The sequence below is a fragment of the Lonchura striata genome, chromosome 39 (genome assembly GCF_046129695.1).
Source record: "Lonchura striata isolate bLonStr1 chromosome 39, bLonStr1.mat, whole genome shotgun sequence".
Taxonomy (NCBI): domain Eukaryota; kingdom Metazoa; phylum Chordata; class Aves; order Passeriformes; family Estrildidae; genus Lonchura; species Lonchura striata.
The window spans coordinates 71,296-132,243 of NC_134641.1; the positions used below are offsets into that span (position 1 = coordinate 71,296).

Below are 60,948 nucleotides of genomic sequence, written 5' to 3' on the forward strand. Positions count from 1 at the left end.
AGAAAACTTCCCCTCTCCATAAAACCTGGCAATGTAGAGGCAAAACCTGAAATTTTCAGTCAGTTTACCACCTCTACAATATTCTAATCTTTCTTCAGTTCACATCAGGAGAGAAGTACCTCTTGTTAATGTTATGGAGACTTCTCCACAGGAAAATAGTTATCTCATGGCTTTTCATTTCCACAAATAGCAGCTGCCTGGAGAAATATGCAATTGTGAACTCCCTCGCATATTTTCCCACCTTTTCCCACAGCTGTGCTTATGGGCCATGCCAAGTTACGGGGTATTAGTTTTGAGATGAGCTGTTTAAGAGCAAAGGTTCCCTTCATCTCTTTCTGAAATCATCTTCATCTCTGGGAACAGAGGTCTTCTTCTCTCCCTGAAGGCACAGGGTCTCATCACTTTTCTCCCTTTCTCTGTTCAAACCTCTCATTGGGGATCACAGCTACTGCAAGATTTACTTACTTTAGCACAGAGGCCTTTGCTGAAACAAGTCATCTCCCCATACTTTTCAATGCCTTATAGAGAAAAAGAGTCTGATGTATCAATGACATCCTTCTCCATAGCTTCAGCAGAGGATTCCAGCCCCAAGATCAAGGCATCTCCTCATCCCTCCCATCTGGGACTCAACTTCCTCTTCCCTGCCCTCGGTGTGTCCATGTTGCTCCTCTGTGTGCCTGCCCTGTGTCCTTTTCTCTCACTGGAGGGAGGATGGCAGCACTGGCAGAGTCAATATCTCCCGGGGCTGCAGATGGTTCCGTGAGCCCGGCCGGGCTCGGTGCTTGCGGCCGGAGCTGTTTTGCCATGGAGGTTTCTGCAGCGGCTGCGCTGGGGCTGTGTCAGGCTGGGCCGCGCTGGGGCAGGGCCAGGATCTCAGCAGCCGGGCCAGAGCCCAGCAGCAGCACGGCCGGGGCCGATGGCTTCTCCTGCCCTGCCCGCCGGCTGCGGGCGAAGCCCAAGGGCGGCAGAGCCTTGGCCGAGCCGGCCCGGCCCGGGGCTGCTCCTGGGGCCCGGCGGATCCTGGCCGGGCCCGGGCTGGCGGCGGGGCAGGGCTCGGCAGGGCCAGATGTCAGCACCCGCAGCCACGGCCCGGCCTCGGCCCCGCGGCCTCCCCTGCCCTGCCCGGCAGCCGATGGCGCCTGGCGGCTCCCTGGGAAGGGGCCCGGCCCCACGGCAGGAGCCGCCCGGCCCCACGGCCGAGACGGGGCTGGGCCGGCCTCGGCACCTCTGTGGGGCCAGAAGGGAGAGAGACCCAGCCAGGCTTTCTCGTCTGTAACTTGTGTCTGCACAGAGGCGTCTGCAGCTTCCTTAGTGCTTTAACAGACTGTCAGCTCTCAAAGCTAATTACTGATTGGTTTTTGTCAGACACAGAGGAAACTGCTAGCAGCTTCTCTCAGGACATCACTTCTGTGATGCAAAACCACCATGGCAGCACAGAGCACAGAGCTCCTTTGTCCATATGTAGTGGTCCTGTGCCTGAGACCTCAGAACCCATCCTTGGGAGATCTCTGGGTCCTCTCCAAGGTGTTTTCTAATGAAAACATTCAGCTCATAATCTAAGAAAATCACCAGAAGACAGGGCCAGCCTGACCTGTCTGTCCTGGCTACTTTTGTCTGGGAGAAATCCTTGGATATATGGAAATTGGGAAGCCAGATTCTAATTTTGGCCATGGTCCCTGGACATGAATGCTGGTTCTTTTCCACAGGAATGAAGGAACAGTGTGGCAATGTTTCCTGGGGGGATTAGAGGTGACCACCAGAGGCCAACCAGAGCTGCCAGATTTTCTTCTGAGTGATACCCTTGCATATAGGAAATGTTTTAGGGAGGATACCAATTTTGGCAATTGGCATCTGAAAAGACAGACGGTTCTTTTCCACAGCAAGGAAAGCATGGAGCCCCAGTGCTCCGGAAGTTGATGAGAGACAGCCCTTGGAATTCCAACATCAGCCAGACCTGTCAGGTGGCACCTGGGAAGCCAAGCCAGCCAGACCTGGTCCATGTTTCCCTCGCTTCCATGGGGCCCCACAGTGTCCCAATGGTCCCTTGCTTCCAGGAGACCCTGAGGTGTCACAATGCCCCCTTGGTGACACAAGGCCCTGAAGGGTTGGAATGGTCTCCATGGTTCCATCAGGCCCCACAGAGTCATAATGGTCTCTGGGCCCATGAAGCCCCACGGTGTCACCATGGCCCCTTGGTTCCATGGGCTCCAGTGGTGCCACAAGGATCCCCTTGGTTCCATGAGATGCCCACAGTGTCACAGGGATCTCTATGGGAAGGGAAGAACCGAGCCCCAGTGTGGCAGGGCAGCCATCAGAAGCCAAGGCCAGACAGACTTGATGGTACTGGCAGATTTTGGCTGGGAGCAACCCTTGGATATAGGGAAATTGGGAGTGGGATCCCAGTGTCAGACATGGACCCAGAGGAGAAAAACAATTCTTTTCCATATGAAGAAAAGCACAGAACTGTTTTGTGAGGGGCAGATGAAAGGCAGCCACCAGAAGCCAAGGCCAGCCAGGCCTCTCTGTCCTGATAGCTTTTGTCTGAAAGCAACCCTTGGACATAGGGAATGTGGGAGGTGGAACCGTGATTTCTACCATTTCTGTGTACATAAGAAGGGTGGTTCATTTCCATAGGAAGGAAAGCACAGAACCCCAGTGTTTCAAAGGCAGAAGAAGAAAGAGGTGGCTCCTGGGAGGCTGAGACAGCCAGACCTGTTCTTCCTGGAACCTTTTGTCATGGAGGAATCCTTGGATATATGGAATGTGGGAGGTTGAATCTCAATTTAGACCACAGACACCTTGAGAAGAAGGACAATTCTTTTCACTGGAAGGAAAGCACCAAGCCCCAGTGTTTCAAAAGCAGATGAGAGGCAGCTCTCAAGAGGTCAAGGGCAGCCAGACCTGTCTGTCCTGGCAGCTTTCACTTGGGAGCAATCCTTGGATGTACAGAGTTTTGGAGGAGGAATCCCAGTTTTGGCCATGGCACATGGAGGAGAAGGAGAGTTCTCTCCCATAGGAAGGAAAGCCCAGAGCCCCAGGGCTTCAGGGCAGGTGAGAAGCAGCCCTCGACATGCCAAGGTGGTCAGGTGGTCCCCAGGAGGCCCAGCCAGCCAGACCTGGTCCGTGTTCCCTTAGTTTGGTGGTGATGCCTTGAGAGGCTGCCTAGAACAGAGCTAGGCACTGTTAAAGGAATAAAGCAGGTATTTATTAAAAGGCCTTCAAGGGATACACCTTGGGCAGTACAAGAGCCTGGCCCTGGCTCCATCCTAGATGGAGCCCAGGTCATGAGTTTTCACTGGGGCAAACAGGGGGATTTGGTCTGGCAGGATGTGTAAAACAATCTCCTGTAATATCTACTTGTTCTCACACAGAGCACTTGGCTACAGGGACACATTCCCATCGTTCCTGCCCAGGTTTCAGGATTCAAACACTGCTGTCCTTCCCAGGAGCTGTTCTTCAGCTGCCTCGGGAGGCCTTTTGGCCTCTGGACCCACACTCTGGCTCCATTATTAGCACTGCTGGATCCAAACCCTTTTTCTCCACCAACAGCAGTGTTTTGAAGTGGATCTCCTTTTTTCCCAATTGTTTTAAACACTGACAATGTCAATAATTGTGCTACCCTGTCATGGGTTTGAATAATCCAATCTTGTTTACTATCCTTTAACCAAATTACTTCATATCCCCTTGATAATCTGCATCAGTTCCTCCTCCCATGGCATGAGCACTTTGCAAGGCCAAGCTCCAGTGAGCAGTTACCAAACCAAAGTGTCCTGGAGGAATCTGGATTCCTGTTCCTGCATTGTTAACTCTCATTTGCTTCTGATTTATCCTGACTAATTCCAGTGGATGAAGGTCCAGCCCTGCAGCCTCTGGGCTGGCCCTGCCAGGGCCATCACACCCAGAACAATTTCCCAGGCAGTCCCAGTCTCACTGCCCAGGGCTGTATTTGCACACTGGGAGCAGCCATGCACAGCCAGGGGGTTTCCATTTCCCCAGGAGCCATTGTTAAGGGCATGGAGCACATCAGGGAGATGGGTTCTCCATGGGGACAGGTTCCCAGCACTCATTCTTTAAATGCTCTTTTAACAACACCTTCACCCATTCAACCAATCCTGCAGCTTGTGGATTGTCTGGTACATGAAAACCCCAGCACTCCTAATCACTGTATTTCTCATGTAACCCACAAAGCATTCCACACCACAGTATCAGCAAGCCCTATAAAAATAGCCAATTTCATCCCTTCCTCCTTTATTCATTGTATACAGTCTTGCAGAATTTACCACTGACATTTGCGTCTTGTCCAGTCCTTTTCTGTAGGGGATTCAGTGTCACAGCGGGGAGCCAAAGCTGACAAATTAGTATTGTCAGCATTATTTCACATTATCAATTTTTTATTATGTCAAAAAATATATATGATCACATTATATTTTTATATAACTGCTATTAATAATAATAATTATATTTCCCTTGCACAAATGAACCTGATTCATTATTTAAACCTTTCTCTGTCCCTCCATGTGGGAGCATTCCAAAAACAATTCTTCCTTCTGCTGGTGCTGTTTCAAATTTGCTGTTAACAAAATTCACCCTCATCTTCCCAAACCCACAAGTTTTTTTCTTTCTTCCATATGCAATTTTTGGATGCATTTTAAGGCATCCAGGGGTTCAGCCTCTTTTAACCGACTGTCCCACTGCTCACATGGTGCTCCCACCTCAGCCCACTCCAGAGTTAGGGAACTCCAGGGAAGGGCTTCCCATCTGGGAATTTCTGATGGGACTGATTCCTCACATTTACATATAAAAAGTGACATTTTGTTGTGATCTGGCCAGACTGTGCCAGTTTTGTTTTACCCCTGGGCAGGGTCAGCACCAAAGGCACAGACACCAGCTGAAGGAATCAGTGCCATTGAGTGTAGCTCAAAGCACAAAGGATCACAGCAGGAGCAGCTCAGCAATGCACCCAACCATCACCACCAAAGGTTGCAGCAGTGGCTAAGAAAGATCCAGCACCAGTTACCCTCAGGCTTTGCCATCCCCCAGATCCACACAGCAGCTGGGGAAGCTGTCACAGCCAAGGGCTGCAGAGCCACTCCTGGAAACTGGGAATTCCTGCAGGTGCCTCCAGCCACAGGTGAGGCTCCAGCCTCGCTGGGAGAGGGCCCAGCTCTGACAGTGCTGAATGAACAGACTGACAGCACTTCTGCTGCGAGAGCATCTGGAGCCCCAGAAACCCCAAAACCGCTCCAGGACCCCCAGACCCCTCCCGAAACTCCCCCCGGATCCCTCCCCAAAGGCCCCGATCCCCCCAGCCCCTCCCCAGCCCCCAGCCCCAGCCTCTGTGCGGACCCCCCTCCCCAGCGGCGCCGCCCCAGCCGCTCCCGCAGCTCCGGCCTCTCCCAGCGCCTCCCCCGCTCTGGCAGCGCCGCCCGCAGGGCCCGCCCGAGCCCGCTCCCGGCTCCCTCTGATTGGCTGCCGCGGCGCGGGGAGGCGGGCGCTGCTGAGGGGAGCCGCACGCTGATTGGTCGGTTCGGCACGGGGCGCGCCTCTATTGGCTGGGGAGCCCGCGCGCGTGGAGGAGGCGGGAAACTGTGAGGGGAGCGCGGCTGAGGAGGAGCTGAGGGGGGGCCGGGGGGAGCTGGGGGGGTTTGGGGCGGGTCTGGGGAGAAATTGGGGATTTTGGGGGGATTGACGGGAAATAGGGGGTGTGCGGTGGGTTTGGGGGGAATGAGGGGGTCTGAGGGGGCTTTGGTGGGTCTGAGGGGGTTTAGGGAGCTTAGGGGGGAGCTTGAGAGCGTCTGGAGCGTTCTCAGGTGGGTTTAGGAAGATCTGAGGGGCATTGGAGGATCTGAGGGGATTTTTGGGGGGTTGTAAGAGGAATTGGGGGGATCTGAGGGAATTTGGGGGGGTCTGAGGGGATTTCATAGGGTTTAGGTAGGATTCAGGGGTGTAAGGGGGATTTGGGGGGGTCCAATAGGATTTGGGCGGTCTCAGGTGGGTCTGGGGTCAATTTTGGGGTAAAGTGGGGGGATCTGAGGGTACCTGGGGGGTTTAGGTGGGTCTGGGTGGATTTGGGGCTCTGGGGGCACCTAAAGGGGTGCCAGGGGGTGAAGGGGTCGCAGCCCCCAGACGCCCCTGAAGCCCCCCTGTCCCCACAGAGGGGTCCCGGCCCTGGCGGTGCAGGACCCCCGGCCCCAGCCCAGCATCTCCATCAACCACCTGAACCGGGACACCAAGGAGGACGGGGATGGCTGGGGGGTCCTGGGGGCTCTGAGAGTGTCCGTGCCTGTCCCCAGGGGCTCAGGCTGTCCCCTGGGTGTCCCCGAGCTGGAGAAGTCCCTCTGCGCCGTTTCCTCGCCGTTTGGGCAGATTTTGGACATTTTGGTGCGGCGCAGTCTCGGCCTGCGGGGCCAGGCCTTCCTCACCTTCAGGGAGATGAGCAGCGCCACCAACGCCCTGCGCTCCCTGCAGGGCTTCCCCTCCTGCGGCCAACCCGTGGGGAGACAGCGACTGGGGGAGTTCTGGCACTGGGGAAAGAACTGCAATGCTGGGGAAAAACCGCCAAACTCTGGCCTCAGCTATCCCCAAAATCCAACTTGGAATCCCTCCAAATGCACCCTGGGCATCCCGGAGCTTCCCCTTCTATGACAAGCCCGTGGTGAGACAGAAATGCTGGGGGAAAATCCTGGAATTCTCAGGGAAAAAACCCAAAATCCTGAGGGAAAAAAACCAAACCCAACCAGGATTCCCCCCAAAATCCCATCAAGAATCCCTGAAGTCAAATTGGAAACACCACCTAAATCCAACCAGGAACCTCCTAAAGTTTCCCCTTCTATGACAAGTCCATGGTGAGATCCAAATCCTTGGGAAAATCCTGACATTTTGGGAAAAAATCCTGAAATTCTGGGAGAAATCCTGAATTCCTGGAGGAAAAACTCAAAATGCAGCCTCAAATATCCCCATAGTCCAACCAGGAGCCCCCCAAAGCTTCCCCTTCTACCACAAGCCCATGGTGAGAGAGAAATCAGAGTAGAAGTCCTGTGATTTTGGGAACAATTCTGAAATCCTTGGGAAAACTCCAAAATCCTTGGAAAAAACCCAAATCCAGCCTCTATTATCCCTAAAATCCACCCTAAAGCTCCCCAAAGCTTCCCCTTCTGGGACAAACCCGTGGTAACATCAGAATCTTCAGAAAAATACACCAATTTTGGGAACAATCCTGAAATTCTGGGAAAAAAATTCAATTGGGAACCCACCCAAAATCCCATGGGAAACACCCAAATCCAGCCAGGAACCCCCCCAGAATTCACCCTGAATCTCCCAAGCCTTCCCCTTCTACCCCACAGTGAGATCCAAATCCAAGGGAAAATTCACAGATCCTTGGGAAAACAGGAAATTTTGGGAAAAAGCCTGAAATCCGAGGAAGAAACAGAAATCCAGCCAGAAATCCACCCCCAATCCCCTGGGAAGGACCCCAGACCCCTGTTGGAACCTCCTCAATTCCTCTAAATTCCCCAAAAAACCTGCTGAAATTCCCCAAATTCCTTCTAGGACTTGCCAAAATCCCTCAAAAACCTCCCTGATTGCTCTTGGAACTGCCCCAGATCCCTTCTGGAGCCTCCCCAAATCCCTCAGAACTCTTGAAAATCCCTTGGAAAACCCCAAAATCCCTCTTGGAACTGCCCCAAATCCCTGGGAATTCCCCCAGATCCCTCACAAAGCCCCAAATCCTCCCCAGATCCCCTCTGAATTCCCTCAGACCCCTCAGAAAACCCCAGATCCCCTCTGGAACCTCTCTCAGATCCCCCCAAAATCCTCGGGAACAACCCCAAACCCCCCGAGCCGTCCCCAGCTCCCCCCGGAGTGATCCCAAATCCCCCCGGAGCCAGCCCAGGTCCCCTCTGGAGCCTCCCCGAGTCCCTCGGGAAGCCGCAGATCCCCGGGAGCCGCCGGGCAGCGCCGGGAAAGCCCAAAGCCCCGCGGCAGTGCCGCATCCCGGCCGGAGCTGCCCCGGGAGCCCCGCGGGGCCGGGGCCGGGGCCGGGATGCGCCGTCCCAGCGGATCCAGCGCGCCCGGCCGGGCTCGGCCAGCGCGGCCCAGGGCAGGGAGCGCTGGTGGGGCGGGAGCGGGAGCGGAGCGCGAACGGGACCAGCGCAGAGCCAAGGGGGGAGAGGCCCCGGCCCCACAGAGAGCGGGGCCGGAGCGCGGGGCCGGGCGGGGATGGCTCGGCGATTGTCCCGGGCGATTCGGGCACTCGCAGCGATCTCTGCGGGATTCTTGGGCTGCTTCTGGGAGGTTTGGCTGGGATTTTGAGGGAAGTTTCTGTGGGGATTTTTTGGGTGGATTTCCTCGCACTTCGGGTGGGATGTGATAGGACTTGGGGGCATTTTTTGTGGGATTTGAGAGTGGTTTGGTGGGATTTTGGTACGAATTTTTTGAGTGGATTTGGTGTGGATTTTGGGGTTTTTTGGAGAAATTTTGGTGGGATATTTTGGGTGATTTGGTGGGATTTTTTTGTGTGGATTTTGTGTGATTGGGGAAATTTTGGGGGCATTTTTGTACAGTTTTTTTCTGTGTGGATTCTGTGGGATTTTCATGGGAATTTAGTGGGACTTTTTGAGGGATTTTTCTGTGGGATTTCTGGGGATTTTGAGGGCAATTTTTTATGGGGATTTTGAGGGATTTCTATGAGCCTTGGGGTGATTTTTGTGAGGAGTTTTGGGGTGAGTTTTGTGGGCTTTTGGGTGGAATTTTTGTGGAGATTTTCCTGGGATTTTGTGTGGATTTTCTGGCATTTTCAAGGATTCTATGGTGGAATTTTTATGTGATTTTAATGGTATTTTTGGTGGGATTTTTTGTGAGGATTTTGAGTGATTTTTATTGGATTTTGGTGGGGTTTTGGGGTATTTTTTGGGAGATTTTTGCTGGATTTTGGGTAGTTTTTTGGGGGATTTTATGGGATTTTGGTGATATTTTTGTGGGGGATTTTGGGGAGATTTTTGTGAGGTTTTTTTAATTATTAATATTTCGGTGGGGTATTTTTTTGTGGGTTTTTTTTTTCAGGATTTTGTTGGGATTTTGGTGTTTTCTCTTGGGATTTTGGGCAGATTTTGTGTTGCGTATCCAGAGTGACTTTGGGCAGCTCTGGGGCAGCTTTTGGGGTTTGTCTCCCGGTTCCCCCAGCTGTGGCAAAGCCCCGAAGCACATCCTGCTCCTGCCCCAGCTCCCTGAGCAGCCCCAGGAGCTGATGCTCCCCCTGCTCCTCAGCCAGGGAGATCTGGGCCAATCCCGGCATTCCGGCATTCCGGCCGGGCTTTGGGGCACTGCGGGATTTTGGGGCTTGGGGGATGAGAGGCTAAGGGGGGCTTGGGGCTGGATTTTTTTAAAAAATATCGGGATTTTGGGGGTAAATGTCTGGGATTTTAGGGGGAATTTCTGGATCTTTGGAGAAAAATACCAGGATTGGGGGGGAGGAAATTCTGGATTGTTAGGGAGGAAATTTCTGGATTTTTGGTAGTGAATGTCTGGATTTTTAGGGGGAAATTTATGTTTTTTTGGGTGAGTATTTATGGATTTTTTGGGGAGGGATTTCTGGATATTTTTGAGGGGGAATGTTTCTGGATTTTTGAAGGAATGTTTCTGTATTTTGTGGGGGGGGGAATTCCTGGATTTTTGGGAATGCTTCTGTAGTTTTGGAGAATGTTTCTGGATGAGGAATCGTGTTGGTTTTGGATTTTTTTGGGGAGGAATATTTCTGGATTTTCTGGGGAACAGAAATTCCTATTTTTGGGAATGTTCCAGGATTTTTTTTGGGGGGGGAACATTTCTGGATTTCTTTGGAGAACATTTCTGAAATTCTGGGGGAATGTTTCAGGACTTTTTTTTTGCAGAGCATTTCTGAATTTGGGGAGAACATTCCCAGGTTTTTTGGGAAGCATTCAGAGGTTTTTTGGGGAACATTCCTGGGTTTCTTGGTTAAGATTCCCAGGTTTCTGGGGGAATATTCCCGGGTGTCTGGGGGAGGTTCCCGGGTGTCTGGGGAAGGTTCCCGGGTGTCTGGGGAAGGTTCCCGGGTGTCTGGGGAACATTCCCGGGTGTCTGGGGAAGGTTCCGGGTGTATGGGGAAGGTTCCCGGGTGTCTGGGGAAGGTTCCCGGGTGTCTGGGGAAGGTTCCCGGGTGTCTGGGGAAGGCTCCCGGGTGTCTGGGGAAGGTTCCCGGGTGTCTGGGGAAGGTTCCCGGGTGTCTGGGGAAGGTTCCCGGGTGTTCCGGGCTCTCCTGGCCCCGTTCCCATCCCAGGTTCCTGGGGTTCCAGGAGCTGCGCTGGTGCCCGGGCGCCGCGACATCGCCTCGCTGCAGTTGGACACCGAGGTGCAGGCGGGCGCCGCCCGCGAGGCCCTGCAGGGCTCCAGCATCACCCAGAGCCACCCATGGAGATCTCCTTCGCCAAAAAGTGACCCAGAACACCCCAAACCCCACCAAAATAACCCCAAACCCCCCAAAAATGGGCCTGAAATACCCCTCAAAAACTGCCTCAAACCCGCCACTAAATAATCAAAATCTGCCCCCAAACACCCCAAATCCCTCCAAACCACCCTGTAATCTCAGAGGAATGCCCTGAAATCCCTCCAAACCACCCCGAAATTCTTCAAAGCTGCACCAGAATACCCTAAACATGCCCCAAAACACCTCAAATGCCTTCAAGATGCCCCAAAATCCCATGGAAACACCCTGCAGTCCCTCCAGACCACCTAAAAATCCCATAGAAATACCCTGAAATCCCTCAAAGCACCCCCAAATCCCATAGAAACCCCTGAAATCCCATAAAAGTGCTCCCAAATCCCATAGAAACACCCAAAAATCCCTCAAAACCACACCTAAACACCCTAAATCCCATAAAATTGCACCCAAATCTCATAGACCTGCCACCAAATCCCAAGAAAATACTCCAAAATCCCAGAAAACTGCCCCAAAAATGGTCCTGACCCTGCCCCAAACACCCTGCATGCCCCTACTCTCCCAGGTAAACTCAGCTCAACTCAGCCCAAATCCTCATTTTTTATCCCAAATCCTCCCTTTTTCAACCTCAAAATCACTTTTAATCCCTAACGTCTTTTTGACCCCAAGTCCTTCTTTTCCCAACCTAAATCCTCCTTTTCCCAACCTAAATCCTCCTTTTCCCATGACAAATTCTCCTTTTTCCTCCCCACATCCTTTGTCTGTCCCCAAATCCCTTTTCCAATGCCAAAATCTCCCTTTTCCACCCCAGTTCCCCGCCTTGTTCCCCTTTCCCCATCCCAAATCCCCCTTTCCCAACCCAAATCCTTCCCTGTCCACCCTAGATCCCCTTTTCCCACCCAGGATCTTTCCCCATCCTGAATCCCCCAATTCCCACCCATTCCCCTTTCTTTCCCAGTGTTGTACCCAGGGTCTTTCTGCAGACATTGCACCTGGAGCTGCCCCAAATAACCCCAAACAAACCCCAAATAACCCCAAATAAACCCCAAATAACCCCAAACAAACCCCAAATAACCCCAAACAAACCCCACTGTGTCCCCCAGGGCTGAAGTGGATTTGGGGGGGGGGTCATGACCCCAAACTTTGGGGACTGGGAGGATTGATCCTAAAATTTGGGGTTTAGGGGGGTTTGACACCTCGGGCTTTGGGAGTTTTTGACCCCAAACTTTGGGAACTGGGGGAGTTTGACACCCCAGGGTTTGGGATTTTGGTTTTTTTCCCCAAGATTTGGGGATCAGGGGGTTTCACTCCCAAACGTTGGGATCGGGGTGGTTGGACAACCCAGGTGTTTCAACCTCCAGGATTTGGGGTTTGGGGGGTTAGACCCAAAAATTTGGAAACTGGGGGGATTGACCAACTGATTTGGGGGGATTTAACCCCAAAGTGGGGGAGATCAGGGGCATGTGACACCCCAGGGTTTGGGATTGGGGGGGGGTTGACCCCAAAGTTTGGGAATTGAGGGGTTTGACCCCAACCTTTGGAGAAGAGGAGGATTGAACAACCCAGATATTTCAATCCCCAGGAGTCGGGGATTGAGGGTTTTAACCCCAAACTTTGGGGGCTGGGGGTGTTTGACACATCAGGATTTGGGATTTGGGGGTATTTGACCCCAGACTTTGGGAATTGGGGGTGTTGGACACCCCAAATGTTTTGAACCCCAGGATTTCAGGTCAGGAGGGTTTAATGCCAACGTTTGGGAATTGGGGAGGGTTTGACACCCCAGGATCTGGGATTTGGGGGGTTTGATCCTAAAATTTGGGGTTTGGGGCAGGGGGGAGGTTGACATCCCAGAGTTTGGGTTTGGGGGTGTTTGACCTCTCCCCTCCCAGTGTTGGGATTTGGGGTGTTTGACCCCAATGTTTGACCCCCCGGGTTTGGGGTCGGGGCTGGGATAGGAGCCATTCCCTGGAAACAGCGGTGGGATCGGGATCGAGAACAGGAACGGGAATGGGATCGGGATCGGGAATGGGAGTGTAATGGGGTTGGGAATGAGATCGGGAACTGGCCCGGGAAGGGGAACAGAAATGGGAATGGGATCGGGAACAGGATCAGGGAACGGGATTGGGATCGGGAAGGGGAGAGACCCTGACTCAATAATGGAGCCCACCCGCAGGGAGCGATCCTGCCCCAGTCCCGGAATGGACCCATCCCCTCAATCCCGGACCCCTCCCCAATCCCAGCCCCTCCGCAGCCGCTGACCGGACCCTCCCTCAATCCCAGCCCGCCCCAATCCGGATCGGAGCCATTCCCGGACCGGACCCTTCAATCCCTTCTTGGGGCGGCTCCTGCCGCTTCCAGCCCATTTTTGGGGATTCCAAGCGGCTCCGGGGACCCTCCCCATTTTGGGGTGTTGGGGTGGCCCCAAGGCCGCCCCGGGGGCCGAGGGGGGATGGAAACCCCCAAACCCGGGGGGCTCCTGGGGGTCCCCAGTTCCTCCCGGCCCCGCCCCGAAGCAGATCCTGGCCAATCAGAGCGCGCGGCGTTGATGACGATTCAGTTCCCAGGCAGGAACTCGGCGCTGGTCCCGCCTGGCGATTTTCAGCCAATCAGCGCCCGGGACGGCTCTGACTCATCAGTTGCCAGGCAGAGCCCAGCGCGTCTCGCAGCACCGGCCAATCTCAACATACAATCGAACACACCTGAGTAAAACAATTCATACTACAAATATACTAAACACGAAACCAAACACCACTATAATGTCTCATACAATTTAACCAAACAATTAAACTTTAAAAACACCCTTAAACACTCCAGAAAAATTTAAATAGTTTTAAAAAATACAATTGCAGATGGGTGGTTTTATATGAATGTTGGTTTTTGGATTGTTTGGGCCAGCTGATTTTAAAAAAATGATTTTTATAGGAATTTAATCAGCTGAGAAGGAGCCACTCTACAAACAGAACTGACTGAAAATGAAGGGGACATAAATCAGTAACTCTGAAAGTTTTCTTTGCTATCAAATACATCCCACCACTTCAAACTGGGATCCCACTTCTCCCAATCTCCTCCCAACCCCATCTCACCCTGGCAGCTGTGGAATCAAGTGAGCTTTCTGTGGGATTGAGTTTTTTTGAGGTCAGAACATGCAATTTGAGGTGGGATTGTGCCTTTATAGGTAAAAATTCAGTTGTTTTTAGTGGGATTGAGTGGTTTTGTGGTGACAAATTCATCCCTCTTGGCTTTTGGAGTGCAAAGAGATGGAGAACACTGCCCAAAATTCCCCCAGAACCCACAAATCCTCCAGAAGTTGAGTTCATGGTGTCCAGGGAGCGTGCAGCTGCGGGTGCCAGGAACAAACGAGACGGGGCTTGGTTTCACAAAGCTCCAGAATCCATTTCTTACCCCCAAAAGACAGGGCAAAGGCAGGGCTGTAGGGTTTTTAGAGAACCTGGCAGAGGGGCAGGGCAAGGGAGAAGCCTGTGAAGAGCAGGTTTGGCATCCACCTGGACCTGCAGAGACCAACCCAAGCACCTGCAGCAGCGTGTGTTACCCCGCTTTGGACAGAGGGGTGAGCAGAACCATCTCTGTCCATCTGTGAGCCCCAAAGCTCTCTGTGGGACCTGTGAATTAAAAGGCCTTTACACACTCACTTTTCACATCTTCCCTGTCTGCTGTGTTGCAACTCTTGGCAAGATTTGCCTCCTGCTTGCTGGGAGCTGCTGTGGCCCAGGGCCAGCACAGAGCTGGGCTGGGTGGGCCAGGCAGTGTGGTGGAGAGTCTTGGCTGATCTTGGTGTGTGCCAGGCCTCAGAAAAGGCTTGGAAGGTTTGCCTGCCAAGGTGTCCTGCTCACTGGCTCTCCCTGTGCATCTTGGAGAGCACAAGGGAGGCATTTCTGGCAGCTGGGCATCAGCAGGCCCTCCAATGGGGGCGTGTTGTGGAGCAAGCCCAGCTGAGGTACCCTGAGAGGAGCCCAGGGCTCCTTGCTCCTCTCTGCTGGCCCATGAGCGTCTGTCTGCTCTTGGGATGGCCCTGGCTGTGTCAGGGCTGCTGCGTGGGCACGAGACAGCCGGTCCTGTCCCGCTGGGTCCCAGCAGTGCCTGGCAGCCGTCCTGCATCCACGTCAGGATGCTGGCCAAGAGACGCCCTGGAAGCTGAGGCAGCTGATTTGAAGCTTTTGCAGGTGCCAACAGGTCAAGGCCAACAGTGTTCCCTCAGGATACAGCATTCCTGAGGGGCTTCCCCAGAGCTGCCTGGTGCCACCCACTCCTTGTGGCACCAGTTGCTTTCCTGTGGAAGGTTCTACCTTCCCCAAGAGCACAGAGGGAGCTGGAGAAAGAGCTTGCCAGGCTGCTCTCCATCCTTTACCAGGAGCCCTGGGTGAGCGGAGTAGTCCCAGCTGAGCGCAGATGTGCCAATGGAAGAGCCGTGCCAATGGAAGGCTCGGTGGGAAGGATGATCCAGGATCCATAGGCCTGGCAGCCTGAGCTTGCTGCCGGGGAAGGCCTTGGAGCAGATCCTCCTGAGTGCCATCCCACGGCATGTGCAGGGAACCAGGGCATCTGCGGGAATGTGGGAAAGGGACAGGGACAAGGACAGGGACAGGGACAGGGACAGGGACAGGGACAAGGACAGGGACAGGGACAGGGACAGGGACAGGGACAGTGACAGGGACCGGGACAGGGACAGGGACAGCTGGGGGTCCTGGCGGGATGTTGAGGGCTTCTGTGCGGTGTTTGCAGGGTGTTGGTGTTGGAGGTGTGTTGGAGAATGAGTTGTCTGGGAGGTGAGAGGTCTAGGCTGGAATTTGAGTCCATTTGAAGGCAGCATCTGTGGTTTGGCACAGCTTTGCTTATAGGGCCCAGAAAGAATATCTGTGACTGCTTTTGTTCATGGTCCTGATTCTGCTGCAGGGAACAAGAGGGGAGAGCTGTACTCTAATGGCCACTTAGATCTCTATCCCGGGGCAGGGTTAACCATTTTGCCATCTACTCATTGTTGCCAGCAGTTGCTCCAGGTGTTCCTGCCAACAGCCCCTGCAGGCAGGAGCACAGCCCCCAGTGCCCCTGGGCTTTGGCTCCCTCTGGCACAGAAGCCCCCGGGTGCACAGGTCTCTGGGGCAGGAGACGGCACCAGCCCTGCCAGGGCTTCGGGGGTGGCAGGTCTGCTTGGGCAGGGACTCTGCCTCACCTGCTGGTGCCAGCGCTCCCCGGGCCCCAGGGCTCAGAGCAGCATTCCTGCCCTGGCCCACAGTTCCTTGTCCGTGTCACACTTGCGGGTTTGGGATGGCCACGAGCCGGGATGTGTCCCGAGGAGGCCGTGGCAGCTTCTGTGGAAGACCCTGTGCCCTTCCCAGCGCGGCTGCGTCGGCAGCCCTGGGGGCTCCTTCTGCTGCCCTGAGCCCGCAGAGCAGGGCAGCGTTTGCTGATGGTCTGAGCCCTTCCTAAAGATCCTGCTGGGCTGTCTCAGACACTTGATGCCAGGGATTCCTTCCAACCTGGACCACTTTGGGTGGGCAGGGGGCAGCCCCAGTGCAGGGGCAGTATTTCCAAGGGCCCTTTGTGACACATGCAGCATGGAATGGAGCCCGGTGTCCAAGGGCCCTTGCTGACACGGTGCAGCATGGAATGGAGCTGGGTTTCCAAGGGCCCTTTGTGACACATGCTGGCATAGGAGCTGGAAGTGGCAAGAGCACGCCACAGTGCTCAGAGCAGGCGAAGGGACAGGACGGGACAGAGCGGTGCTGTGAGGAGCCCCCGCACAGCGCGCTCGTTCCTGTCCGACCCAGAGCTTTTCTGAGGCATTATTCCTGCAGCTGACCTCGAGGCCAGACCACAGGACTCAGTAACCTGCGGCCTTCCGAGACTTCAATTCTGCAGGTGCCCTTGAGGGCAGAGCGTGGGACTTGGTAGCCCAGAGTTTTCCAAGGCATCTCTCCTGAGGGTAGCCAGAAATCCAGTCAGTGACATGGGGCAGGGAGCCCTGAGAGTGCCCAAGCTGACCTGGATGGAGGAGGAAGAAGGCGACCCTGCAGCTGCCCCAGCACAGGAGACTGAAGAGGTGGTGCTGTTCCATCCACCACAGGAGGGTGAGTGGCAGAGCCAGGCTGCAAGGCCAGTGCCTTCAGCCAGCTTGGCCCCATCCCACCCCATCCCGTCCCATCCCATCCCATCCCATCCCGTCACATCCCATCCTCTGGTGACATGTCCATGGACAGGACGGAAGAGCGGCCCGGGCAGTGTTGCCTTCATGGGAGGCAACGCCGACCTGGTTGCAAGGAACAGCACGGCAGCCAGTCTTCCCTGGTCCACTCGGGCTAACGACACACACAGGACACCAATGTGGTGGATGGTCGAAAAGCGTTTATTATCTTATCTCATGGGTTTAAATAGTCTTGGGGGACTCTGCTACGTCAGGGGGGGTTGGCAGGGTCTCTAGGGTTAGTCAGGAGTGGAAAACTACTGGGTTAGGTGTGGTTACATTCTTTGGGGTAATGGATAACATGTTGCAGGGTGAGAGGGGGATGGGGGTCTTTCTTTCCGTCACATCCCGAAATCTTCCGTTCGTCTGTCCCTATCTACTACAGGTCAGACACCCTGCAGTGGCCGTGCTCCATGCCCTGGGGCATCCCGGGTCTGTCCCTGCCTGGGCAGCGCAGGGCTGGGCTGTGTTCTCTGGCCTCTCCCGCAGCCCCTCAGCTCGGGCTGCGCTCGCTCTTTGCCAGGTGCAGCCGTGCAGCGCACACGAGAGCAGGAACGCACCCGTGGCCGCTTCCGCAGAACAGCGCAGGTACCTGCAGCCATCCCCACCTGGGCTGGGCCTGCTGGCACTGCTCAGCCCAGCAGCACGCCTGCAGCACTCCGTGGCTTCTTGCCCTTCTCCTACAGCTCGTTTGCAAATTCATCAAGAGAATTTGGCAGGAAGAGACCAGCGCCATGGGCCCTGGGCTCAGAGCATACTCAGAGCTCCTGGGACATGAGACCAGTGCCGCCCTGCTGGATTTGCTTGTGCAGAGGGGTGTTTCCAGAGCAGAGCAAGTAGGCAGCTGTGGCCAGGCTTCAATTCCCCCATGAGTCACACGGCTTCCCAAGCCAAAGTGCTGGGCCCTGTGAGCCTTTGAGGCCATCGCAGTGTGGTGGGAAGGGAAGCACTTCTCTGGGGACACTGGGAACACTGCTCCCTCTGGCAGCTTCCCAAGTCTCCCTGTGCCTTCTCCAGGTGCCTGCCATGGTGAGGTACATCCACCAGTGGCTCACGGCCAGTGATTCTGCAGAGCACAGGCTGGACAACGCCCTGCTGTATCTCACAGAAGCGCAGCCAAATGACGCAGTAATGACACTCCTGCGTGTGGCCCCATCCTGTGACAGGTATGGGGCCCACCTGCCCAGAGGGCTCAGGGCTCACCCCAACCCATTGTCCTGCACAGCCTGTGCCAGGTGTCTGACCCACAGAGAGTCCCAGGGCCCTCTGGCTGCTCCCTTTCCCAGCCCTGGCATGTCAGCCCCCGATCCTGCTGCCATGCTCCCTTGCTGCCCCTCAGGGGCCTGTCCCCACAGGGCTGGGCTGCCTGGCTGCTGCTGGAGAGGGGCAGTGGGCAAAGGCAGAGCCGTCGGTCAACCCGGGCCCCTAGAGATGCCCAGGCCACGGTGCTGTGTCTGAGATCCCCTGAGACAGAGCTCTAACCCCACAGAGCTGCCATGGCCATGTGGAAGAGCATCATGTGCACGCCCTGGACTGCAGAGCTGGCACAGCAGATACTCCTGGATGTGCTGGGGAGCTGGCCAGAGCACAGCACGTGCACCTCCGATGGGGACAAAACGGGTGTCATTGTCCTGGCTGTGAGTTTCTGCCAGTGGCCTTTGCTGGCCCCAAGGCCACCTGTCCAGCAGTTCTCCATCCTCCCTCCCCCACAGCGTCTCCCTGCCTCAGGCACTGGGCTGAAAGCTGGCCTAGGGACAGCTGCAGGGCCACCAGGCCCGGTGCTCCCGCTGTGGCTCTCTGGGCCTCTCCGTCCCATGCTCGGGCTCTGCCACACAAACACCTCGGCACTGAGCGCTGTCTCAGGGGGCTTTGTCCTTTGCAGGCAACTGTGGTGATATGGAAGATCCTCCAGGAGCCCTGTGTCCCAGATATAGTGATGGAGCATTTCCCACAGTTATTTGTGCATCTGCTCTTCCAAGTGTTCTTCAGCACCAAAGAGATGCCAGAGGCGGTTGGTACCTTCTGGAAGGGATGCCACGAAGGACACAGCCTTGCCACCAGCCCCAGATAGTGCTCCATCCCAGTCCTTCTGTCCCTGCCACACAGCCAGGGCAGGAGCCAGTGCTCCCAGTGTGACCCGGGCTTTGCTCTGCACTCAGGTTTGCAGTGAGGACCCTGAAGTCCCTGCTGTGCCGAATAGACTATGAGGATGTGGTGGTGGCCATGGAACGCAAGCGTGGCTGGGACACGCTGCTCTGTGCTGACACCCACATTTATGCAGTGGATCTGCTGGCCAGGTGAGACCCCCTTCTCCCCATTGCTCCCGGCATTTGTGCTCTGTGTCTGGGGTATCCCACTCAGTCCCCGTGGCTGTGGGCCAGAGGGACGAGGGATGGCCAAGCAGACTGGGAAAGGCTGGGAGAGGAGGGTGCCCAGTAGCAGCCACATCTCAAAGGGCCCAAGTCCCCCTGCAGGGTGGGGGGTAAAGACAAGAACTGCATCAGTCTGTCCTGGGAGGGGCTTCCCCCCACCCTGGCTCAGGGTCTTAGTGTCATAGGAGCAGGCCCTCAGCCGGGTAATCATTATCACTGACTCCAGGTATTGCAGAAGTCTGATCAATAATTAACTTTATTAGGAAACCCATTGTTCTTATAGATAGTTATGATATAGGTAGATTTAATTGGTTTTCTAGTCTAAACACTATCACCATTAGTTAATTAAGAAAGAACCCTTTGGTAGACAAATCTCCGTAACATATTCCATATGTTCACAAAACCAGGTGCAGCATGTTAAGATAAGAATGATTTTCATTCTTTCCTCTGATCTTGTCAGACTTTCTCAGGCGATGCCTGGGAAGGTTGTCTGTTTCTCTCTGAGGCCAGAGAGATGCTGCCACATCTTAGTGCCATTTTCCGCCTTCCAGGGAGATGCGCAATGAATCCACCTGCTTGTGCAAAAGCATCTCATGCTGTCTCCTTCAGTTGCTCAGCAAAGAGATGCCATACTGGCACTTCCCTGCCATGGCATTCCTTGTGGAGGTGAGTCTGAAGGCCGGCACTGCCTCCCAGCTCTCTGCCCTCTCGTAGCCGCAGCTGCCTGGGACGGTGCCCACGCCCTGTGCTGCTGCCTGGTCCCCGCCCTGTGCGGTTCTGGGCTCCTGCCGGCCGGGTCCCCTGTCACTGCCCTGTGCCTTTCAGGTCCTGCATTGCCTGGACTTGAGCGCATGCAGTGACAGCATCATGGATCTCTTGTCGAGGCACTTGCTGAGTGAGTGCACAGAGATGCGCCGCCAGGTTCTGAGGGCCCTCCTCTTGCTCAGGGATAATCCCTCGCTGGTAAGGAGGGGCAGCAGCTGAAGCCGTGCAGGCAGCGTGGGGCTGGGGAACGCAGTCGCTGGAACTTGGCTGGGCTTCAGGCACTGGGGCAGCCGCTCCCAGCTCTCCTGCCTCCCACTTCAGCTGCCCGAGTGCTGCGGGACAGGCCTTTGGCCTCTGGGCCCTGTGGCAGCAGGGTGGCCTTTCACACACCTTTGCTCCGCACAGGCCAAAAGAATGTGGAGCCTGACTGAGGCCTCGCAGTGCTCACCAAGGATCCTTGGATGGTGAGAAGGGGGCAGTGGCTGAAGCTGTGCTGGGCAAAGCAGCCCCTTGGGCTGGCAGGTCTTCAGGAGCTGAGGCAGCTGCTCCCAGCTCTCCTGCCTCACCTGCCCCAGTGCTTTGGGAAAGGCCTTCGGCCTCTCTGTGATGTCACACGGACATCTCTGTGATGTCACACTGAAACTGTGAGGTCACATAGCTGTTTGTGATGTCACAGTGACAGCTATGTGATGTCACAAAGCCCTCTGTGATGTCCCACAAACATTTCTGTGATATCATACAACTTCCTGTGATGTCACACTGACATCTCTGTGATGTCACACAGCTCTCTGTGATTTCACAGGGACATCTTTCTGATGTCACAATATCTCTTGTGATGTACACGGACAACTCTGTGACGCCACAAAACTCTATGTGATGTCACATGGACATCACTGTGCTCTCACACATCCTCCTTTGATGTCACAGAGACATTTTTGTGATGTCACACTGACATCTCTCTAATATCACACAACTCTCTTTGATGTCACACTGACATGTCTGTGATGTTACACAGCTCTCTGTGATGTCACACTGAGATCTCTGTGATGTCTCACAATTTCCTGTGAGGTCACACAATCATCTCTGTGATGTCACACAGCTTTTTGTGAGGTCACACAGACATCTCTCTGATGTCACACAACTCTCTTTGATGTCACACTGACATTTCTGTGATGTCACACAACTGTCTTTAATGTCACATAGCTCTCTGTGATGTCACAGAGCTTTTTGTGATGTCACATGGACATCTCTGTGATGTCACACTGCTCTCTGTCATGTCAGAAGGTCATCTTTGTGATTTCACATAACCTCCACTTGATGTCACATAGACATCTGTGTAAGGTCACTCTGACATCTCTGTGATGTCACACAGCTCTCTGTGATGTCATACGGTCATCTCAGTGATGTCATACAACCTCCTATGATGTCATACAACCTCCTATGATGTCACAATGACATCTCTATGATGTCACACTGAAACCTTTGTGACGTGGCACAGTTCTCTGTGATGTCACACTAACCCTGTGATGTCACAAAGCTCTCTGTGAGGTCACACTGACATCTCTGTTATGTCACACAACTTCCTGTGATGTCACAGAGACATATCTGTGAGGTCACACTGACATATCTGTGATGTCACATAGCTCTCTGTGACGTCACATGGACATCTCAGTGATGTCACACAACCTCCTGTGATGTCACAGAGACATTTCTGTGATGTCACACGGAGATCTCTATGATGTCACACAGCTCTTTCTGATGTCACACAGATATCTGTGATGTCACACGGTCATCTCTGTTATGTCACACTGAGATCTCAGTGATGTCACACAACCTCCTGTGATGTCACGCGGTCATCTCTGTGATGTCACAATGACATGTCTGTGGTGTCACACTTACATTTCTGTGATGTCATGCAAGCTCCTGTGATGTCACAGAGACATCTCTGTGATTTCACACAGCTCTCTGTGATGTGACACTGACATCTCTATGATACCATGAAGCTCTCTGTGGTGTCACACGGTCATCTCTGTGGTGTCACACTTACATGTCTGTGATGTGACACTGACATCACAGCCTGGAGCAGAGCCCGCGCGGCCTCGGGCTGCAGCAGCGGGCAGGGGCACAGCTGCCAGCCTGCACACCGAGCACCGCGCTCAGGGGCTGCTCCAGGCTGGGGCTGCGGCTTCCCGGCCCTCCTTACCAGGATCTCAATGAACCTCCACAGTTTCTCTTTCTTTATAGATTTTTCAAGATCTCTCCTGTTCAGGAATTTGGCCAAACAAAGCAGGGTTTCCTGAGAAGACTGGAGAGCAATAGAGACACGGAAACGGCCCCGCAGCCCAGGGTCCAGGATCAGCATCCCTGTGCCAGGGCCAGGAGGAGGCTGCAGCCCGCCAGGCGCCAGGGCAGGAGGCAGCCGAGCCCCCTCCCAGGGGGACAGCAGCAGCCCGCGAGTCCTCACCTCTGCCACACACTGATTCTCCTCATGGCAGTGGAAGAAGAGTGGGAGCAGGCTGTGACACACTTGTGTCATCAGGAGCTTTTTTCCTTCCTCTTCTACAGTAGACAGCAAGGTTCGAAATACAAACATGGAGATCCACTGCACATGCCTGTCATCCTGTGGAACAGGAAGAAAACAAGACCTTGGCATCAGCTGATTCTGGCCCACGTTGGTGCAGGCCTGCATCTCCACAGGGCACCAAGTGTCTGGGCAGCAGCCGGTGGCCGTGGCTGAGGGCACAGAGCCTTACGTGTTCAAAGAGTGGCAGGAGCACCTTAGCCAGCTGCAGGGCGATGGGGCTGGGTATTGGGGCGTCATTATCCAGGAACAAATCACTAACTAGAACAATGGCCATCCTGACCACATCACTATCATTTTCCTGCAGGAGCTCTCCGAGGCTTTCGGTCAGGCTCCACATTCTTTTGGCCTGTTTGGAACAAAGGTGTGTGAAAGGCCACCCTTCTGCCACAGGGCCCAGAGGCCACAGGCCTGTCCCGCAGCCCTCGGGCAGCTGAAGTGGGAGGCAGGAGAGCTGGGAGCGGCTGCCCCAGTGCCTGAAGCCCAGCCAAGTTCCAGCGACTGTGTTCCCCAGCCCCACGCTGCCTGCACGGCTTCAGCTGCTGCCCCTCCTTACCAGCGAGGGATTATCCCTGAGCAAGAGGAGGGCCCTCAGAACCTGGCGGCTCTGTGTGCTCACTCAGCAAGTGCCTCGACAAGAGATCCATGATGCTGTCACTGCATGCGCTCAAGTCCAGGCAATGCAGGACCTGAAAGGCACAGGGCAGTGACAGGGAACCCAGCCGGCAGGAGCCCAGAACCGCACAGGGCGGGGACCAGGCAGCAGCACAGGGCGTGGGCACCGTCCCAGGCAGCTGCGGCTACGAGAGGGCAGAGAGCTGGGAGGCAGCGCCGGCCTTCAGACTCACCTCCACAAGGAATGCCAGGGCAGGGAAGTTCCAGTATGGCATCTCTTTGCTGAGCAACTCAAGGAGACAGCCTGAGATGCTTTTGCACAAGCAGGTGGATTCATTGCACATCTCCCTGAAAGGGGGGAAATGGCACTAAGATGTGGCAGCAGCTCTCTGGCCTCAGAGAGAAACAGACAATTTTCCCAGGCATCGCCTGAGAAAGCCTGAGAAGATCAGAAGAAAGAATGAAAAAACATTCTTGTCTTAACATGCTGCACCTGGTATTGTGAACATGTGGAATATGTTACAGAGATTTGTCTACCAAAGGGTACTTTCTTAATTAACTAATGGTGATACTGTTTAGACAAGAAAAGCAATTAAAATCAACCTATATCATAACTATCTATAAGAACAATGGGTTTCTTAATAAAGATTATTATTAATCAGACTTCTGCAATACATGGAGTCAGTGATAATGATTACCCAGCTAGGGGCCTGCTCCTATGACACTAAGACCCTGAGCCGGGGGGGAAGCCCCTCCCAGGACAGACTGATGCAGTTCTTGTCTTTACCCCCCACCCTGCAGGGGGACTTGGGCCCTTTGAGATGTGGCTGCTACTGGGCACCCTCCTCTCCCAGCCTTTCCCAGTCTGCTTGGCCGTCCCTCATGCCTCTGGCCCACAGCCACGGGGACTGAGTGGAATACCCCAGACACAGAGCACAAATGCCGGGAGCAATGGGGAGAAGGGGGTCTCACCTGGCCCGCAGACCCACGGCATAAATGTGGGTGTCAGCACAGAGCAGCGTGTCCCAGCCACGCTTGCGTTCCATTGACACCACCACATCCTCATAGTTCATTTGGCACAGCAGGGACTTCAGGGTCCTCACTGCAAACCTGAGTGCAGATCAAAGCCCGGGTCACACTGGGAACACTGGCTCCTGCCCTGGCCGTGTGGCAGGGACAAAAGGACTGGAATGGAGCACCTGTTGGGGCTGGTGACAAGGCCGTGTTCTTCCTGGCATCCCTTCCAGAAGGTATCACCCACCTCTGGCATCTCCTTGGTGCTGAAGAACACTTGGAAGAGCAGATGTACAAATAACTGCGGGAAATGCTCCATCACTATATCTGGGACACAGGGCTCCTGGAGGATCTTCCACATCACCACAGTTGCCTGCAAAGGACAAAGCCCCCTGAGACAGGGCTCAGTGCCGAGGTGTTTGTGTGACAGGGCCCGAGCACGGGAGGGAGAGGCCCGGAGAGCCACAGGGGGAGCACCGGGCCTGGTGGCCCTGTAGCTGCCCCGAGGCCAGGTTTTAGTCCAGCGCCTGAGGCAGGGAGATGCAGTGGGGGAAGGAGGATGGAGAGCTGCTGGACAGGTGACCTTGGGGCCAGCAAAGGCCACTGGCAGAATCTCACAGCCAGGACAAAGACACCCGTTTTGTCCCCATCGGAGGTGCACGTGCTGTGCTCTGGCCAGCTCCCCAGCACATCCAGGAGTATCTGCTGTGCCAGCTCTGCAGTCCAGGGCGTGCACATGATGATCTTCCACATGGCCATGGCAGCTCTGTGGGGTTAGAGATCTGTCTCAGGGGATCTCAGACACAGCACCGTGGCCTGGGCATCTCTAGGGGCCTGGGTTGACCGACGGCTCTGCCTCTGCCCACTGCCCCTCTCCAGCAGCAGCCAGGCAGCCCAGCCCTGTGGGGACAGGCCCCTGTGGGGCAGCGAGGGAGAATGGCAGCAGGCTCGGGGCTGACGTGCCAGGGCCTGGAAAGGGAGCAGCCAGAGGGCCCTGGGACTCTCTGTTGGTCAGACACCTGGCACAGGCTGTACAGGGCGATGGGTTGGGGTGAGCCCTGAGCCCTCTGGGCAGGTGGGCCCCGTACCTGTCACAGGATGGGGCCACAGTCAGGAGTGTCATTACTGCGTCATTTGGCTGCGCTTCTGTGAGATACAGCAGGGCGTTGTCCAGCCTGTGCTCTGCAGAATCATTGGCCGTGAGCCACTGGTGGATGTACCTCACCATGGCGGGCACCTGGAGAAGGCAGAGGGAGACTTGGAAAGCTGCCAGAGGGAGCAGTGTTCCCAGGGTCCCCAGAGAAGTGCTTCCCTTCCCACCGCACTGCGATGGCCTCAAAGGCTCACAGGGCCCAGCACTGTGGCTTGGGAAGCCGTGTGACTCATGGGGGAATTGAAGCCTGGCCACAGCTGCCTACTTGCTCTGCTCTGGAAACACCCCTCTGCACAAGCAAATCCAGCAGGGTGGCACTGGTCTCATGTCCGAGGAGCTCTGAGTATGCTCTGAGCCCAGGGCCCATGGCGCTGGTCTCTTCCTGCCGAATTCTCTTGATGAATTTGCAAACGAGCTTTGGAGAAGGTCAAGAAGCCATGGAGTGCTGCAGGCGTGCTTCTGGGCTGAGCAGTGCCAGCAGGCCCAGCCCAGGTGGGGATGGCTGCAAGTACCTGCGCTGTTCTGCGGAAGTGGCCACGGGTGCGTTCCTGCTCTCGTGTGCGCTGCACGGCTGCACCTGGCAAAGAGCGAGTGCAGCCCGAGCTGAGGGGCTGCGGGAGAGGCCGGAGAACACAGCCCAGCCCTGCGCTGCCCAGGCAGGGACAGACCCGGGATGCCCCAGGGCATGTAGCACGGGCACTGCGGGGTGTCTGCCCAGGCCCTCTTCTGTCCTGTCTATGGGCACGTCCCCTGGGGATGGGATGGGATGGGATGGGATGGGATGGGATGGGATGGGATGGGATGGGATGGGATGGGGCCAAGCTGTCTGTGTCCAAGTGGCCTGGCTCTGCCACTCACCCTTCTGCCGTGGCTGCAACTGCTTCACTTCTTCAGGCTGCTGTGCTGGGGCAGCTCCAGGGCCTTCTTTCTTTTCCTTGCCCCAGGCCACCCTGGGCACAGTTGTAGGTCTGTGCTCTACGTCACTACCTGGATTCATGGCTACTTGTAGGAGAAGGTGGCTCGGAAAAGGTCCAAGTCAGCAAGTCCTGCACTCTGCTCTTGGGGGCTCCAGCCACAAGGACAGGAGACTCCTGTCAAGGATGGTGCAAAGCAAATGCCACAGTCTGCCCTCGAGGGCAGCTGCAGAAGAGATGCCTTGGGAAGGCCAAGGGTCACCAAATGCTCTGCTCTGCCCACGACATCACCTGCAGGAGTAACGCCTCGGGAAAGCCTCGGAGTCAGCCAGGAACGAGTGGCTGTGCGAGGGCTCCTCACAGCACCACTCTGTCCTGTCCTGTCCCGTTGCGTGCACCGAGCACTGTGGTGTGGCCTTGTCACTACCAACACCTATGCCACAGCGTGTCACAAAGGGCCCTTGGAATCCCTGTCCCATTCCATTCCACGGTGACCATGCTGCACCGTGTCACCAAGGGCCCTTGGATCTCCTGTCCCGTTCCATTCCACGGTGACCATGCTGCACCGTGTCACCAAGGGCCCTTGGATCCCCTGTCCCGTTCCATTCCACGGTGACCATGCTGCACCGTGTCACCAAGGGCCCTTGGATCCCCTGTCCCGTTCCATTCCACGGTGACCATGCTGCACCGTGTCACAAAGGGCCCTTGCACACACTGCCACCTGCCCTGGGGCCACCCCCAGCCCCCCAGAGTGGCCCAGGGTGGAAGGAATGCCTTGCCCCAGGTGTGTCAGACAGCCCAACAGGATCTTTAGGAAGGGCTCAGCCCATCAGCAAACGCTGCCCTGCTCTGCGGGCTCAGAGCAGCAGGAGCCCCCGCAGCTGCCGACGCAGCCGCGGCGGGAAGGGCACGGGGCCTCCACAGAAGCTGGCACGGCCTCCTCGGGACACGTCCCACATGGTGGCCATCCTAAGCACGGCCGTGGGACACAGACCGGGAACGTGTGGGCCAGGGCAGGAATGCTGCTCTGAGCCCTGGGGCCCGGGCAGCGCTGACAGCAGCAGGTGAGGCACAGTCCCTGCCCAAGCAGAGTTCCCCCGAGCCCTGGCAGCACCGGTGCCCATCTCCAGAAACCTGTGCCCCAAAAGGGCTTCTCTGCCCGAGGGCAGCCAAAGCTGGTTTCTGTTGGAGCAGTGGTCCTGTAGAAAAGTTGTAGTCGGTCCAGTGGAAAACCCCAGCTGTGTCCTCTTGGAAACCTGTGGGAAGGCTGCCTCTCTGTCTAGAAATCCCAGGATATATCTAGGTGGGAATGTTTAGCTCTTCCCCCTGGATGGAGCATCTCACCATGGGCTGATTTCATTCTCAGTAACACAGTGGGTCCTTGATAAAAGCCAGGGACGTCATAAAACCAGAAAGCTGGCCGGACAGAACGCACATCCAAACAATATTATTAATGCAATGTTCTCCACTTATTTGAGAGAAGATGGCAGTTTTTATACACTTCTACATAGTTTACAATTTACAAAGGCACTCTGATTGGCAAGCTAACATTGTTTATCTTTGTCTTAAAGTGGCCGAAACCTTACACTATAAACCTATACTACTTCACACCCAGACAGCCCAGTGCTCCCCATCACACCTTAATACAATTTCTAACTGCACCACAAACTCTTAATTTCTAACTGTTTCAGAGGCTGGAAGGCCTCACAGGGCCCAAATCTGAGGCCCAGACTGGAGTAGCTCAAATCTCATTCCAAACATAAATCATGACCTCAGAAATGCTCAGAAATGCTGCAACACTTGATCCCCTGTTAAACAGAAATGGCTCTGGAGGGAGTTATCTCTGAGCCATGTGGGAAACATTGATGGGCCCATTCACAGGAGATAAGGAAAACAGTCCAGAGGCAACTGCTACACAGATGGCAATAGAAAACATCTGGCCTCTCAATCTCAGACAGCAAACAAACTGTATGTTTACTGATAAATGAAACTGGATATTGAAAGATGAAAGAAACGATGGGGAAAAAACATAGATTCCATGAAAATGAAAATCTAAAAGTGAGGGTCATAGATTAGAGGGGAATCTTTGGTATCAGGCATATCAGGAAGTCTGTACCACTTAAGTACCTTATCCAGTGTGGAAAGACAGAAGGGAAATTAGGATAAAAAGGAGGCTGTGTCCTCCAAAAATTGGAAAGACCTCAAGAGAATGCCCCATGGCCTCTCCCTTTATTTGAATAAAATAAAAGGACTCCTCTGTCCCTGTTTAGGACATAAACCTGTGGCAGGCAGCTCTCTGGCCACAGAGAGAAATAACTTTCCCAGGCATTGTCCTGGGGGCAGGCTGTGAGAAGATCAGAGAAAAGAATGAGAAACAATTCTTATCTTCACTTGCTGCACCTGCTGTTGTGAACATTTGGAATGTGTTATGGAGATTTGTTTACCAAAGGGTGATTTTTAATTAGCCAATGTTGGTGGTGTTTGGATTAGTGGACCAATTAGGTCCAGGTGTATTATAACTGTATAAAAGCAATGGGTTTCTTAATAATGATATATAATATAATGAAGAGGTTGATCAGCCTTCTGTGAATCATGGGGTCAATGCTAATTATTACCCAGCTGGGGGCCTGTGACAATGACATAAACCTCTGGTGTTTGTGGATTAATTTTCCTGACAAGTTCTTCCCAAACTGTTCCAGCGGGGATCACTCTTCCACAGAGCGCAGTCCTTCAAGGACAGCCTGCTCCAGCTGGGGTCCTCCCAGGATCACACGTCCAACCAGGAAACCTCCTCTGGGGTGGGCTCCTCTCTCCACAGGTCTGCAGGTCCCTGCCAGCAATCTGTTCCAGCACAGGCCTCCCACGGGCTCACAGCCTCCTCTCAGGCATCCTCCTGCTGGGGCATGTGCTCCTGCAGGGCTGCAGGGCAATCTCAGCATCCCCGTGCCTGGAGCACCTCCTGCCCCTCCTGCAGGGACCTGGCTGTCTGCAGGGCTGCTCCTCTCACACATCCTCGCTCCTTTCTGGACACAATTCCTTCGCTGCAATTGCTTTTCCCTTCTTCAGTGAGTTTACATATTCACAGCAATAACAGAGGCATCAGCACATCCCTGACGGGCCCGGCCCAGGCCAGTGGGCCTCTCCTGGAGCCGGCTGGCATTTGCTCTCTGGGCATGGGGGAGCTTCCAACAGCTTCTTACAGAAACCATTACTTCACCTACCAAAACCTTCCCATGCAATCCCAACAGACTTTCTTATCTATTTCCCACCTCCTCACTACACTAAGAATTTAATTCTAGTGACAATAATCATCAAGTGGTGACCAAGAGAGAAATTTAATATGTAAGTCTGCAGGCACTGAAGTTCACACTACAGACTAAATGAAAAAAATGCCTCAAACCTACTAATCACAGAGATTAATTGCTGGCACATTTGTACATGTGCATTTATTCAATAAAACTCATAATTTTTTGCAATCATTAGGCTGGATACTAATTTCACACCAAGACCCTCCTGCTTTTGGAAATATCCCAATTGAAAAGTATTATAATAACCATTACATTTTTGGTAAAGACACATGCCTGATCCACAGCCCACTGGAGCCACAGGTGTCACTGAATTTTAATGCTAAGAAGGATTGGAACGGACTACATTCCTTATCATGATTTAAATTGACAGCTCACACTTACTGCTTATGTGACAGCCCTCAGGTATCCAGCTGACACTACAGACTGTCTTTCCCAGGTTCAACACCTACACAAACAGAGAGATGGCCTCCCATCACATCTGCATAGGTAAGATTGGCAAAACAAGAGAAAAATTTCTCTTTCTGATATGAAATAAGAGGAAAGCTGTCAGTCCTAACCCAGAGCTCTGCAGAAGGCTCTGTGGGGAGCGCACCTGACGTTATTGAAGCTGTGTGTTCAGCCCCGAGCCCTGGAAAGTTGGGATTGGCCTGGCTGCCTCAGCCTGTTTGGCGCTGGCTCTTGCACCGTTCTGGCCCTGCTGGTACAGCACTCACTGCTTGCCCAGCTTCCCTGCCATGTGTTGTACATGTTCCTGACCCATAAATCCTGTGAGACTATTGCTGATGGAATAGGGAGGAGTCAAGCTTTGAAAGAACCCTCTCCAGTTCCCCTTTGTTTGAACAGATGTACAACCTCGGCCATGCCTGGGAAGTGTTTCCTCACAGCCCACAGTGCACCCTCCAATCCCTGGAAGTCTGAAGGAAGCACTAGGAATTCCAGCATCCATTAATGCAGACAAGGATTGAAATCCTTTCTTACCTGAAGAGGGTAGGAAAATATATTGATACTGTGAAGAAAGTAACATTCCTTCCCAAAATGCTATGGGTTTGAGAATTAATGTTCAGTTTAGGAAGGTTTTGTCCCCATCACTGAAGTCCAGACATCATCACTAAACATGCTGAGGCCCTTTTCTCAGCTTCTCTGCTCCACCCTTCTTGCCAGCACTGGATAGCAGTGTCAGACTTCACTTGACACAAACTCCTCTGTGTGCTCCCCTCCTGCTGAAGGAAAGCTCGTGCCAAACTGTTCCTTCCCTGCTTTCCAGCCACAATGTCCACAGCCTCCTTCTGAAACATCCTCCCCTAAATGTCTGTCCCTTCAGAGGAGCACACACCCCTGGCTGTGCTTTGCACACAGGGTCTCTGTTTCAGTGGTGTTTGCATTTCAGCCTGTAAGGGGAGCACAGGGTGCAAGGAGAATGCCAGAGGCAAAACATAACAGGAAGTCATCTGGTTGCAAACAAACAATTCTGAAAAGTTTATTCCTTTGTTTAAATCCATCTTATTAATGGAAGCTTAGTGTTTATAACAATGAATACAGAGAGTATTTCTAATAATCAATACAGAAACTATTTCTAACAATCAATATGGAGTATTTTTAACAGTCAATTAAAAGTATTTCTAACAATGTAGAGTATTTCTAACAATCAATAAAGAGATTATAGCAATCAATACAGTATATTTAACAATCATTACACAGAAATAAGGACATTCTTAACCTAAGGAACTTAAGGAATTTCAAGGAGCAAGTTTTTCTCACAGGAATGAAGCAATTGAAGAGGTAATTCAACAAGTCTATCCATAAATGCTGGAAGATATCCTCCACTTCTGCCCATGGAGATGCAAATGGCCCTGAGCAGCACAAGGGCTTTGTCAGGAAGGCCACTCCTTTCCAGGCTTTCTCCAGGAGCCTCGGGTCAGTCTTTTCTTCTCTGTGCTCCCCTCTGGCTCCATTCCTATGCTGCCTCCAGATCACGAATGTGGCAGGGACACCCAAGCAAACCACCGTGCATGTGTGCCATTGGATCTTTCCTCCAGTTCCCACAGAAGCCATGCCAGACACTCCTGTCTGGCTTCCAGGTCTGCAATTTCCTCCTCCAAGTGCAGCTGGTGCTGCCAAAGGATCACCTCCTGCTCCTTCATCTTCTGGACAATTCCTTTATCATCCTCAGGAGAAATCCCATTCTTTCCAGAGGGCTGGTTGATGCTGACAATGGCCATCAGCACCAGGTACCTACGGAAGATTCCTTCAGCCATGGCTGATCCTTCCCTGAAAGAGAAAGAAAGGAGGACAGAGCCAAGATCCAGACTATATTGCCTCGGGAAGAGACAGGAAAGAGGCTCGCCCCTGGAAGGCTCTGGCCAGCCCTGCAGAAAGGCTGGAGGCCAGAGGTGCTCCTCAGGGCTCGCCTGCTGCTGCCAGTTCCAGTCCAGCTGCCAAAAGAGGCTCCATGAGCATGTGGTGAGGAGGAAGAGGAGGAAGGTGCGAGACACAGGGACACAAACCTGAGCAGCTGGGTTTGAGGAGAGAGAAGCTCAGCATTGCAGATGGCAGAAGAAACCAAGCCCAGTCCCCCAAGCAGGAGGAGGAGAGGAAGGGCCCCCCAAGCTGGCTGCAGGCAGACAATGGAGACCTTGCCCAGATGTTCCCAAATGGGCTGGGGGGAGGGAATACATGGCCCTGCTTTCCAGCTGCTCCCACCACTTCTGACCCTGCCACTGCCTTGAGACAAAGCCCGATGAAATCCTGCTCAGCATGGACAACTGAGTCCTTGAAGGACTTAGTGTCAGTCAAGGCTTGCTTTCCCTCCCAAAGCCTTCCCTTGGCAGCCTTGGGCAGGGGATCCATCCTCCCTCCCTCCTCCTTCCCACAGACCTGCTCAGAACCACTCTGTGGGCACTTTCCATTTTTGTGTCCATCCTCAAGTGCATTGCCAACCTGGGTCAGTCCTGGCTCTGTCCTGAGTTCCCAGGAGCTCACAGGCTGAGATGGCAATGCTCAGCCACACCAGGGCCCTGCCCCTGCCAGCAGCACCCCCACAAGCAGCAGCAGCAGCAGCAGCAGCAGCAGCAGCAGCAGCAGCAGCAGCAGCAGCTGCAGTCGCCTCTCAGCTGTTGGTGCCCCTGCACTGCAGCCCCTCCCACTGGCACCAACATTCCCTCATGGCCTTGGAGACAGTCCTGAATCCATCCATGGGGTCACAGAGTCATGGAATCCCAGAGTTCCAGGTTCCTGGAATCCTAGAGTCATTGAATTATGGGAACCACACTCAGAAGAGGAGGAGGAGGAGGAGGAGGAGGATGAGAATGAGGAGGAGGACAAGGAAGAGGAGGAGGAGGAGGAGGCGGATGAGGACAAGAAGGAGGTGGAAGATGAGGAGGAGGAATAGGAGGAGGAAAAGAGAGAACGAGGACCAGGAGGATGATGAGGAAGATGAGGAGAAGGAGGAGAACGAGGAGGAAGAGGAGAACAAGGAGGAGGAGGAGGACAACGACAAGGAGTAGGATGAGGAGGAGGAGAAAGAGGAGGAGCAGGAGGAGGAAGAGGAGGAGGATGAGGACAAGGAGGATGAGGGCAAGGAGGATGAGGATGAGGACGAGGATGAGGAGGACGAGGGCAAGGACAAGGAGGACGAGGACAAGGATGAGGAGGACGAGGGCAATGAAGAGGAGGAGGAGGAAGCAGAGAAGGATGAAGAGGAGGTGGAAGATGAGGAGGAAGAGGAATAGGACGAGGAAGAGAGAGAACGAGGACAAGGATGATGATGAGGAGGATGAGGAGGAGGAGAACAATGAGGAAGAGGAGAAGAAGGAGGAGGAGGATGAAGAGGAGGAGGAGGAGGAGGAGGAGGAAAAGGATGAAGATGAGGAGGACAAGGAGGATGAGGATGAGGAGGATGAGGAGGGAAAGGAAGATGAACAGGAGGAGGAGGAGGAGGAGGAGAATAAAGAAGAGGAGGAGGAGGAGGACAAGGATGAGGAGGACCAGGAGGAGAAGGGCGAGGAGGATGAGGACGAGCAGGATGGGAGGACGAGGAGGAAGAGGAGGAGGAAGATGAGGAGGAGGAGAAGGAGGAGAATGAGGATGAGGAGGAGGAATGATGATGAGGAGGAGGATAAGGATGAGGAGGATAAGGAGGAGGAGGAGGAAGAGGAGGAGGAGGAGTAGGAGGAGGAGGAGGAGGAGGACAAGGATGAGGAGGACAAGGAGGACCTGGAGGACAAGGAGGACAAGCAGGAGGAGGACGAGGAAGACGAGGAGGAGGAGGAATAGGAGGAGGAAGAGGAGAAGAGGATGAGAATGAGGATGTGGAGGAAGATGGTAATGAGGAGGAGGATAAGGATGAGCAGGACAAGGAGGAGGAGGAGGAGGGGCAGGACTAGGATGACAAGGACGACAAGGAGGACAAGGACGAGGAGGAGGAGGAGGAGTAGGAGGACGAGTAAATAGAGGAGGAGGACGAGGAGGAGCAAGAGGACCAGAAGGATGAGGAAGACCAGTAGGAGGAGGAAGAGGAGGAGGAGGAGGAAGAGGAGGAGGAGGAGGAGGAGGATGAGGACAAGGATGAGGACGAGGACGAGGATGATGAGGAGGAGGATGAGGAGGAGGAGGCAGAGAAAAGTTTGTTAAAAGACCAGTTAAATAATGAGTGCTGGGGAACCTGTCCCCATGGAGAACACATCTTCCAGATGTGCTCCATGGCCTTAACAATGGCCCCTGGGGAAATGGAAACCCCCTGGCTGTGCACGGCTGCTCCCAGTGTGCAAATACAGCCCTGGGCAGTGGGACTGGGACTGCCTGGGAAATTGTTCTGGGTGTGATGGCCCTGGCAGGGCCAGGCCAGAGGCTGCAGGGCTGGACCTTCATGCACTGGAATTAGTCAGGATAAATCAGAAGCAAAGGAGAGTTAACAATAGAGGAACAGGAATCCAGATTCCTCCAGGACACTTTGGTTTGGTAACTGCTCACTGGAGCTTGGCCTTGCAAAGTGGTCATGTCATGGGAGGAGGAACTGATGCAGATTATCAAGGAGAAATTGAAGTAATTTGGTTAAACAATAGTGAACAAGATTGCATTACTCAACCCCATGACAGGGTAGCACAATTATTGATATTGTCAGTGTTTAAAACAATTGGGAAAAAAGGAGATCCACCTCAAATAACTGCTGTTGGTGCAGATAAAGTGTTTGGATCCAGCAGTGCTAATAATGGAGCCAGAGTGTGGGTCCAGAGGCCAAAAGGCCTCCTGAGGCAGCTGAAGGAACAGCTCCTGGGAAGGACAGCAGTGTTTGAATCCTGAAACCTGGTCTGGAATGATGGGAATCTGTCCTTGCAACCAAGTGCTCTGTGTGAGAACAAGTAGATATTACGGGAGATTGTTTTACACATCCTGCCAGACCAAATCCCCCTGTTTGCCCCAGTGAAAACTCGTGACCTGGATTCCATCTAGGATGGAGCCAGGGCCAGGCTCTTGTACTGCCCAAGGTGCATCCCTTGAAGGCCTTTTAATAAATACCTGCTTTATTCCTTTAACACTGCCTAGCTCTGTTCTAGGCAGCCTCTCAAGGCATCACCACCAAACCAAGGGAGCACGGACCAGGTCTGTCTGTCTGGGCCTCCTGGGGACCACCTGGCCACCTTGGCATGTCGGGCTGCTTCTCACCTGCCCTGAAGCCCTGGGGCTCTGGGCTCTCCTTCCAATGGGAGAGAACTCTCCTTCTCCTCCATGGGCCATGGCCAAAATTGGGATTCGACCTCCAAAACTCTGTACATCCAAGGATTGCTCCCAAGTGAAAGCTGCCAGGATAGACAGGTCTGGCTGCCCTTGGCCTCTTGGGAGCTGCCTCTCATCTGGTTTTGAAACCCTGGGGCTTGATGCTTTCCTTCCAATGCAAAGACTTGTCCTTCTTCTCAAGAGGACCATAGTCAGAATGGAGATTTCTCCTCCCAAATTCCATATATCTAAGGATCCCTCAATGACAAAAGCTGCCAGGAAGAAAGCTCTTTTTGCATGAGCCTTCCAGAAGCCACCTCTTCGTTCTTCTGCCTTTGAAACACTTGGGCTCTGTATTTGCATTCCTATGGAAAAGAACTGTCCTTCTACTCCAGGTGTCCATGTCTGAAATTGAGATTCCACCTCTAAAATTCCCTATATCCAAGGGTTGCTCCCAGCCAAAATCTGCCAGTACCATCAAGCCTGGCTGGCCTTTGCCTCTGGTGGCTGCCCCTGCCACACTGGGGCTCGGTTCTTTCCTTCCCATGGAGATCACTGTGACACTGTGGGCACCTCATGGAACCAAGGGGATCATTGTGGCACCACTGGAGCCCATGGAACCAAGGGGCCATGGTGACACCGCGGGGCTCCATGGACCCAGAGACCATTATGACTCTGTGGGGCCTGATGGAACCATGGAGACCATTGGGACCCTTCAGGGCCTGGTGTCACCAAGGGGACATTGTGACACCTCAGGGTCTCCTGGAAGCAAGGGACTATTGGGACACTGTGGGGCCCCATGGAAGCGAGGGAACATGGACAAGGTCTGGCTGGCTTGGCCTGCCAGGGGCCACCTGACAGGTCTGGCTGATCTTGGGATGTCAAGGGCTGCCTCTCATCAGCTCCTGGAGCACTGGGGCTCAGTGCTCTCCTTTGTATGGAAAAGAACTATCTGTCATTTCAGATGCCCATTGCCAAAACTGGTATTCTCCCTAAAAAGTTTCCTGTATTCAAGGGTATCTCTAAGAACAGAATCTGGCATCTCTGGCTGGCCTTGTCCTTAGATGGTCACTTCTCATTTGCACCTAAAACAGTGGGACTCTGTTCCTTTATTCCTATGGAAAAGAACTGGTCCTCATGTCCAGGAACCATGGCCAAAATATGAATTGGCCATCAAGCCCAGCCGGACTCACATAGCCATCTGTAGGCCCAAGGGGAGATATTGACTCTTCCAGAGCTGCCATCCTCCCTCCAGTGAGAGAAAAGGACACAGGGCAGGCACACAGAGGAGCAACATGAAGACACCAAGGTCACTGAAGAGGAACTTGATTCCCAGATGGGAGGGATGAGGAGATGCCTTGATCTTGGGGCTGAAATCCTCTGGTAAAGCTATGGAGAAGGATGTCATTGATACATCAGACTCTCTTTTTCCCTATAATGCACTGAAAAGTATGGAGAGATGACTTGTTTCCTCAAAGGCCTCCATGCTAAAGTAAGCAAATGTTGCAGTAGCTGTGATCCCATGAGAAGTTTGAACATTGAAAGAGAGAAGAGTGATGAGACCCTGTGCCCTCAGGGAGAGAAGAAGACCTCTGTTCCCAGAGATGAAGATAATTTCAGAAATAGATGAAGAGATCTGTTGCTCTTAAACAGCTCATCTTGAAACTAATACCCCATAAGTTGGCATCGCCCATTAGCTCAGCTGTGGGAAAAGGTGGGAAAAAATGGGAGGGAGTTCATGATTACAGATTTTTCCAGGCAGTGGTTATTCGTGGAAATGAAAAGCCGTGAGATAACAGTTTTCTTGTGGAGAATTCTCCATAACATTAACAAGAGGTACTTCTCTCCTGATGTGAACTGAAGAAAGATTAGAATATTCTAGACGTGGTAAACTGACTGAAAATTTTAGGTTTAGTCTCTACATTGTCAGGTTGTATGGAGAGAGGATGTGTTCAGAAAGTTTTGTTCATATTCTTATTACTCTTTCATTTAGGTGCTGTTAATAAACTTTTATTTACACTCTTAAAGTTTTGAGCCCACTTTGCCTTTCTCCTAATCCGATCTCACAGCAGGAAATGACTAAGTATATTCTAGTGAGTGCACTGGTAATTAGCCAACACTGAACCCACCATACTAATTGATGCGTTGGCCGAGAAATCTCAAATTGGCGAACCAAAACCACTACAGAAACTTCCTGATGAACTGCATGAGAGCAGAGGGAAATCAAGGCAGAGCCATGGATTGTCAGGACTTGCTTGATACTAATGAGCGCCGTGGTGCATTTGGAGCTGAGCCCTGGAACCTCAGGGCCTGAGAGGAGATGGCACAAATCTTTCCAGGAGTCAAAGTCAGAAGAAAACCCCAAAGTTTCTTGAGGCATTAATGGGACCCAGTGAGGTCCATCCCCAACAAAGGTTCCTGATGGACTCGTTGGAGGAGAGAATTGGAGGCCAAGATGGCACAAAAACCTCTCAGAGACTGAAAACGGCAAAAAAACCTCTCAGCATGGAAAAGAAAATCCAAAGTACCTACAAAAGTTAAGAATCTCAAAGTATTCATGAGCCCCACTGAGTGCCTGTACAAAGCTCTCAAACGACTCATTAAAGCAGATAATTGGGGCCATGATTGCACAAACCTCTCACAGAGTCTGTAGCAAAAGGAAAACACCAAGTGCCTTAAAAGAACTGAAGTACCTTTAAGCATTAATGGGCCCCACTGAGTGTTGTTATTGACAAAGCCTCTCCAGGGACTAATTAAAGCAGATAATTGGATAATTACAGAAACCTCTCAGAGACTCCAAGGCAAAAGCAAAAGCCAAAGTCCTTAGGAAAACCTGCAGTCCCTGGGAGCATGAAGGAGCCCCCAGGGCCAGTCCTGACCAAGGCTCCCCAGGGACTCCTTCCAGCAGATCCTTGAGGCCACTGGGATGTGTGCTAGCGGGGGATGCTGAGGGCAGGACCAGGGGGTGACAGTGCCCAGCCTGGCTGGGGCTGTGCCAGGAGGCCCCAGGGCCTCAGGACAAGGTGTCTCCTCACAGCCCTTGGTGGCACAGACCCTGCTGTGCCCCAGGGCACCAAGACTTGGCTTCTCTTTGTCCCCACCTGCCATCAGTGCCTCCAGTTCTCTGCTCTGCCTGGGGTCTGGGGACACATTCTCAGTCGTGTCCCTCAGTGGGACCCATTAAAAGTCCAAGAAACTTTGGAGTTGGATTCTGACTTGGAGTTCTGGAGAGGTTTCTGCAGCTCCCTCTCAGGGCCTGATGTTCAGGGCCTGAGCACAAAGCCCCAGAGGGTCATTAAAGTCCTTGTGCTGTGTCTGTGCTGCTGAGCTGGGCTCCTGGCACAGAGGGTGATGCTGGTAAGCAAGCAGAGCTTCAAAAGCACATTTCTCTTGCTGAGCAGCTCTTCTCCCAGCCCAGCAGGGCTGGGGCACTGCCTGCAGCCAGCCCGGGCACAGCACAGAGGCACAGAGAGCTTCAATCAGTCAGGGCTGGGAAGGGGCTGAGAAGTGCCTGGGGCAGAATCACTGCCAGCCCTTGGCACAGGAACCTTTGGCTGCAGGACAATGCAGCTGCAGCTCCTGGAGAGATCTCCTAAAGCTGGAACATGCCAATGCCCACAGAGCCTGTGAGTGCATTCTCTGCTCATCTCCTGTGCAGAGCAGCCAGGGGTGCCCAGGGCTGTCCTGCAGAGCAGGGTCCTGCAGCCCAGGGCGCTGTGCTGGGCCAGGGACTCTGCTGCCTGCCAGGGACAGCTCTCAGCCGGCCCTGGAGCTGCTCCCAGCGCTGGCCAGGAGCTGTGGGGGGAAGGAGCCACCCTGAGCAGGGCAGGTGCTGCTGCTGAGAGGGGCTGGCTGGGGCAGGGCTGCTCCCAGCTCCAGACCAGCCTGGACACAGCTCCGGAGGACACTTCCCAAAGAAGGTAAGCCTGGGATTGCTGTAAAGGTCAGGAGCTTTCCTGAGAGTGTTTTCAATTTCCTGCTTGGAGTAGGATGGCAATGTTGGGGTGGTGACAAAAAGATTTTTGCTTTTTATACATTTTTCATATACTCGCAGCTCTGTAAATTACTACTTTATGATTATAAAACTATAATCCTTACTAAACTCCATTAAACTCTTAGTTAGCTTTATCAAACTACTATGATGTTCTTAGATAACTCTAATCTTTGCTGACACTAGTATGTTTCCTACCTTTCTCTTAGATTTTAGTACAATAAACTGACTGTCTAAATATATTCCTGAAATACTGCATAGTCTTATTATCAGGAAGAGGGCCTACAAGAAGCATATTTTGGTTTTCACCAGAATGTGAACAGTCATAACTAAAACTGGGGCAAAGAAATCCTTGGACCTACTGCAATGTGTTGAGGCAGAGGTGTGTAACTGGGGCAACTGAATCTCCTGCTGGATGTTCCTGTTAAATATCCTAATTAATCAACCTTAATGAATTGTTGAAATCAGGGTCTGGGTGTGCCCCATCCCCACTGGGACACCTGGAAGATTCCAAGAAAGGTCTGTTTTTTACTTTACTGTTTTAACACTGTTGCAAGGGGATTTTTTTTGTCTTTTGATTATAGACAATAGGGGGATGAGAGAAGCAGAACAGAAATTGTAGTCCCAAAATCACAGAACATTCTGAGTTGAAAGGGGCACACAGGATCATCAAAGGAGTGTTTGAACATGTACAGAGACTCCAGAACTGTGACTTTGGGTGGTCAGTGTCTCTGCTGGGAGCCTCCCAAAGGGCCTTCAGCCACTCCTCAGCCCTGGGCAGCAGCAGCATCACCTCTGCAGGGCCCAGCAGGGCTCTCCTGAGCTGCCCTTGCCCAGCTGCACACAGAGCCTGCCCCAGCCAGGGCCCTGCACACAGGCAGGTTTCTGTAGGGCCGGGCCGAGGGCACACAGGGTGGGATGGGCTCTGTGAGCACTCTGTGGCAGGGACAAGGCACCTCTCAGGAGGGGATGTCCAGGCCCAGGGAGATGCTCAGGGAAGCAGAGGGTGCTGAACAGAGCAGTGCTGGGGGAACAAGCCCATCCAGCCCCTCACCTTCCCTCAGCCACAGGAAATCCTTTGCCTCTCACATCTCTCAGTGGCAAACTCTGAGTGCAGCAGGAATGCTGGGGATTTCTGACTTCAGAGAGACAGGAATGATGTGTGGGTAGGGAAAGTGTTCTATACATATATTTCTAAATCCATGTCCTCCAGACTTGGTAGTGCAGATGGTATCAAGCCTTTCTGCACTATAAGTGAGTCCCCTGACAAATCCTGAATATCCAGCACTGTCCATCTGCCCCATAGCCACAAACCCAGGGCAGCAGGGCAGGGATGGTTCCTCGAGAGCTCCCACGCACAGGCCTGGCTGCTCCTGGCACACTCAACCAGCACAACTGGAGCTCAGGCAGGGATCTGGGTGAAGGTTTTCCCAGAGCAGGAACAAGGGTGGCTGAGTCCCAGCAGGAAAAACTAAAGGCAATGGCCCAGGTTGGGCTCTAGGCAGCCTCTCCTGACTTGTTCCTGTCCTTTCTCCATGAACAGGTGCCCATGTGCAGCCACAGCAGATGTCCAACAGCAGCTCCATCAGCCACTTCCTCCTGCTGGCACTGGCAGACACGCGGCAGCTGCAGCTCCTGCACTTCTGCCTCTTCCTGGGCATCTCCCTGGCTGCCCTCCTGGGCAACGGCCTCATCATCAGCGCCGTAGCCTGCGGCCACCACCTGCACACGCCCATGTTCTTCTTCCTGCTCAACCTGGCCCTCAGTGACCTGGGCTCCATCTGCACCACTGTCCCCAAAGCCATGCACAATTCCCTCTGGGACACCAGAAACATCTCCTACACAGGATGTGCTGCTCAGCTCTCTTTTTTTTGTCTTTTTCATCTCAGCAGAGCTTTCCCTCCTGACCATCATGTGCTATGACTGCTACGTGTCCATCTGCAAACCCCTGCACTACGGGACCCTCCTGGGCAGCAGAGTTTGTGCCCACATGGCAGCAGCTGCCTGGGCCAGTGCCTTTCTCAATGCTCTCATGCTCACAGCCAATACATTTTCCCTGCCCCTGTGTCAGGGCAATGTCCTGGGACAGTTTTTTTGTGAAATCCCCCAGATCCTCAAGCTCTCCTGCTCCAAATCCTACCTCAGGGAACTTGGGCTCATTGCTGTTAGTGTGTGTTTGGCATTTGGTTGTTTTGTATTCATTGTTTTCTCCTATGTGCAGATCTTCAGGGCTGTGCTGAGGATCCCCTCTGAGCAGGGACGGCACAAAGCCTTTTCCACCTGCCTCCCTCACCTGGCTGTGGTCTCCCTGTTTATCAGCACTGGTGTATTTACCTACCTGAAGCCCCCCTCCATGTCCTCCCCATCCCTGGATCTGGCCCTGTCAGTTCTGTACTCGGTGGTGCCTCCAGCCCTAAACCCCCTCATCTACAGCCTGAGGAACCAGGAACTCAAGGCTGCAGTGTGGACACTGATGACTGGATGCTTTCAGAAACATTAAACTGCTGGCAAATTTCTGCAAATCACTTGTAATAAAAGTCACTTCTGATACTTCTTGTTGGTTTCATACAGAGGTCCTTTTTCTTTGTTTTACATTTTAATGTTTTCCACATTAGAAAGAAATGTCATTGTTTGTGATTTCTCATTTTGTTTCTCTTCACCTTTTCTGCGGCCACAGACTGTGTCAATGAAGGGCTGTCCTCTCAGTGGCTTTAAAGGAACTAAAGGATCTCCCAACAGAGTTTTCTGCAGAGTTGCCCATTTAATTCCTTCTCTGGAGCTGCGGCAACAATGTCTGTGTGCAGAGCTGGGGAGAGATCAGGGCTGGCACAGCAGCTCTGGTCCTGCTGGCCACACCATTCCTGATCCAGGCCAGGAGCCATTGGCCTTCTTGGCCACCTGGGCACACTGCTGGCTCATGTCCAGCCTGCTGTCCATCAGTCCCTGCAGGTCCCTTTCTGCCTGGCTGCTGTCCAGCCTCTCTGTCCTCAGCCTGTAGCGCTGCAGGGGTTGTTGTGGCCCAAGTGCAGGACCCGGCACCTGGACTTGTTAAACCTCACCTTGTTTGATTTGGGCCCTGGATCCAGCCTGTCTAGGTCCGTCTGTAGAGCCCTCCTACACTCCAGCAGATTAGCACTCACACACAGCTTGGTGTCATCTGCAAATTTGGGGATGGTGGGCTCGGTCCCCTCACCCAGATCATCAGTGAAGATGTTAAACAGGACTGGGACCAACACAGATCCCTGGGGGACAGCACCAGGGACTGGACACCAGCTTCTGGGCCCAGCCTCCAGCCAGCTCTTCCATCTCCCAGCCAGGAGGGAACCTGCCCAAGCCATGGGCTGCAGCTTTTCCAGGGAATGCTGTCACAGACAGTGTCCAAGGCTTTGCTGAAGTCCAGATGGACACATCCACAGCCTTTCCCACATCCTCAGGTGGGTCACCTGGTTATAAAAGGAGATCAGGTTGCTCAGGCAGGACCTGCCCCTCTTAAATCCACGCTGGCTGGCTCTGACCCCTCGGCCATCCTGTGGGTGCCCTGTGGTGGCTCTCAAGGTGATCTGTTCCATAACCTTGCCGGGCACCGAGGTCAGGCTGACAGGCCTGGAGCTCCCCAGATCCTCCTTCCAGCCCTTCCTGGGGATGGGCTCACACTGGCACCTCCAGTGCTCTGGGACCTCCCTGGTGAGCCAGGACTGATGGTAAATGATGGGGAGCAGCTTGGGGAGCTCATCCACCAGCTCCCTCATCCCCCAGGATGGATCCCAGCTGATCCCATACACCTGTGATCATCGAAGTGGCTCAGCAGGTCACCAGATGCTTCCTCCTAGATTACAGGGCGCTGTTCTGCTCCCTGTGACCATCTACCAGCTCAGGAGAACTCTTGTCCTGAGGACAATCTCTCCATATATTGAAAGTTGAGACAAACAAGGTGTTAAGTGACTCCACTTTTTTCCTTATCTCTAGTAACTCTACTCTCCACTGCATCCAATAAATAGTAGAGGTTCTCATTATCCCATATTTTGCTACTGAGTTATTTATAGAAATATTTTCTAATATTTTTCACTAAAGTGTTCAGGTTAAGCTCTAATTGAGATTTCACCATTCAGCTTATTCTCCATAACCTAACAACATCCTTAAACATTTGCTAAGTTGCCTGACCTTCTGTCCAAAATTGATACACTCTCTTTTTTCCCTTGAGTTCCCATGAAAGCTCCATGGGCAGTCAGGGAAGTAATTTTTCTCACCAGATTAACTTTTGCCACACTTGGACAGGCTTCTCCTTCCCCCTTAACATTACTTTCTGGAAATGTGTCCATCCTCCCTGGATCCCTTTGTTTTTAAGGGCTGTTTCCTTTAAAATAATCAGTACCTGATTTTGTACTCCTCAAATCAGCATCCTAAATAGGCCAAAGTCTGCCCTTCCTAATTCCAATGTGGAAGTTTTGTTGCTGCACCTCCTTCCTTCACAGATCATTGAAAACTTGATTATTTTATGGTCACTGTGCCCCAGGCAGCCTCCGAACCCCACATCTGCCACCAGCCCTTCTGTCTTTGTCAACAGCAGGAGACAGAGCTTTCCTTGGGAGTGGACTGTTACCAAAAATTCAGTAAAACAGAAAACTCCTTAACACCGGTGCAGCATTAAGAAGCAGCATTCTTTATTCAGCTGGATGCACAGGGGATAGCTCCTCCCAAAGCCAAGCATGCTGAGTACAGGAAAGTTTCTGTTCATATTCTCTATTTTGCACACATATTCATTGATTATTCTGGACTAAACACATATCTGATAATCATTTCCCCAAAACCATTAACATATTTCCCCTCCCCTTTACCCATGTGTTCTTCTGTCCTGGGTGTCTCTCTGGTGGTCCCTGGTGGTCGTGGACCCCAATGTTCCCGTGGGCCTGGCTGAGCTGGCAGGACACTGAGGCTGGTGAACTTCCAGTTCCCCTTCTCCCACAATGGGCATTGTGTGGTTTCTATCGGCCTGAGTTTTTGGAGAACAAGCTCCAGGTGTCAGCTCACCTGGGGGAGACAATTTATCGTCTCGTAACATGAGGTCACAGAGTGGGCTATGACATCCCATGAGTGATCTATGACAGAATGGTCCATGACATCACAGAGTGGTTAATGTGATGTCATCAAGAAGGTATGACATCATAGGCCATCTCTGTGACATCACAGAGCAGGCTTTGACATCACAGGACAGAGCTTTGAAATTGCAGAGCAGACCGTGACATCACAGAATTGGCTGTGACATCAGAGACCAGCTGTGTGACATTACAGAATGGGCTGTGACATCTCAGAGGGGCTGTGTGACATCCCAGCAGGGCTCTGTGAGGTCACTGGGTTGGTCACTCTGCCCCAGCTCCCCCTCACAGTTTCTCCCAACAAGTCCAATGCTGTTCATGCCCAGCAGGGTCCCTGTCCCCTGGTATCCCCCCGGTCCCCCTGGAGCCACAGCCTCCACCCAAGGATGTTCCACAGGATCCACCCCAGAGCCTGACATGGAGACAAGGGGCCAGGGCTGTGTGACCAGGACATCAAGGACGTGGATTATCCAGGTCCCTGTGGCCTGGGTTGGGCTCCCCAGGGCAGGAAAGATGTCTGGCAGCTGGAGCAGGCTTAGGGAAGGGCCTCCAAGGTGGGGCTGGAGCCCTTGGGCTGTGAGCAGAGGCTGAGGGAGCTGGGCTTGTCCAGCCCAGAGCAGGGAAGGCTGAGGGGCTCCTCATCCCAGCCTGGCAGTGCCAGCGAGGAGGGGATGGAGAACACAGAGCCAGGCTCTTCACCGGTGGCCTGGTGGGAGACAAAAGCCAATGGGTGTAAGGGGAAAGAGGGGAGATCAGCCAGGCCAGGAGGAGATGAAATGAGTCAGGCTGATTTCAGCATTTCCTCAGCACCAAAAGCAGCCTGACCTCCCTTCTCCATCCACCACTGACAGCTTTGCACATCAGGAATTGTTTGAGCTGTTTTCCCCCACTTCAGGATGAGCATCCTGATACAAGAACCTAACTGTGTTTATATCTATCACAGAACCACATTTGTCAGAAATTCATTCTAGCATGAAAATCACTTGTGGATGGTGGACTCATCAGACTCTTCTGGGACATTGCACATAGCTCACGGAAGAGCGTGATTGTTATTAAATTGTGTCCTGTTCAACCATGGTCTGTTGGCCATGAAGAGAAACTTTCTGTGCCTCTGAGTCTCACCAGTTCCTGACCGCAAAGGACACAAACCTGATGAGTTGTGGTTCCCACTCCAGTGGTGGCACTTGGACCTCCCTCCATCCCCAGAGCAGAGCACCCTTGTCCCAGAAAGTCCCTGGCAATGCAGGGATGAAGGGAACAGGACAGGCTGTGGGGATCAGGGGCAGGGTACGGCCAGGGATTTGGGGTGGTTGTGAGCCCAGGGCAGGACCTGGCCCTTGGCCTTGGTGAACCTCATCCCATTGTCCTGGGCCCACGGCTCCAGCCTGTCCAGATCCCTCTGCAGAGCTTCCTGCCCTCCAGCACAGCCACACTCCCACCCAGCCTGGGCTCACCTGGAACTGCCTGAGGGTGCCCTCGATGGCCTCATCCAGATCAACAATAAAGAGATTTCAATGACCTGGCCCCAGTCCTCAGCCCTGGGGATACCCTGGATGTGACTCCATTCCTCAGCTGCTCTGAGTGCCAGGGGGTGGATGGGGGAATTGGTGGGGAGGGGTGGGGACAAACTGTTATTGATTGTCAGCCATGAAGGGTGTTGATTTCCATATCTGTTCAGACTGCATTATAAGTTGGTGGGGATCAATATAATTTTGACATTGCTGATATCAATCTATAAACAGGGAAAGAAAGCTGGATAAAACAGTTCTCTACGCTTTATTTTCAATATAGTGTATTCACTTTCAATACACTTCTGAAATCTCTCTAATTAACCAAAAAAGAATTGAACACTTAAATTATTCCCATGAATTTCTCTGGTTTGTGCATTTTGTACAAATGTGTATGAGTTTTTCTTACTAAATTCCAGAACTGAAGAGTTCAAGAATGAAAAGGCCTCAAGAGTGGTAAAATTCAGCAGCCTCCAAGTGTCTGAAGATGCATCCCCATCAGAGCAGCAATGAGCAGCAATGGGCACAGCTCAGTGGCTGCCCCAGCTCTGGGATGGGCCCTGGGCCTGGAGCAGGAGCAGCTCTGGAGGGCCCCAGGGCCGGGGCTCTTGTGCTGGCCTGGGCAGATGGGATGGCAGGAGGGGCTGCAGAGCTCTCAGCACCTCAGGCAGAGGGGAGCAGGGCAGCCAGGGAGCTCCTTTGGCCTTGGCCAAGCCCCTTCCCCCATGGTGGGGCTGAGTCCTGGCTGAGCTGCAGCTGCTGCTGTGCCCTTGGCAGGGGCTGAGGCCGTGGGGCAGTGCCCAGAGCAGCCTGGGCTGAGCAGAGCTGTGGGGCCAGAGCCGGCTGGGCTGTGCTGGGGAGAGGCCCTTGGTGCTGCCCAGAGCTCAGGGCAGCTGGCAGAGCTGGCAGGGAGCTGGGCTGGGCTGGGAGAGCCTGGCACAGAAACCATCAGTGTCCATCTCAGCCTGGCTGAGCGGGCAGGGGCAGGACTCAGCCCAGGCCTTGTGGGGCAGGGCCAGCGCCTGGGCAGGCATTGAAAACAGGCAAGAGCCCCAGAGAGGAGGCTGCTCTGTGCCCTTGGGGCATGGACAGAGCAGGGAGGGGCCCAGGACATTTGTCAGCGCCAGCCTCTGTCTGTGCCAGCCCTGGGCAGCCCTGGCTGCTGAGCCCAGCTCTGCCCTGGGCTGAGTTTGGCTGTGGCCCAGCTCCATCCTCCTGCGGGGCTCAGGGCCTGTTCCCGGCCATGGCCAGCCCTGGCCGCCTCTCTGCTGGCCCCGAGGCCGGCAGAGCCCGGGCAGGGCTGTCTGTGCAGCCCCACAGGTGCCACGGGCTCGGCAGGAGCTGGCAGAGGCTGCCCAGCAGGGAGGCCATGGGGCACAGAGCCCCAAGGCTGCCCAGGGCCCCACGGCACAGGGGCCGTTCCCAGCCGCAATGCTCCTGTCCTGGGCTGGGCTGCACAGGGGCTGTGGCACCATGGCTGGGCCAGCACAGGGCCACAGAGGGGCCACGCAGCCGCTGCCGGGGCTGGCAGCAAGGCCGGGCACAGACAAGGAATTGCTGAGCATGGCCTGCGCTGGCCAGGGCTGCCTGTGCCCAAGGCAGAGCTCAGCTGCCCTTGGGGGCTGCAGGAACACTCAGGAGCCCAAAGAGCCTCCATGGCTGTGCTGGAGACCAAGGCTGGAGCAGGGAAATGCAGGGATGCTGTGCCATGGGGAGGGCATGGAATTCCAGCACACACCTCAGCTCTCTGATGGTCCCGGCACCGTGCTGGGTCCTGTTCCAGACTGGAGCAGAGCAGATGTTGATGGCACAGGAGCCCTGGGGGCTGGAAGGGACCTGCAGCTTGCAAGGTGCTCTGCTCTCCCTCAGCTCCTCTCTGAGAGATCCAATCCCAGCTCGGCACCTCAGGGCACAAGTGGCAATGCCTGTTCATGGGCACACAGCTGATGTCTGCCTGGAAATGGGCTTAGTTTTAAGATATCTTGTTATACAAGGACATTTTTATTCTCTGGGTTAGTTCACTACTTTTAAGAAGTATCAAAGTTTTCCCCACCAGTAACAGGAATTCCCTGGAGGTGTACTGTTGGGGAAAGAGAAGAAATACTGATCTTCCCATCTTCTTGAGTCACCAATATTCTCTTTATAACATCTCCCCCATTTTCAGGGCTTTCCTGTTCTCCTGTTGAAATGGTCATGGGCATCACTTCACCAGACCAGCTGGTTCTATGTCCTAACTGTTGCCCCAGATTTCTTCCTCTAGGTGCTCTCTGGTCATTCAAGGGCCTCTCAACTTACTGGTTTCATGCTTTGAGCAACACGGAGTGACCCAATCTTTCTGAAGTTCTAATAAATATGAATAATATCTTATTGTGTTTATATCCATCACAGAATTACCATTTCTTATGTCTTTGTCTAAAACTGTTCCTGTACAGAAATCCCCTGGGGATGGGGGACATGCCAGATGCTGCTGGGACATCACAGATAGCTGAGGGGAGAGCTGTGATGGTTATTAAACTGCTCAAATGTTCAACTTGTGTTGGTTGGCAAGAAACCTTTCTGTGCCTCTGAGTGTCACCATCCCTGAGCCCAAAGGACACAAACCTGATGAGTTGTGTTTCCCACTGCAGGGGCTGTACTTAGAGCTTGGCTCTGTACAGGAGAGCTCTTCATTCACTTTCCCTCTTTTCCTCCCTCTGGGCATGGAGGGAGCTCCTGCCTTCAGCCTGTGACTCATTGTCCTGGGTTGTAAGATAAGCTTGTATTCTATTTGCCATCTGTCGAAAGGTTGGACAGGTTTTTGTTATCTCTCTCAGAGACAATGGTTTGCCCCGTAGAGGCAATGGTTTGTTTATACACTATTGACTGACTCACTGCCGGGCTGGTAAATGTAACACCGTGAGGGGTCCCACCCAGAGGGGGAAGCCAAGCACTCTATTATTGTTTAAAGGGGTAGCTTTTTGGGGAGAGGAGGCAGCTCTCTGGGCGGGACTCCGGGAGAAGCAGCTCGCTCTCTCTCTTCGCGGGATTCCCAGAGAAGCAGCTCTCTCTCTCTTCTTCGCGGGATCTCGCAGCGAAACAGCCAGGGCACAGGGAGGCGGCGGCGGCGGAGCTCAGAGGCAACCCCGGCGCAGAGGAAGACCGGCCCCACTGCCACCAGATCTTCAGAGGAAAACTATACCCTTCTAAAGATCACCACTGCAGCTGCAATTCATCAACCACTGCAAGGGGAGTAATCATCCCAGCAGGACTGCTACTGGCACCCCGAATCCTCAGGTTCTGGACTTTTTTTTTTCACTGGTTTTGTTTGTACCGATTGCATTTGCCTTTTTAAATTGTTGTCTAGTTTTCTCCTAGTAAAGAATTGTTACTCCCATTCCCACATCTTTGCCTGAGAGCCTTTTAATTTAAAGATCCTGGTAATTCAGAGGGAGGGGGTTTGCCGTTCTCCATTGCACAGGAGGCTTTGCCCTCTTCCACAGACTCCTGTCTTGTCGAACCAAGACAGGGCCCCAAATTTAGGAAGGACATGGAGGGGCTGGAGCATGTCCAGAGAAGAGCAACAAGCCGGTGATGCATCTGGAATACAAGTCCTGTGAGGAGAGGCTGATGTTGATCCTGGAGAAGAGGAAGCTCAGGGGAGACAAGACAATGTCAGGGCACAGCTTGGATGTGATGATCTCCAAGGTCTTTTCCAACCTTGCTGATGCTGGGATTCTCTGAAACCACCCTTGGAGCAGTTGCAGGAGGAGCCCTGGGCCTCCTCTTCAGAAGCTGCAGCAGTCCAGGTCCCTCAGCTTCTCCTCACAGCCCCAAAGCCCATCCTGTCAGTCCTGCAGAGCCTCTGCAGCTCCTCCTCACTGCCCAGAACAGGGAGCCCCACAGCCAGACACAGCAGGCCAGATGTGCCCCCCTGGCCTGGGGTGCCTCTGGCAAGGGAGCAGCACCAGGCACTGCAGGAGCCTGCAGACAATTCCTGTAGCACCTGTGGGATGATCCTGCTCCCCAAGGGACGTTCCCATGGTGCCAAGTCAGGAACTGCAATGGGGAGTGGGGCCAGAGAGGAAAGGGCAAACAGGGATGGGCTGTGTGCAGGGGAGGGAATAGGGGTGGACAACAGGAAGAAATTGTATCAGGAAGAAGAAAGAACGCAAAGGTGAAGCTAAGGAAATGCTCAGGGCAGTTTGGGGGTGGCTGCCAGGCAGCCCTAGCTCTGAGCAGCAGCATCTGCAGTGGGACAGGAAACTCCCAGCTGATGGGAACAAACTTTCTGGCTGACTGCAGAGGCCAGGACAAAGCTGATTCGTTTCCCTGGTGTCCCCAGCCCTTCCTGGCCCCAGGGGCTGATGGCATTTGTGCTCCCTCAGGTTCATGTCCCCACACCAACAGCCTGGGGCTGCTCACGGGGGTTTTCTGTGCTGAGTATTGGCCTGGCCGTGTTCTTGAGAGAGCCTGGGCAAGGAGCCTGGAGCCCCCAGGCCCTGGCCTGAGGCGTCAGCGCTGCCCCAGCAGTGCCCATGGCCTGTCCCTGCTGCAGCCCCGGCACTGCCACCCCCAGGACTGTGCCCGGCCCCGAGAGCACTCAGGCCCTGAAGCAACACCAGGGCCACCAGGGCAGCGGGGCAGGGCCACGGGAGCAGCACTGGCAGCACCAAGTGCTGCTGCTCCTGGGCACAGCTGCTGTGCCAGCCCTGATCTGCCCCAGCTCTGGACACAGACATTGCTGCTGCAGCTCCAGAGAAGGCAACAAAAGGGCATCTCTGCAGAAAACTGTGCTGGAACATCCTTTAGTTCCTTTAAAGCCACCGAGAATACAGCCCCTCATTGACACAGTCTGTGGGCACAGTGAAGATGGAGAGAAACAAAATTAAAAATGGCAAAAGGAATTACTTTTCTTGTTGACAAGATTAAGAAAGTAAAAAAAAGAAAAAGGACCTCCAAAATGAAACCAACAAGAAGTATCAAAAAAATACTTTTAGTACAAGTGATTTGGCAAAATTTTCAGCAGTTTAATGTTTCTGATAGCATCCAGTCCTCAGTCTCCTCACTGCAGCCTTGAGCTCCTGGTTCCTCAGGCTGTAGATGAGGGGGTTCAGGGCTGGAGGCACCACCGAGTACAGAACTGACATGGACAGATCCAGGGATGGGGAGGAGATGGAGGGGGGCTTCAGGTAGGTAAATACACCAGTGCTGATAAACAGGGAGACCACAGCCAGGTGAGGGAGGCAGGTGGAAAAGGCTTTGTGCCGTCCCTGCTCAGAGGGGATCCTCAGCACTGCCCTGAAGATCTGCACATAGGAGAAAACAATAAAAACAAAGCAACCAAATCCAAATGAAATATCAACGGTAATCAGCCCAAGTTCTCTGAGATAGGCTTTGGAGCAGGAGAGCTTCAGGATCTGTGGGATTTCACAGAAGAACTGGGTCAGGGCATTTCCATGACACAGGGGCAGGGAAAATGTATTGGCCGTGTGCATGAGAGCATTGAGAAAGGCACTGGCCCAGGCAGCTGCTGCCATGTGGGCACAAGATCTGCTGCCCAGGAGGGTCCCGTAGTGCAGGGGTTTGCAGATGGACACGTAGCGGTCATAGCACATGATGGTCAGCAGGAAATACTCTGCCCCAAGAAAGAATAGAAGGAAAAACACCTGTGCAGCACATCCTGTGTAGGAGATGGTGCTGGTGTCCCAGAGGGAATTGTGCATGGCTTTGGGGACAGTGGTGCAGATGGAACCCAGGTCGCTGAGGGCCAGGTTGAGCAGGAAGAAGAACATGGGCATGTGCAGGTGGTGGCCGCAGGCTACGGCGCTGATGATGAGGCCGTTGCCCAGGAGGGCAGCCAGGGAGATGCCCAGGAAGAGGCAGAAGTGCAGGAGCTGCAGCTGCCGCGTGTCTGCCAGTGCCAGCAGGAGGAAGTGGCTGATGGAGCTGCTGTTGGACATTTGCTGTGGCTGCACATGGGCACCTGTTCATGGAGAAAGGACAGGGACAAGTCAGGAGAGGCTGCTTGGAGCCAATCCTGGGCCATTCCCTGCAGCCTGTCTTGCTGAAACTCACCCACCCTTGTTCCTGCTCTGGGAAAACCTTCACCCAGGTCCCTGCCTGAGCTCCAGTTGTGCTGGCTGAGTGTGCCAGGAGCAGCAAGGGCTGTGTGTGGGGGCTCTCGAGGAGCCATCCCTGCCCTGCTGCCCTGGGTTTGTGGCCATGTGGCAGAGGGAGAAGGCTGGATATTCAGGATTTGTTGGGGAATTCAATTATACTGTATAAATGTGCAGTACTTTACTTGATATAATCTCCACTCACACTTCTAAGGTAAACAGATAGCAGGATATGATTACAGGAATAGTTTTCCTACCCACACATCATTCCTGGCTCTTTGAGGTCAGAAATCCCCAGCATTCCTTCTGCACTCAGAGTTTGCCACTGAGAGATATGAGAGACAAAGGATTCCCTGTGTCTGAGAGCAGGTGAGGGGCTGGATGGGCTTGTTGCCCCAGCACTGCTCTGTTCAGCCCCCTCTGCTTCCCTGAGCATCTCCCTGGGCCTGGACATCCCCTCCTGAGAGGTGCCTTGTCCCTGCCAGTGCTCACAGAGCCCATCCCACCCTGTGTGCCCTCGGCCCGGCCCTACAGAAACCTGCCTGTGTGCAGGGCCCTGGCTGGGGCAGGCTCTGTGTGCAGCTGGGCAAGGGCAGCTCAGGAGAGCCCTGCTGGGCCCTGCAGAGGTGATGCTGCTGCTGGCCAGGGCTGACGAGTGGCTGAAGGCCCTTTGGGAGGCTCCCAGCAGAGACACTGACCACCCAAAGTCACAGTTCTGGAGCCTCTGTACATGTTCAAACATTCCTTTGATCATCCCATGTGTCCCTTTCAACTCAGAATGTTCTGTGATTCTGGGATTACAAGTCCTGTTCTGCTTCTCTCATCCCCCTGTTGTCTATAATCAAAAGAGAAAAAAAAGAACCCTTGCAACAGTGTTAGAACAGTGAAGTTAAAACCAGACCTTTATTGGAAGCTTCCACGTTTCTGAGTGGGGATGAGGAAAGGACAAACCCTGATTTCAGCCATTCATTAAGGTTGAATAATTAGGTTATTTAACAGGAACATCCTATAGGCGATTCAGTTCCCCGTTAAATACCCCTGGCCCAACCCATTGGAGTAGGTCTAAGGACTTCTTCGCCCCGCTTTTTGTTATCACTGATCACATTCAAAAACCAAAATGTTCTTCTTGTAGGTCCACTTCCTGATAATAAGACTATACAGAATTTCTGGAATGCATTTAGACAGTCAGCTTATTGTTCTACAATCTAAGAGAAAGTTAAGGAAACGTACTAGAGTTAATTAAGGATTATAATTATTTTAACTATATAATAGTAGTTCAAAATAGTTAAAGTTTAATAGAGTTAGGTAAGGATTATAGTTTTATAACTATAACATAGTAATTTACAGAACCGTGAATATATGACAAATATAGGAAAAGCAAAAATAATCTTGTCACCACCCCAACTTTCCCACCCTGCTCCAAGAAGAAAATTGAAAACACTCTCAGGAAAGCTCCTGATCTTTACAGCAATCCCAGGCTTACCTTCTTTGGGAAGTGTCCTCCGGAGCTGTGCCCAGGCTGGTCTGGAGCTGGGAGCAGCCCTGCCCCAGCCAGCCCCTCTCAGCAGCAGCACCTGCCCTGCTCAGGGTGGCTCCTTCCCCCCACAGCTCCTGGCCAGCGCTGGGAGCAGCTCCAGGGCCGGCTGAGAGCTGTCCCTGGCAGGCAGCAGAGTCCCTGGCCCAGCACAGCGCCCTGGGCTGCAGGACCCTGCTCTGCAGGACAGCCCTGGGCACCCCTGGCTGCTCTGCACAGGAGATGAGCAGAGAATGCACTCACAGGCTCTGTGGGCATTGGCATGTTCCAGCTTTAGGAGATCTCTCCAGGAGCTGCAGCTGCATTGTCCTGCAGCCAGAGGTTCCTGTGCCAAGGGCTGGCAGTGATTCTGCCCCAGGCACTTCTCAGCCCCTTCCCAGCCCTGACTGATTGAAGCTCTCTGTGCCTCTGTGCTGTGCCCGGGCTGGCTGCAGGCAGTGCCCCAGCCCTGCTGGGCTGGCAGAAGAGCTGCTCAGCAAGAGAAATGTGCTTTTGAAGCTCTGCTTGGTTACCAGCATCACCCTCTGTGCCAGGAGCCCGGCCCAGCTCAGCAGCACAGACACAGCACAAGGACTTTAATGACCCTCTGGGGCTTTGTGCTCAGGCCCTGAACATCAGGCCCTGGGAGGGAGCTGCAGAAACCTCTGCAGAACTCCAAGTCACAATCCAACTCCAAAGTTTCTGGGACTTTTAATGGGTCCCACTGAGGGACACGACTGAGAAAGTGTCCCCAGACCCCAGGCAGAGCAGAGAACTGGAGGCACTGATGCCAGGTGGGGACAAAGAGAAGCCAAGTCTTGGTGCCCTGGGGCACAGCAGGGTCTGTGCCACCAAGGGCTGTGAGGAGACACCTTGTCCTGAGGCCCTGGGGCCTCCTGGCACAGCCCCAGCCAGGCTGGGCACTGTCAGCCCCTGGTCCTGCCCTCAGCATCCCCCCCATGCCCACATCCCAGTGGCCTCAAGGATCTGCTGGAAGGAGTCCCTGGGGAGCCCTGGTCAGGAATGTCCCTGGGGGCTCCTTCATGCTCCCAGGGACTGGAGGCTTTTCAAAGGACTTTGGGTTTTGCTTTTGCTTTGGAGTCTCTGAGAGGTTTCTGCAATCCTGGCCTCCAATATTCTGCATTAATTAGTCCCTGGAGAGTCTTTGTCAGAAACAACACTCAGTGGGGCTCATTAATGCTTCAAGGTATTTCAGTTCTTTAGAGGTACTTGGTGTTTCCCTTTTGCTACAGACTCTGTGAGAGGTTTGTGCAATCCTGGCCCAAATTATCTGTTATGAGTCCCTTGAGAGCTTTTTACTGACACTCAGTGGGGCTCATGAATACTTTGAGATTCTTAACTTTTGTAAGGTACTTTGGATTTTCTTTTCCACATTTAGAGTTCTTTGTGCCATTTTGAGTCTGAGAGAGATTTTTGTGCCATCCTGGCCTCCAGTTCTCTCCTCCAAGGACTCCATGAGGAGCCTGTATTGGGGATGGACCTCAGTGGGTCCCATTAATGTTTTGAGACACTTTGGGTGCTTTTTCTGGCTCTGACTCCTGCAAAGGCTTGTGCAATCTTCTCTCAGGCCCTGAGGTTCCAGGGCTCAGCTCCAAATGCACCACAGGGCTCATTAGGATCAAGCAAGTCCTGACAAACCATTACTTAGCTTTGAATTTCCTCTTGTATGGGGCAGTTCATCAGGAAATTTTCTGTAGTGATTTTGGTTCACCAATTTGAGATTTCTCAGCAAATGCATCAATTAGTGTGGTAGGTTATGTGTTGGCTAATTACCAGTGCACTCACTAGAATATACTTACTCATTTCCTGCTGTGAGGTAGGATTAGGAGAAAGGCACAGTGGCCTCAAACTTTACAAGTATAAAGAAAAATTTATTAACAGTAACTAAAAGCTAGAGTAATAAGGATCAGAACAAAACTTTCAGAACACATCCCCTCTCCCTACAAACTCTTCTTTCTTAATAACAATATAAAGAGACAAAACCTATTTTTCAGTCAGTTTTCTACCTCTAGAATAGTCATTCTTCAGTTCATTTACGGAGAGAAGTTCCTCTTGTTAATGTTATGGAGACTTCTCTACAAGAATACAGGTATTTCATGGCTTTTCATTTCCATGAATAGCAGCTGCCTGAAAAAATCTGCAATTGAGAAGTCCCTCCCATTTTGCACAGCCTTTTCCACAGATGTGCTTACAGGCCATGTCAGCTTATGGAGTATTAGTTTCAAGATGAGCTGTTTAAGGACAAAGGATCTCTTCATCTCTTTCTGAAATCACATTCATCTCTGGGAACAGAGGTCTTCTTCTCTCCCTGAGGTCACAGGGTCTCATCACTCTTCTCTCTTTCAACGTTCAAGCTTCTCATGGGATCACAGCTACTGCAACATTTGCTTACTTTACCATGGAGGTCTCTGCTGAAACAAATCATCTCCCCATACTTTTCAATGCCTTATAGGGAAAAAGAGTCTGATGTCTCAATGACATCCTTCTCCATAGCTTTACCAGAGTATTCCAGCCCCAAGATCAAGGCATCTCCTCATCCCTCCCATCTGGGACTCAACTTCCTCTTCCCTGCCCTCGGTGTGTCCATGTTGTTCCTCTGTGTGCCTGCCCTATGTCCTTTTCTCTCACTGGAGGGAGGATGGCAGCACTGGAAGCGTCAATATCTGCCCGGGGCTGCATATTGTTCCATGAGCCCGGCTCAGCTCTGGGAAAGAGACCCAGCCAGGCTTTCTCATCTCTAACTTGTGTCTGCACAGAGGCGTCTGCAGCTTCCTTAGTGCTTTAACAGACTGTCAGCTCTCAAAGCTAATTACTGATTGGTTTTTGTCAGACACAGAGGAAACTGCTAGCAGCTTCTCTCAGGACATCCCTTCCATGATGCAAAACCACCATGGCAGCACAGAGCACAGAGCTCCTTTGTCCATATTAGTGGTCATGTGCCCAAGGCCTCAGAACCACTCCTTGGGAGATCTCTGAGCCCTCTCCAAGGTCTTTTCAAATGAAAACATTCAGCTCAGAGTCTAAGAAAATCACCAGAGGACAGGACCAGCCTGACCTGTCTGGCCTGGCTACTTCTGTCTGGGAGCAGTCCTTGGATATATGGAATCTGGGAGGTCACATTCTAATTTTAGCCATGGGCCTGGGAGAAGGAGGTCAGTTCTTTTCCATAGGAATGGAGGAACATAGTCCCAGTGTTCCAGAGGCAGACAAGAGGTGACTACCAGAGTCAAAGCCAGCCAGAGCTGGCAGGTTTTTTCAGGGAGATACCCTTGCATACAGGAAATTTTTTAGGGAGAGTACCAATTCTGGCAATGGATATCTGAAAAGATGGAGAGTTATTCTCCGTACAAAGGAAAGCACAGAGCCCCAGTGCTCCAAGAGCTGATGAGAGGCAGCCCTTGACATCCCAATATCACCCAGACCTGTCAGGTGGCCCCTGGGAGGCCAAGCCAGCCAGACCTGTTCCATGTTCCCTCGCTTCCATGGGGCACCACACTGTCCCAATGGTCCCTTGCTTCCAGGAGGCCCTGAGGTGTCACAATGCCCCCTTGGTTACATGAGGCCCTGAAGGGTCGGAATGGTCTCCATGGTTCCATCAGGCCCCACAGAGTCATAATGGTCTCTGGGTCCATGAAGCCCCGTGGTGTCACCATGGCCCCTTGGTTCCATGGGCTCCAGTGGTGCCACAATGATCCCCTTGGTTCCATGAGGTGCCCACAGTGTCACAGTGATCTTCATGGGACGGAAAGAACCGAGCCCCAGTGTGGCAGGGGCAGCCACAAGAGGCCAAGGGGAGCCAAACTTGATGGTAATGGCAGATTTTGGCTGGGAGCAACTCTTGGATATAGGGAATTTTACAGGTGGAATCCCAATTTTAGACATGGACACTTGGAGGAGGATGGTTCTTTCCATAGGAAGGAAAGCACAGAACACCAGCGTTTGAGGGGCAGATGAAAGGCGGCCACCAGGGGCCAAGGGCAGCCAGACCTCTCTGTTCTGGTAGCTTTTGTCTGAAAGCAACCCTTGGATATAGGGAATTGGGGAGTTGGAAGCCCAATTCCCGCAATTTCTGCATAGATAAGGACGGTTCTTTTTTCCATAGGGAGGAAAGCACTGTTGTGGTCCACCGCAGCAAAGGGCACAACAACTGCCCCAGGCCTCAGAGTCTCAGACCTCAGGCAGACACCAATGACCAACAGGGAAAGGAAGGCAACAGGACAGGTCTTGCTTTAGAAAACTGAGGATTCTTCATTTTCCCAGGGACATACACAAGAAACGAGGTGGTAGGGTCAAGACTTTTATATTACAGGGTAGGGGTGAAGTTTAGGATCAAGGTCCAATATTAAGAGGAGCAGGAGACTGCAAAGTGGTGGATTGAGGAGGACAATCAATGGAAAAAACTACAGTGGGGACATTGCAGCACAATTTAAGCCAATAAGGGTACAGAAAAAGAAGAACATTCTGGGGCCATTCCTCATTTGATCAGATAGGGTGGAGTGTCTTTTCCCAGGCTTTCAGGGGCACACCTCACAGCGTGGAGGGGTGGAAACTTCTTTAAGTCACGCTCTCGCCAGATACTGTGTCTGGGTAGAATTCCCACCTCATTGGGCAGGGGCACTCTACACCTTTGGTGCCATTATTTCTTTCTCTGGCTGTTTTATACAATGAAATAAAACTCCAGCATCTGTGGAACCACCCTTCAATCCCTCTGAGGCTACTCCTGTTCTGTCCTCAGTCTGCACACAACTGAGCCCAGAGCCTGCAGCCTCTACCTGCTTGTTATGTGATGCAGCCTTCAAACCCCATCTTGGGAGATATTTGGGTCCTCCCCAAGATCTGTGAAAATGGAAAAATAGTTATCAAAATTATTTTCTCCCAAGTCTAGCAGTGGTCAATATCTCTAAACTGAATGAGAGTGGATTTAAATTTGTTAGAAGGAGGAAATATTTTACAGTGATGAGAGTGTCACAAAATGGCAACTGTTTTTCCAGAGAAGTGGATTTCCCATCCCAGGAATGCTCAAAAATCAGGGCGTGTGTGCAACCTGACCCAGTGAAATCCCCTCCCCAAGGATGGAATTCCTGTTGTGTGGGTTCTCGGATGTGCTGGGTGCCCTCACAACAGTTCTGGCCAAAATGTCTGCTGAGGGCAGCCAGGCTGCTGCAGGGCAGTGACCTCACAGCCATCACCATGGCAGCCCTGTCCCCTGGGCCTGGCTCTCCCCTGTCCTCTGCCCCTGCCTTGTCTCAGCTGGCATGAAGAGTTTTGTTGATAATATCTTGTCCCCAAGGTGCTGGGCCAATGGCTTCCCCGTCAGGCTCCTGGAGCAGAAGTGGCTTTTCAGAGCCCATCCAGAAATGAGCCCTGAGGCAGCAGCTCTGCAGCGCTGGCCACCAGGCCGGGTTGCAAGGGAGGCTTCTGGCCATGCCCTGCAAGCAGGTGCTGCTGCCAAGGTGCCTTTGGTGCCTCGGGCTGTCCCTGGCACAGCTCCCAGCACGGCACTCTGCCCTTGTGCCCGAGGCCTTCCCTGTGCTGGGGCTGGCCTGGGGCTGTTCCTGCAGCGGGACCTGCCCTGCTCCTGGCACAGGAAAGGCAGTTCTTGCTGGAGCAGGAGGCTCTGCCTGCAATGGGCTCAAACCACTCCAGCAAGGACCTCTTGACTTCAAAATTGCTTCCTAGAGCAGAATATCCTATAATTGTTATAGATTCTGGACTGTGGAGTAAATAACTCTAGTTAAGAGCTTATTGTCTAATCATTATCAGATTGTATTTATATAAATATATCTGGTATTACATCATTAATCCTGTATGAATCATTGCATTGACAAATTGTTCAATTCTACCTGTCCAATCATTTATACATAAACCTTTGACAAATTCTGGGGCCGGGATTGGATCCAGTCACTCCCAGTCTCTTCTCTTAGAAGGAATTGTAGAAGTCTGGGGGCCCTGCAGGGGTTTGAGGATCCATGGTGGCTGTTTGGTTTCATTTTTCCATCTCATGACTCAGCAGGAGTTTCTCCAATAATGAAATAAAGCTTTTGCCAGAAGCTCCCACTCTGCACATGACAGGAGTGTGTGTGACATCCCGGCTCTTTGGCAGCCTGGGGACTCCTGGGATGTCACTGTGGAGCCCCCGTGAGTGCCTGTGACAGATCAGTGCCTTTGCAGCCCAAGGTGCCCTGGGATGTCACCATGGAATGGCTGTGACTGCCTCTGACCACACGGCTCTTGCCATCCCCAGAAACCCTTGGGAGGGCTCCATGGAGCCCCTGTCTCTGTGTGTGACATTCCAGCTCTTGAACAGCCTGGAGACTCTTGGAAAGTCCCCATGGAACCCATCTGAGGTCCTGTAACAAATCTGATCCTTAGAAGGCAACCATCATCAGAAAACCCTGTTTCTATGGTCAGTATCCATGGCAACCATCCCCATCCCCTGTTGCTCTGGTCAGTTTCCATGGCAACCATCCCCAACCCCTGTTGCTATGGTCAGTTCCCATGGAAACATCACCAGCCCCTGTTGCTATGGTCAGTTTCCATGGCAACCATCACCCACCCCTGTTGCTCTGGTCAGTTTCCAGGGCAACCATCCCCACACCTGTTGCTATGGTCAGTTTCCATGGCAACCATCCCCAGCCCCTGTTGCTATGGTCAGTCCCTGGGCAGCTCCATGGAGACCCCATGCCAGGGGTGGTTGCCATGGACACCAGCTCAGGCCTGGAGCCTGTTGCCATGGCAACCATTGGCACTCCCATCCCCAGGGTCATGGGATCCCAGAACCACAGAATTGGCTGAGCTAGGAGGGACCCATCAGGATCCTCGAGTCCAACTGCTGGCCCTGCACAGGACACCCCAACACTGCCAGCCTGGGCCTGGCAGCGCTGTCCAAACACTGCTGGAGCTCAGAGAGCCCTGGAGCTGTGACTCTTCCCTGGGGAGCCTGGGCAGTGCTCCAGCAGCCTCTGGGCAAAAACCTTTTCCTGAGATCCAACCTCAGCCTGCCCCGACTCAGCTGCAGCCGCTCCCTCCACTCCTGTCCCTGGGCACCAGAGTGAAGAGGTTCCCTCAGTCCCAGCCAGGGACCCGCTCCCAAGGCTGCTGCCATGGCCACCAGGGCTGGCACCAGCTGGGATGCTCGGTTTCCACAGGCCGGGGTTCAGGAATGGGATTCCCCAATTTCCTGCTCTCGCTAAAACCCTGCTGGTGCTCGTTGCCCTCCCACCTTCCATTGAAGGAAAAAAGGGAAAGATCCCTAGCTGGGATAAGAACAATTTACTGGGAACAGCAACAAGATAAGGAACAAACAGAAACAGAAAAAATATTGAAAACAGAAGGGATAAGAAAAACTATTTACGGAGAAATCCACATCACCATCAATTGTATCTTCCTGGCCACGTGTTTCCTCCTGCATGGAAAGTACACCCGTCTCCTCAGGGAAAGACAGAGACAGTCCCTTTCCTGCCCCTGGCAATGACCTGAGGTGGGAGTGAATGTAGTGACAGGGCCATGGCCAGACCCTCATGTTCTTCAATCCCACATCAGGTCATTGGCAGGGGCAGGAAAAGGGACAGGTGTCTTCCCAGCATGGATCACAGGGAACATGGATCACTAGGGCTCTTCCAAATGTGGTCTTCCAATGGG

At 53.2% G+C, this 60,948-nt stretch overlaps 2 protein-coding genes across 2 annotated transcripts; one reads left to right on the top strand and one right to left on the bottom strand.

Annotated features, from left to right (window-relative positions):
- The first annotated feature begins 40,989 nt into the window (after positions 1–40,989).
- On the top strand, positions 40,990–47,938 carry LOC144248163 (olfactory receptor 14J1-like). The gene is made up of 2 exons (XM_077789896.1): positions 40,990–41,538; positions 47,843–47,938. Exons 1-2 carry the CDS (start codon positions 40,990–40,992, stop codon positions 47,936–47,938), a joined length of 645 nt encoding a protein of 214 aa, XP_077646022.1.
- A 2,746-nt stretch (positions 47,939–50,684) lies between these two features.
- LOC144248164 (olfactory receptor 14C36-like) lies at positions 50,685–51,617 on the bottom strand. The gene has a single exon (XM_077789897.1). It carries the CDS (start codon positions 51,615–51,617, stop codon positions 50,685–50,687), a length of 933 nt encoding a protein of 310 aa, XP_077646023.1.
- Between the last annotated feature and the right edge of the window lie 9,331 nt (positions 51,618–60,948).

What these genes read in the sequence shown, in the direction of transcription:
- LOC144248164 (XM_077789897.1), bottom strand. Translation starts at nt 51,617, where the DNA reads ATGTCCAACAGCAGCTCCATCAGCCACTTCCTCCTGCTGGCACTGGCA.
- LOC144248163 (XM_077789896.1), top strand. Translation starts at nt 40,990, where the DNA reads ATGTGCTATGACTGCTACGTGTCCATCTGCAAACCCCTGCACTACGGG. An exon ending in ACCAGGAACTCAAGGCTGCA is followed by an intron (nt 41,539 to 47,842) that starts GTGTGGACACTG and finishes CCCCATTTTCAG; the next exon opens with GGCTTTCCTGTTCTCCTGTT.